Source organism: Helianthus annuus, chromosome 3, assembly GCF_002127325.2.
Source record: "Helianthus annuus cultivar XRQ/B chromosome 3, HanXRQr2.0-SUNRISE, whole genome shotgun sequence".
Lineage (NCBI taxonomy): Eukaryota > Viridiplantae > Streptophyta > Magnoliopsida > Asterales > Asteraceae > Helianthus > Helianthus annuus.
The window spans coordinates 43,467,164-43,539,252 of record NC_035435.2 but is presented as its reverse complement, the minus strand read 5'-3'; the positions used below and the strand labels follow the sequence as shown (position 1 = coordinate 43,539,252).

The window sequence follows — 72,089 nt, the reverse complement described above, 5'->3', positions numbered from 1 at the left end:
GCTTGATTTGTATGGTTTACGTCTGCATGTGTTGCAATACATGGCCTTCTGGTACAGTTAGCATCCGCAACACAGAATTATTATAACAGGTACTTTCTCATTAATTTTTTCAATAAACTGTATTGATTTGCGTTTTGAAATTGACTAATAATTAATTAATTGATAGGAAGAACATGTGTTAAGATTTAAAAGAAAACAGCCATTTAAAGCAGAATCTGTAATACTGATGGACAGAATTTCACACAAGAGAATAATACAATTTAATTATGTCAACTTATTTTAGAGCAAGAAACTGCAAACAGTGAAATGCTTTTGTTTTTATTATTCTGGTTGCATTGCATGTAAGAATAATTATTATACAAGTGTGCACTTCAAATTCAATTTTTGTGTTTGTCACAGTTGGTCTACAGAGTGAAGAATGTAGAGTTGGTCAATTTTTGTGTAACGATTTTATCACCAATGCAACGCTCATGTTACCCGAATGGCTCATTATGACAAGATTCAGAGACTAGAAAGATCATATTGAAGGCAATCATAAAGAGGTTTCTTTGAGGTACTAGCCTCCCTGTGCTGGTCAGAAGACACATTTGCGTCAATAGCTTGACCCGGTTCCCGATCCAATTGTTGCTGCTTTTCAGATTGCAACATGCTGCAAGGGTTTTCCCAAGAACAGTGGCCGAGCTTGACCAAAAGTTCTGCCGGTGGAAAGTCATGGGACCCAATTTATATATATATTGTATAAATATTTAGGCAAAATAATTAGGCACAAGTTATAGGATGAGCTGGTTTTCGGCTATTGGGCAGTCAACAGCAGCGAGTTTCTTTGAGTTTCTGACATATTGCTTCGAGAGACAGAAGAGCATGAACGAGTAAGCTTTAGATTTATAAATTCTTGTTCAAGAGCAGCAGCACGACTTGAGGGCCCTTGTTGTTTAAAAAGATGTTTTTGATGCGCATCAAAGACAGTTACTGTCTCTGGAACACGAACCCAAGAAAATCGTCAGACAGTGTCCCCAGGCCTTCCGGGAGAATTCCTAAAAATTTCTGGGTCGGGGCGAGCAAAACAAGTTGGCCCCTAGATTACAACTGGGATCGAATCCTTTCACTGGGGGATGTGAAAGACAACCTTTTAAAAGAAGAAACAGAAAACAAAAGGTGTTGCTGCCAAGTCTAGAAGTTGAGACTTCTACTTTGTATAAAGATGATTTAAACAAATGTATATATTACCCCGCCCTCCATTTGGGCCGGGCATGAGCGTCCCAGTCTCATTGTAGGACGATAGCATCAATCTTGGACTCAAACTTTGGATAATCCTTTCATTTTTTGTAGGGGGTGGAGTGTCGTCAATATGATGAAGAACTTCATAACCCTTTGTGTGAAGAGTAAACAACTTAACCTGTGATGAGTACGACACCTTGGTGGCGTCCAAAAATCAAACCTCGTGCTGGATATTCGTTACGGTGTAAACTGGGTGAAGATAATAGTGTCCACAGGTTTCTTTCCATCAGCCATGATCAAACAGAAGAAAAAAAAAGAGGGATGTGCAATTGGATGCAGAACCGGAAGATGTATAGCTAATTAACAGTGTACAGAATAAATAAGGATCAAGCCTAGAGCTAACCTGCCAATTCCAGCGGTTCAAAATAATCCAAATGACCCACTCTACGGGTTAAAGTGGGTAGAGACTTGTAGAAGGTAAATTTGCAATGGGTCAAGAGGAGCTGTAAGTTAAGCAACAGTAGAAAAGCACATAAAGTCGATAATAAAATAGTCCGGTAAACAAACCTCATGATATGAATGGTTTGACGAGAAGTTCGTATATTTTATAACACGGACACATGTTACGTTAGTTCATGTATGTTCACCTTTGTTCGTTCATATACGTTCATTTATACCCTTCTGTTCGTATATGTTTGTTTATATCCGTTCATTTAAGTTTATATACGTTAAGATACCATATGAAATCGGCCTGTTTTGACCCAAACCTATTTTGGTCGGAACCCATTATGACCCGAACATATTTTGGTCAGCACCCGTTCTGACCCGAATCAGATTACACTTGTTTTGAATTTGACCCATTCTAACCCAAACCTGTTCTGACCCATCACCCTAAAGTTCACAAGTATCATGTTCCACGGTGCACTAGCGACCTTAAATCCCCAATTTGCAGCAGCAGCTTTAAATAGCATCTATTGAAGCGATTCATGGAGGGACAGGGAGGTGGGAGGCGCTGCCTTCTAATTCTCGTTTATCGAGTAATTGGAGTAACATAGTTAGATTTGATAAGAGCTGGAAAGTGGGAGGCTGGAAGGATAAAGGGAGTGATTGGGGATGGGAAAGAGGTTCGTTTTTGGTTAGATGTTTGGGTAGGGGGCGAGAGTTTAAAACAATTATTCCCCCTCTTGTTTAACTTGGAAAGGGAGAAGAAATGTATGGTGTATGATCGGTTAAAGGACCACAATAATTTGGGCCGGTTTAATTGGCAATGGAAGGCGCTGCCAGGCTCGGTTGACGAGTTACAGCAGTTTAATGAATGCTGCAGTTTATTGGAACAGGTTCGGCTGAGAAGTTGCAGTGATTCGTGGCATTGGATGGGGCATAAATCGGAACTCTTCTCAGCGGCTTCGGTCAAAGAATTGATTATACAGGACGAGATACAAGATAATGACCATGGATCCCTAAAAAATGTAACATCTTTATGTGGAGAGCCGGATTGCATAGACTCCCTACACGCGTGGCTATAAAAAGAAGGAATATTATTGTCGCTGATCAGTTTTGCATTTTCTGCGGGGAAGCGGAGGAAACAGTGGACCATGTATTTACAGAGTGTCATATAGCGTTGATGTTGTGGCAAGCAATTTCAAGCTGGTCCAAAATACCGCCTATTTACGTTTTCGATCAAGGACCTTTTGGAAGCTCATAAACATGCGGCTGTATCAAGAATAAAAGGAGAAGAGATACATGGTTTGGTTATTATAACTTGCTAGAGATTATGGAAGGCGAGGAACGAAAGGGTTTTCTCACAAAAAGATTGTAAAGCTGTAGAGATCCTTGCGGAGGTGAAATCGTTGGGTTTTTTGTGGTTCACGAATAGGCATAAATGTAAAAGTGTGGATTGGGATAAGTGGTGTAGTTTCAACTTGATGTAATTGGTTTTTTGCCTTGGCTTTTTCCTATTCCTTCTCGTAACAGGATGGCGTGAGGTGTTTTTGGTGTTTGGTTAATGAAACTAACTTTTCAAAAAAATAAAAATAAAAATAAAAAAATGTTAACTTCTGTTGATGGAAGCTATTAAACGTATTTCAATAATAAAAAGACTATATAAGAGTAGACATTTTAATAATAAAAAGACTATAAAAGAGTAGACAGAAAGTAAAAATCTAGAAACAGGCAATTAAATGTTAACAGCTGTAAAAAAGAGTGCAAATCGTGTATAATTTATGTGCAACTACAAACCGGAAATCGAAAGTTGTAAAATTGATAGGATTGACAATTAAGTCGGCCCGATTCGAGAAGGGCAATTCTCCGATTACAAGTAAAACTCAGATAAACATATAACAAGAAGACGAGAATTAAAATGTAGGAAACTAATTATTTAAGCTACACTTTAGGTGGGAACAGTTGGAATGGCTCCCGCAGCATTCATTGGGTTAAATAATTTTCCACTTTGTATCCATGGTGATTGAGCTACATATGCCTTTGATCCTTCAACTTTCACACTTCCTGATGTCTTTGATACAAACGCTTCTATGCAGTAAGGAACACCATAACTAGACAACGAAGATGCTAATGCGAATAATCCTGTGATAACCACTTCTTTCCACAAGACGACGATAACGCTTTGGTGATTGCAGCAATTTGATTATTCCTAATGCTTAAAGACTCCCCTTTATTTAACAAAAGAGGATAAACTCTACTCGCACTATCAACACTTGCGAGTCGGGGGACAACCTCAAGGTCTAATGCTTTCTTGTTGCCTTTTTTGCAATTGTAAATTCTTTCAAGAAAATGCCAGCAAGCTAGTTGATGCAATCTCACCTCTAGAGAAACCAGAATTCAAAAGGGGTTATGAGTTTCGGATCTTTCTTGTGTTTTGTAGGACAACCCCACAAAACAAAGAAACAAACCACAAGGGAATAAAAGAAACTATGAAGAAAAACACTCACCAGACAATATCTAAAGTCCATAATCAAACAGTCATCATTGCCACCAACCACCCTAGAGAACATAGCATGTTTCAACATAACATCATGGTCCTAAATCCCTTTCAGATTTAAGTTTTGAAACTGATTATGAGATCTTGATACAACCATAATCTGAATCCGAAAGACCCCACAATCCAATTGGCAAAACAGAAGTTATGCTAGACCATCAATTAGGTTTTTTTTTTTATTTTTTTTAAGAAAAGTTCGAATATATATGAACTGGCCGAGTTACATCAATATCGCAGGTAAGTGAGCAACAAGCTGCGCCGCTACCCCTTTCTGAATAGCAAATCCTAGCCTATTAAAGACAAACCCTTGCCCCCCTGTTGATGAGCAACTGCTGTGGACAACTTTTTGGACCCTAGTCAACAAACGGATAGCTTATGGAGCTAGAGAGTGATATATAGCATAGTTAGTTACAATAGTTAGTTACAAGTTTAGGGTTGTAATTGTAAAGATAGAATAGTTGAGGGACTGATGTTGTAAATCTGTAATAACGGTTGTTAGTAGTCGTTATATTCAGTTAGGGCTCTCCCGCCTAGGGTTAGCTTGATTTTGGGAATTCTCTCTCTCTCTAGATTCTCTCTCTAAATTGAGCGTTATCATTGGTATCAGAGCTTGTTCCGATCAAGCTCCGGTGACCTGTTTTGTTATATCCGTTCAATTCACTTCTGTGAATCAATCATTGTATCGATTGATTCGCCTTCATTTTTGGTCCGATTCATTTCCGACTCATCGAAATCGATTGTTCCGGTTCCGATTCTCTGTAATACGTTGTATATGGCAAACACTCGACAACAAGAAATGGAGAAGCAGCTGAAGGATAGTCAGTTGGCAATTGGGAAGATGGAAATCATTGTACAGGACCTTCAAGCAAATTCTCAGTTGATGAGTGACAATATGCAAGCAGTGACTACAAATGTAGAAGAAAATAAGGCAGCAGTGGCACAGATTCAATTACAAATGCAACTAATGGTGGAAAAGTTAACGGCAATGGAAAATAATAGAGGAATGGTGGTTAATGGAGGAAATCCAGAGTCAAGATTAGCAAGACTGGGGAGGTTAGATTTTCCCAAATTTAATGGTGAAGATGTGGAAGGATGGATCTATAAGTGCAACCACTTCTTTGAGGTTGACCGTACTCCTGAGCACTTGAAGATGAGATATGCAGTAGTGAACTTAGAGGGTAAAGCTCTACCCTGGCATCAAGGATACTTCAAGAGCAATAATTTGACAGTTGATAATATTAGTTGGGAGGATTACAGTCGATCAGCCACTGCAAGGTTTTCAATGGATTTGTTGGAAGATGCGATGGAAGAGCTTAAAAATTTGCATCAAACTGGTAGTCTGCAGGACTATTGTGATGCCTTTGATGCATTACTAAACAAGGTATCAATACCTCAAGATCATGCTGTGAGTCTATTTGTGGGGGGGCTGAAGATGGAAATAAGGTGTTTGGTCAAAGCTTTTAAGCCAAAAGACTTGAGGGAAGCATATGCTATTTCTAAACAGCAAGAAAATTTACACCATGTTCTGTTTGGGAATCTGCATAACAAAAGATTTGCTTCTAACAGTTCAAATGTCCCATACAAATCTTTTAATCCACAACTTAAACCACCTTCTGCAATGAATGCCAATGCATTACCATTGCTTCCTAGTCCAAAGCCTGGAAATCAATTGCCAGCCAAGACAACTAGAAGATTGACTACCAAAGAGATGGCAGAAAAGAGAGAAAAGGGTGAATGTTTTTGGTGTAATGAAAAATTCACACCAAGCCACAATTGCAGAAACAAACAATTGTTCAATTTGGAGTTGACTGATGATTTGGAAGAAGAAGAAATGGTTGAGGAAGAAGAATGTATTGAAGACAATCCTCATATTTCTTTGCATGCCATTACAGGTATTCCCTCATTTTCAACAATGAAAATAACTGGATCTAGGGGTACCAGGAAGTTATTGATCTTAACAGACTCGGGGTCAACTCATAACTTCATTGACATTAAGTTGATAACCAAGTTAAAGTGCAAGTTACAAAAAGTTAAGCCTATGAAAGTAACTGTAGCTAATGGTAATCAATTAAAATGTGGGCTGAAATGTAAAGATTTTAAGTGGATGATGCAAGGGGTATGGTTTGTAGCTGATGTCTTAGTACTGCCCTTAGAGAATTATGATATGGTGCTGGGAGTTCAGTGGTTGGCAACCTTGGGAGATATAGTTTGGAACTTCACTGATCTTACCATGAAGTTTAAGGTTGATGAGAAGGAATATGTGTTAAAAGGGACTGAAAATAACAAAGTGAAGGTGTGTTCAAGTGATAGAATGGCTACTATGTTGAACAGCCTAACAGGGGTAGTACAGTCACAAGTCTTTGCATTACAACTATCTCAAATGGAAGGCCAACCATCATTTGGATCCAATGTGTCTGAGACAGTGGGTGATGAGAACTTACAAGCTGTCATAAGGGAGTATGATGATGTTTTTCAAATACCAAAGTCTTTGCCACCTCAAAGATCATGTGACCATCAGATTACACTGGTCAATGAAGGAAAGCCAATCAACCTGAGATCTTATCGATATCAAGCGTTGCAAAAGGATGTAATAGAGAAGATGACACAGGAATTGCTGGACAGTGGGGTGATAAGGAGCAGCAAGAGTTCATTTGCAGCACCTGTGGTCTTAGTTAAGAAGAAGGATGGTACCTGGAGGATGTGTGTAGATTACAGGCAGTTAAATGAGGCCACCATAAAGAACAGGTTTCCTATCCCATTAATTGATGAATTGTTAGAGGAGTTAGGGGGGGCAACAGTCTTTTCAAAGCTGGATTTGAGATCTGGCTATCATCAGGTCCGAATGTTTGAGCCTGATATTCATAAGACGGCTTTTCGAACTCATCAAGGCCTGTTCGAATTTTTGGTTATGCCCTTCGGGCTAACCAATGCTCCAGCTACCTTCCAGGCATTAATGAACCAGACTTTTAAAGATTTTTTGAGGAAATTTGTGTTGGTTTTCTTCGATGACATTCTAGTCTACAGTAAGACTATGGAGCAACATGTTACTCATTTGAATCAGGTCTTGAGCACTTTAAGGAATCACCAATTATTTGCGAAGAAATCAAAGTGCAGTTTGGGGGTACAAAGGTTGAATATCTGGGCCATGTTATCACTGCTGCAGGGGTGTCCACTGACCCATCAAAGATAGAATCTGTATCTCAGTGGCCTATTCCTACCAATGTTAAACAATTAAGAGGGTTTCTGGGCTTAACAGGTTACTATCGAAGGTTTATATGTTCTTATGGGGTCATAGCAAAGCCCTTGACTGATTTGTTGAGAAAGGATTCTTTTCTTTGGTCTGAGGCAGCTCAGTCTTCTTTTGATCAGCTGAAATTTGCTTTGAGTAATGCTCCAGTCTTAGCTTTGCCTGACTTACATCAGCCCTTTATTGTAGAAACCGATGCTTCTTCGAAGGGTATTGGGGCAGTTTTAATGCAGAACCACCATCCATTAGCATTTATCAGCAAATCACTATCTCCTAAACAGCAAGCTTTGTCTGTATATGATAAGGAGTTATTGGCCATTCTGTTTGCAGTCAAGCAATGGCATTATTACTTGATCTCGAATCATTTCATCATTAAGACTGATCAAAGAAGTCTCAAGTATTTGATTGATCAGAAGATTACAACTCCTCTTCAGCATTCTTGGATGATCAAACTGATGCATTATGACTTTGAAATACAGTATAAAAAAGGAGTAGAAAATGTGGCTGCTGATGCTTTGTCAAGGGTTCAAGGTTCTTCCTTATATGCTCTTTCTATTTCTTCTTTTGAGCCATTATTGTTAGGTCGAATTAAGTCTTCATGGGAAAGTGATGTTGTCTTGAAAGACACTATTGCTAAACTCCAACAAGGGGTACAAATGGGACATTTCAGTTGGGACCAAGGCTTATTAAAGAGGAAGGGTAAATTGGTGGTTGGAAATGATGTTCAATTAAGGAAAGATATCATGGTACATTGTCATGATTCCATTGTGGGTGGTCATTCAGGGTATCATGCTACACTTCAGCGATTGAAAGGCTTCTTTTATTGGAAAGGGCAATCTAAGGCAGTTAGGGAATGGGTTAGAGCCTGCAGTGTATGTCAACAGGCTAAATATGAGACAGTAGCTTCTCCTGGGCTAATTCAACCTCTGCCTATTCCTACTTGCATCTTTTCTGACATTAGTATGGACTTCATCACAGGATTACCTAAGTCCAAAGGTAAAAATGTGATCTTTGTGGTTGTTGATAGACTTACGAAATATGCTCACTTTGTGAGTATGACACAGCCAATTTCTGCAAGTTCAGTGGCCAAAGCTTTTATTGACAATGTTTATAAACTTCATGGGTGGCCTACTACTATTGTATCGGATCGAGACTCCATATTTCTCAGCAATTTTTGGCAAGAGTTCACTAGACTACAAGGTATTGCTGTCCAAATGTCCACCGCATATCACCCACAAACTGATGGGCAAACAGAAGTGGTTAATAGGTGTTTGGAGACTTATATCAGGTGTATGGTTTTGCATTATGCTGATTCATGGGCAAACTGGTTATCGTTGGCTGAATGGTGGTATAACACCAATTATCATACTTCAATCAAGACCACACCTTTTCAAGCTCTGTATGGGATTCCTCCTCCTATTCATGTGCCTTATGTGCATCGAGATACTAAAGTGGCCAGTTTAGATGAGGAAATGTGTTCACGAGAAGAAGCAATTAAAATTTTGAGGAGTACACTGGCTATGGCACAAAATAGACTCAGACAACAAGCTAATAAACATAGAACGGATAGACAGTTTCAGGAGGGGTCTTGGGTGTATCTGAAGTTAAGGCCATACATACAGACGTCTTTAAGGGGAGCTGGGTACAATAAGTTCTCTCCGAAGTATTATGGACCGTTTTTAGTTGTGGGAAAAATAGGCGAGGTTGCTTACAAATTGGATTTGCCACCTGAATCCCAGCTGCATCCTGTGTTTCACGTTTCTTTGTTGAAAGCTGCTAGTGGTCCTCCAGTACAAGTGACACCTATTCCTCAAGTTCCCAGATTTACCCTTCAGCCTGCTAAGGTTTTGGATCAACGAGTGATCAGAATGGGCAACAAGGCAGTGTCACAAGTTTTGGTGCAGTGGGTGGGTCAAACATTGGCGGATGCAACGTGGGAGATCAAGCATGATTTTCAGCTCCGATTTCCAGCTTTCCAGTTGTGATGAATGGGCTTGGTGTCCTTGTGGACAAGGAATTTTCATATGGGAGGGGTATTGATATATAGCATAGTTAGTTACAATAGTTAGTTACAAGTTTAGGGTTGTAATTGTAAAGATAGAATAGTTGAGGGACTGATGTTGTAAATTTGTAATAACGGTTGTTAGTAGTCGTTATATTCAGTTAGGGCTCTCCCGCCTAGGGTTAGCTTGATTTTGGGAATTCTCTCTCTCTCTAGATTCTCTCTCTAAATTGAGCGTTATCAGAGAGCCAAAGGTGTCGAAAGCGAAGGGGACAAATGCATGTTGGTTATCAGCACAGGCTTTAGCGTGTTTATCCACCTTTTTTGATTCCGTTTTACTTATAGCTTGTCCTGCTACAAACCCGCTTTCCCTTAAACCAGCTAAGGGGAAGACTCCTGTGAGATCCACACAAGCATGTTTCCCTCCCGCCCAGCCAAAGACGAGCAGATCTGCTGGTCTCAATGTAGATCTCCCTTCCATGGGATCTGTAAGGAAATTCACAGGGGCCTCCTTCTTGGCAGAAATCCCCGCTCTCCTCCAGATGTCCCCTAAAGCATCCCTCACCCAGTCATGCCGATATTTGAACCCAGGGAGCTCCTTACAATGAACAGCATGCTCCCTGTATTTATCCATGCAGGCTTTATGGCAGATTGGGTTTAGGTTTGAATCAAAACAAGTTATGACGACGGTGACGGTCAGTGGCGGACCCAGGAATTTTTCCATGGGGGTGCGGAACATTTTTAAAAATTTTAGGCCCCTAGGTATATATGTAAAAAATCGGTTCGTATCGGGTCGGGTCGGGTCGGGTCATGTAAAATAAACGAACATCAAACTAAATTTATATAATCATCAAAAAACATGTCAAACCTTGTTACAAACATAATTAAAACGTCGACGCCCTACGGGTTTTCATTTTTTGAAATCTATCCAAAATATCATCTAAAACTAATTTCTTAAGCAATTTTTTCTTTATATAACATAAGTTCATCGCTCCATAACATAATGTTTCAATTTTAACTTTCAACTATTCAAGCCCTAGAAATCATAACGTAAGTTGTAATCACCCTAAAAATATATAAACAATATAATCAACCTAAAAATATATAAACAACATAATCACCCTAAAAATTCCAAGGGGTGCGGATGAAATTTTTGACGGAATTTAGCACTAATTTTTTTTCCCCGGGGGTGCGCCCGCCCACCTTGGGTTGACTTTTAGGTCCGCCCTTGGTGACGGTGAAAGCAGCCACATACATACACATACATGTGGTACAACGTTAGCGATTACTATTAGAAACATATCCATGTAAATAAAAAAATAGCTTTAACGAAGATGGTTACTTGAAATATACTAACATCCACCATTTAATTAAAGCACAACAAAAAGTAGTTCTAATTCACACAGGAAAACATATGATAAACGAATCATTAGGTCCTGAAAACAAAGAACATAACACCAACTAAATAGATAGAGCAAGAACCAAAAGTATTGTCATCACTGTAGAATAAGAAGTGGTTTAGTCCCAATCGCCCCTGTCACCCTCATTGTAGAATAAGAAGGAACACCCACGATTGCATTTAAAGAAATGCATGGATCATGATCAAGTACAGGAGCCATCATCACCTTCTAGAAGCTTCGCCAGAAGCGACTAGTCGTCTAGTCTGTTTTTTTTTTACCTTTTCATAGAAATATTCCAGGTGCGAAGAAGCCCGGAGATGATTGTAATGAGCAGAAATCTCACTCACCGGCCTAAACGACTATGCTGGGGCTCTCGGCAACCCTGAACTACTAAAAACCTGGCCCTTTGATGTGGATCAGAAATTGTTGAAGAAACAACAAGATCTTTCTTTTCTCAGGCGATCGGAAAAGAAAGAAATGGTGAATCTATTCAAGATAATTACGTTGAGGCCAGTATTGTCATCACTGCATTCATCCACTTCCACTATTTCAATAGAAAACAGTTGTTTATTCTTGCATACATGAGCTAGGGTATATTTTTTAGTACACCCAAAACACTCCCCTTTTGCCCTCTTTTCCTCAATCTCTTTATGAGATAATCTTCTAGCATTTAAGGGTTTCGGCTTAGGGATTGGTGTAGGTAACAAAGGAGTATTAGAACCCCCCATATTTCTGTTGGTGTAATCACTGCTTTTGGAACTAAAAGAGTATGAAGATTTAAAAGACTTGCCCTGACTAACAGAAGAGGTATTGTTGTCTTCTTGAATCCTAGCTAACATATATGCTTCCGGTAAATTTCTTGGCCTAATCAACTTCACAGGATTACCAATCTCAGGCTTAACAGCCCTTAAAAACAGGCTTACTGCATATTCATCACAAATATTGACCCTAGTCAAAGCTAAGTCAAATTCCTTGCAAAATTCACTCAAAGACCCAGTCTGTCTTAGATCTACCAAGGCCCCCATTGCATACTGATTAAGACCCACCCCAAATCTTGCAAGAATGAACCCTTTATCCTCATTCCACAACATACCCTCGATACTACCCCCCTAGACTTCACAAATGATTGATGCCAAAGTAAAGCTATATCTTCCAAATGAACTATTACAAACTTTACCTTAAGATTTTCAGGAGTAGCATCAATATCAAAGAAGTGTTCTACCCGGCACAACCATCCTTCAATATTCTCACCATTGAATTTTGGAAATTCCATTAGTCTATTGTTGCTGTTATGATAAGGACCAACAAGCTGCTGACCTTGTGGTGCCAGATGACCTTGATTGTTGCTCAAAGCTTGAATACTCCGAATGATTTCATTCATTTGATTTTCCATTTGAGTTTTCATGGATGCTATATTCTCAGCATTCTTAGTGGCCACAGATTCCAAACGAAGTAAAGTGGTATCATGCTCTTGTATCTTTTGTTCCATTGTTTGACTTCGCGTGGACATCTTCACTGATTGATTTAGAAATTAATCGAACAAAGATTAATTTCGGAATTGAAAGAACGGATAGAAATCAATCGAACAAAGATCAATTTCAAGGTTTTCGAATTGAAATTTTAACAAAAATCGATCGAACAATGATCGATTTCGAGATTGAAATGAAGCGATTGTTTAATTGTGTTGATTTGATTCGAATTGATATACAGAATCACCGAGAATCGGTAGCTCTGATACCAATTGTTAGCTACAAATTGAGAAGAATCACAGGAGAGAAGAAGATTGTTCAATTCACAGCTACATTCTCCCTAACCAACTAGTTAGTTATAGTAACTAACAACTAACTCCTAACCACTGTTATTACAATATTACAACTAACCCCCCTGACTAACACATTATTACAGTCTAACCCCCCATATTACATTCACTATCTAACAGTTAACTTCAGTTGATGGAAGCTATTAAACGTATTTCAATAATAAAAAGACTATATAAGAGTGGACAGAAGAAACAAGCAATTAAATGTTAATAGCTGTAAAAAAAAGAGTGCAAATCGTATATAATTTATGTGCAACTACAAGCTCCATAAAGTCGCTTGAGAATGTCTGATAGATACGGGAATTTGAAAGTTGTAAAATTAAGTCGGCCCGATTCAAGAAGGGCAATTCTCCGATTACAAGTAAAAATCAGAAAAACAAAAGGGCAATTCTCCGATTACAAGTAAAACTCAGATAAACATATAACAAGAAGACGAGAATTAAAATGTAGGAAACTAATTTTTTAAGCTACACTTTAGGTGGGAATATTTGGAATGGCTGAAACTGTTCCCGCTTCCTAAGTGTTGCTACAACAAATATAAGACCAAGGATAGTGGTTAGACCGGCTAGGCAAAAGGGTTCAAGAGTCCCGATTAGCCTAACGCAGGTCGCGGGGTCCCCCCACGTATGCAATACGTAGGGTCAAATCACTTACTATTGATTGCTTTGAATTCTGGATTGAAGGGGACTCAACCCAGAATGTTTGCATGCAATGTGATAGTGTTGAAGTGAGTGAAGAACAGAACAAGTAAAGCACAAGTTCTAGAGGGAGAGAATGAGATTTCAGGAATAGCTGATCGAATGGACAAGTGTTATTATTTATAGAGAAGAAATCAGCCATGAAAGGAAACCTTTGACTAGTGATCCAAGAATGCAGTGAGGAGCTTCCCCTTTTTGGTAGGTTGAAGGCTTCGGACCTGCGGGTAAAAGAGTGTCACTTCCCACATGCTCTTTTGCGGCTGAGTGGGAGAAGTCACACATAAAGTGTGATGAGACGTGACACTGTTTCATGCTTTTTGCTATTCACTACAGTTGGTCGTCTTCCGGACCATTTTACCCTTTAAGCTATATTGCACTTTCAGCCAGTTTAATAAGTTTGAGCTACCCATGATGCGTGTGTAGTGTAATATATTTTGGGTGTATATTTTAAGCTTTTTTTACACTTTTTAGCCAAGTTTTAAATTTATAAAACACGATATTTACTAACACTAAACACACATATGGGCAAGTGCACCCATCGTGGACGTAGTATAGTGTTGGTAAGATACCGAGGTCGTCCAAGGACACAAGAGCTTTTAGTACCAGTTTATCCTCAACGTCTAATCAAATCAAAAAGTTAGAAAAAGGTTTCTAAACTAGAAAAATAAAACTAACTAAAATGCTGAAAAATAAAATAAAAGTAAAAACAGATAGACAAGATGAATCACTTGGATCCGACTCGTGTGTAGTGTAACCTTTGATTATTTCCGCACTTTTGCACATTTTAAGAGATTATCTTAGTTATTGTAGTAGGCCCCTCTTTTGAAGGTGACGTCACCCTCAACTCAGTAGTTTGAGTCAGTAAGGATACAATCCTAAAGGGTCAGATTATTGAAAGATAATTAATTAAGTTATTAATGCATAATGTGGTAGGCCCCTCTTTTGAAGGCAACGTTACCCTCGGCTAAGTAGTCTGAGTCAGCAGGGATACAGTCCTAAGTAGTCGGGTTAAAGTTTTAATAGTAGTTTAACTTATGAGTGGATCAAAGAGTTTGGACCCCCGCCATCCAATACCGGTGGGTATTGAAGGAGGTCCTACTAAATTTGACCCAGGTCCTTTGCAGGATCTATACACTGAACAATGGCAAGACTCTTACCAAACCGTTCCCTTAACCCCCGACCAGGTAGCCAACATATCTCCATATAGACCGTGGAGATATGAATGGTGAAAATCTTTTATTTTATATAGACAGTAAAATAACGCCAAGACACCACGGACAAACGATAAGGAAGAATAACCTTCAACATAAGAAACTAGTTATTAAAGTCATTAATACATAACCAAATAAAAAGTGCGAAAAGATTAAAAATAAAAAGTATTACACTAAACACTTGTCTTCACCAAGTGATGTAAGAGACTTAGGCAAACATGACCTTTGATTGTCAAGAACTCTTACGATCAATCTTGGATCCCGAGACGACTCACACACTCTATGATGGACAATGGATGATGGTGGTGGATGATGGTGTTGTGATGGTGGTGGGTGGTGGGTGAAGTGTGAGAGAGGTGGTGTGCCAAGGGATGAGTTGCAAGTGATCCAAGCACTCCTATTTATAGGCTGAACAGAAGCTCGGGCACGGCCCCGTGTCCATCCTTCTCTCTTTCTTCATTAATTGCAGTTTGTCTGCATTAGTTGACCACGCCCCCGTGTCCGCTGAGCACGACCCCGTGTGCAGAAGCATATCTGTACTATCAAGATTTGCCTGGATTCTGCGAATCTTATAGTTGACCACGGCCCCGTGTCTGCTGAGCATGGCCCCGTGGTGGGCGATGGAAGCTTCTACAACTTTGTCTTTTCTGCTGACACTTGGGTACACCCCCGTGCTCATTGAGCACGGGGCGTGTTCAGCCTTCTGTTCTTCTTGTTTTGCTTGGGAAGATGCTGTCAGGGGGTCGAGCATGCCACGTTTGTTCCTTTTCTTGCATTTGTGTTAGATTTAGTTGTCTTTTTGCTTCTTTTGTTTATTTGAGCTCATTTAATCCTGAAAATACAAAAGGAAGACAAAAACACACTTTTTCCAACATTGGTGCTAAAAAAGGGTTAGTTTTATGGCACAATTGATGTATTTTATATGTTGCATTTTGTGCACATCAAATACCCCCACACTTGAATCTTTGCTTGTCCTCAAGCAAAACTCTTTATAATGTGGCTTTACACTCCCAAATGGAATGGGTAGAAAAGAAGGTTTTTGGGCTTGCCATAGAGTGTCGGGATTTCAAAGATTTGTTATTAAGTTTTATTTTTATTTATTTACAATCCTATTCGTCATGATTTATTAAAAACGTTTCATAAGATAAATTACTTATTAGGGCATAACATGCCTTTTTAAAATTCCATTTATATACGAGTTCACATACCTCATGGGGGAATCACTCAACACTCGGCCGAAGATGTATTTTTAGTGAATCACTCGACAGCGGCATGGAACTTACTCCTACCATAAGCTTGCCAAGCAATCAATCCTCCTCCTTTTTAACTATATACCTTTGTAAATATCAAGAGGACTTTTTGGGTGAAGGTTTAGGCTTGGGTTAAATGTGGGTGGTTGGGTTAGTGGTTAGTAAAAGGGCGAAAAGCGTAAAAAGCGTCGGTTTTCATAAGACTTGATATTTTTCAAAAAAAATTTATTTTGATGAAGCATTTCAAACAAAGTTATTTTTGATAAACTTGTTTGTTTATTTCTTTTGGCTTCATCCTAATTTTTTTTTTTGAATCAAGTCATACTAAAAACCGAGCTTTGTTACTAAAATAAAGGGTTTAAAACGAAAAGGGTTTATGTGGGTAAAGGGTGTTTGGTTTGGGTTATGAAATGAAAAGGTTTAGGCTCAAAGGGTTGACTAGGGGGATTTTGGGTAGGTGGGTGGTAAAAAAAAGAAAATAATGGTGTAGAAATAAAAAGGGTTAGTCCTAATGCCTCCATCATTTACTTACTCGGGTTTAAGTTGGTAAGGACTGGGAATGCATCGCCGTGGCAAGTTCTAGAGTTGTAAGAATCAAGCGGCTATTCACACAAGAAACGAAAAATGAGCATTTAGTTTAAAGATATGTGATTATATGCTCAATAAAGGCTCAAAACTCACTTTTGTGGGAATGGGTTTTTATGTGATCAAGTATATATAATCAAATTTTAACTAAGTTTGTCATGCCGTTTCATAATTTTCTTATGTTGGTTCTTTTTATCACGACGCTATCGGTTGTAAATTTGTAAAAATATAACCTTTTTAGAATTTTGAAATTCCCAACTTAAACTTAGACAAGTAAAAAAAATGAAAATTTTTGAAAAAATTTGGGGTGATTCAAGGTTTTAGCATCCCCCCACACTTAAATTACACATTGTCCTCAATGTGTCCCAAAAACAAGTTTTTAAGTTGATCAAATGTGTAAACAGGTGTGAAAAGCAAAATTTTGTGTTACTGGTGGTCTGGACACGGCCCTGTGTCGGGTAGACACCCGTGTTCAGGTGCCAGTAATGAAAACTTACAGAAGGTGGACACGGGGGCGTGTTGGCTTGGCACGACCCCGTGTCTGGCAAAAATCTACAGAATTTAAACAAACAACAGATCTAGGAGGTGGGCACGGGGGCGTGTCGGCCGGACACGATCCCGTGTAGACAATCTGCCAAGTTGAAAAACAGGTTTCTGGCTTCGGTTTTCCTGTCCCGGCTTTAGTAGTACTACTATTTAGTACTCTAAGCCTCGTATGTACCTGTCTTATCAATAAACACCATACCAAACCATCGCAAACATCCTAAATTACCAAAGTTTAACATCCACGTCATCAAGTTAAAAAGAAAAACAAATGCAGAAAAATAAAAAGAGTAAAAGGGAAAGTAAATTGTTCAACACTTGGCACGCAGGTCGGAAATTGTTTGATAGAAAAGGGGGTTAACCTGTGGGATCACCAACCAGCTGCTCCTGCTCCTACTCCACCTGCCTAGTCCATGTCCTCATCCTCGTCATCACCTCTTCCTCCATGCCCCGCCATGTACTCCCGGATGCTCCCGATGTCATCTTGGATATCGGAGATGTTTCTTTCAATGGCTCCGACCCGGTTGTATGTGTTGTTGGCAAGGTTGTAGGTGTTCCTGGTGCACATAAGGTTTTCCTGCAACAAATCATATAAACTTTGGAAGTTAGGAAAACCACCTCCTTGTGAGGAGGATTGGCCCGGATCACCGTGAGGCTGGTATTGGTAATGGGGAGGTTGATGAAACTGTGGAGCGTGAAGGCCTTGTGAGCTATTTCTACTGGCAAGTGACAACTTTTTCCATAAACGAGCTTATATGGGGTTGTACCTGTTGTTGTTTTATAAGCAGTTCGAAAAGCCCATAAAGCGTCATCTAATTTATCAGCCCATTCCGTTTTATTTAACCGTATGGTTTTTTCAAGTATTCATTTTAAACCTCTATTAGTCATTTCGGCTTGTCCGTTTGTTTGAGGGTGATATGCTGTCGAGACCCAGTGATAGACCTCATATCTTGTTAAGATTTTTTCAAGTTGATGATTACAAAAATGGGTACCTCTATCACTTATTAATGCTTTAGGTGTTCCAAAACGAGAGAATAATTTTTTCAGAAATCTTACCACAACTCTTCCATCATGTGTTGGAAGTGCCTCGGCCTCGGCCCATTTAGACAAGTAATCAACCGCCACAAGTATATATTTGTTTCCTTTTGACGATGGGAAAGGTCCCATAAAGTCGAGTCCCCACACATCAAAAATTTCACAAACAAGAATGCCATTTTGTGGCATTTCGTTTTTGGAAGAAATATTACCTGATCTTTGGCAGGCGTCACATGTCTTAGCAAGACTTTGAGCGTCTTTGTAAATGGAAGGCCAATAAAATCCTGAATCAAATACCTTTCGTGCGGTACTAGCGGCACCATGATGTCCTCCGTATGGACATTCATGACAATGGCGGAGATTTCTTCTTGCTTCACTACCATGTACGCATCTTCGGATGAGTTGGTCGGCACACATTTTGAAAAAATAAGGATCTTCCCAAAAGTAATGCTTTACATCAGCAAAGAATTTCTTTCTTTGGTGATGTGGCCATCCTTTGGTGACTATACCGCTAGCTAAGTAATTAGCATAGTCGGCATACCATGGTTCTTGTCTGTATTCCACCATTTCCAGGGACTCCGTTGGAAATTTTTCGTTGATTTTCTCGTCCCTGATTGCCTCCAAAGCTGGGTCTTCTAGGCGTGAAAGGTGATCTGCTGCGGTGTTTACTGCTCCTCTTTTGTCTTTGATTTCAATATCAAATTCTTGGAGGAGTAGAATCCACCTAATCAAACGTGGTTTAGCATCCTGTTTCTTGAAAAGGCATCGAATGGCAGCATGATCTGTATAGACTATTGTTTTAGAAAGAACAAGATAAGAACGAAATTTATCAAAAGCAAATACCAAAGCTAGTAACTCTTTTTCCATTGTTGTGTAGTTTTCTTGTGCATCGTTAAGTGTTTTACTAGCATAATAAATTGGGTGAAAATGCTTTTCTTTTCTTTGTCCCAAGACAGCTCCAACTGCAAAGTCACTTGCATCACACATGATTTCGAAAGGTAATTTCCAATTAGGCGCTATCATGATAGGTGCATTGACTAGCATTTCCTTGAGGGTTAGAAATGCTTGATTGCAATCCTTGTCAAAGATGAAAGGTGCATCTTTTTCAAGTAATTTTGTTAGAGGTCTTGAGATTTTTGAAAAGTCTTTGATAAACCGTCTATAAAATCCGGCATGACCTAAGAAACTTCTGATTGCTCTAACGGAGGATGGTGGAGGTAATCGAGAAATAGTGTCTATTTTGGCTCGATCCACTTCCATTCCTTCGCTTGAGATTTTGTGACCGAGTACTATTCCCTCCGTTACCATGAATGGCATTTTTCCCAATTAAGGGCGAGGTTAGTTTCCTCACATCGGGATAGCATTCGTTCGAGGTTATCGAGGCATTGGTCGTATGAATCTCCAAAGATAGAAAAGTCGTCCATGAAGACTTCCATTGTCTTTTCTATCATGTCATGGAAGATGGCCACCATGCAACGTTGGAATGTTGCGGGGGTATTACATAGACCGAATGGCATGCGTCGATAAGCAAAAGTTCCATAGGGACATGTGAATGTTGTCTTTTCTTGGTCTTCGGGTGCTATCAGGATTTGAAAGTAACCTGAAAAACCATCCAAGAAACAATAAAATTTATGCCCGGATAATCTTTCTAACATTTGGTCAATAAAGGGCAAAGGAAAGTGATCTTTCCTTGTTGCTTCATTTAACCTTCTATAGTTTATACATACTCTCCATCCTGTGACGGTTCTCGTTGGTATTAATTCATTCTTTTCATTAGTTATTACCTTCATACCTCCTTTCTTTGGAACTACTTGAACGGGACTTACCCAAGGACTATCGGAGATAGGATAAATAAGTCTGGCGTCAAGTAATTTGATGACTTCGTTTTTAACCACTTCTTGAACATTTGGATTTACTCTTCGTTGTGGTTGTATTACCGATTTGTAGTCATTGTTCATTTAAATTTTGTGTGTGCACATGGAAGGACTTATTCTTTTAATATCTACAAGCTTCCAAGCGATCGCATTTTTGTGTTTTTTCAAAAGTTTAATTAATTTTTCTTTTTCTAGGCTACTTAATTTAGACGAAATAATTACAGGAGATTTACCATCTTTGTCTAGAAAAGCATATTCCAAACCTTTCGGAAGTTCTTTGAGCTCAAGAGGATGGTCTTTAGGAGACTCCTTATTTGGTTGCTCGTTTTGATCAAGAACTTTAAAAGTTTGTTCTATGGTGACCTCTTCTTCGACAAAGTGGTCCATCTTTTCACTTGTATCGGGTGGCTCATCTTCATCTTCAATTAGGGGGTCATTATTGCCAAAAGGATATTTCATTGAGCGCTCAAGATCTATGATCCTTTTGAATGCCCCTAATTGAAGAGGTAGGTTGTTGTATTTCCGGTTTTTCAAAGCTTCATGAGTTTTTACAAAAGGTCATCCCAACACTAGAGGAGCGTCATCAAGGATGACAAAGTCGGTTGGGATTACCAATTGATTTGTTTGAACCAAGACATCCTCAACTATACCGGTTGATTTTATTATTTTCCGATTGGATAGAAAAATGGGTATTTGAAGTGGAGAAAAATCACTAATACTTAATTTTTCGAAAATGTAATTAGGCATTATGTTAACACAAAGATCTTTATCAATTGTGACGTTACTAATAAATGAATTTTGAAAAAAAAAACATGGAACTGGTGTAATGTTGATTTCAAAAGGGTCTTCTTTTATTAGTGAAGTTTGATCATTAGTTAACCTAATACTTACCATTTCGTCAATTTTAGTGCTAGTGTTTAACTCTTTTAAAAACTTAGCATGAGTGGGTACTAAACAATGATTTTCAAAAGAATGTGACAAGAGATTAATTTCTTCAAAATTAGACTCTTCTTGAATTTTAACGTTATCGGCCTCACCTTTTTCGTTGTTTAACTCATGTGTCGGTTTTTCACTTATTTGTTCCTCCATTTTTACTTCTTCAACTATCTTTTCTTTATTTAATTCTTCTCTTGCGCGGGACTCCTCTTCCCTTGCGCGAGATTCTTTTATGTATCGCTCAATAGTTTTAAGGTGTTCTATTATCCTTTCGGCTACAGATGATATAGTTGGTGGTTCATCAAATTGAGTTGAATAATTATCATTAAAGCTTGAAGTCGGAAGTTCGATCCTTGGTTCCTCATAGTACTCATATAAGGTAGATGGTTCACACCATTGTTACTCATTGTAAGTATATGATGGATAAGGGTCGTAATTTTGTTCTTCATAGTACTCATATGAGGTGGGTTGTTCACGCCATGGATCCTCATAATAAGCATATGAAGGTGGTGGCTCATATCTTGGCTCCTCAAAGTATGAGTATGAAGGCTCATACCTTGGTTCATCAAAATATGAGTATGAGGGAGAAGGTTCATACCTCTGGTCTTCATAGGAGGTGTATGAAGTCGATGGCTCGTACCTGGGCTCCTCATAATAGTTGTATGAAGTGGATGGTTGAGATGAGTTGTAATATTGAACCGAGTGCGGGTTACCACAATTAGTGCAATAGTCCCTCCTATAATCATCCTCCTCATAGGTGTAGTTGTAGCCTCCTGAGTATTGATCCATAAGAATCACTCAGGAGACCACAACAGAGTCTCGGGACCAGAAAACAAAAAATAAAAACGAAAACATAGGCTGGACACGGCCCCCGTGTTCAGTGGACACGGCCCCGTGTTCAGGATCTGTATCTGGGCGTTTGAATAAAAGTTACTGGTCTTGTTGAGCACGGGGCATGTTCAGTGAGCACAACCCCGTGTTCAGACTCTGTATCTGGGCATTTTATGAAAAATATGCAGCACGGCCCCGTGTTCAGCGAACACGGCCCCGTGTTCAGGCTACTGTAAATGCAAAACTAAACTAAAATGCAGAAAAATGTGCGCGCGTTTTGAAAAAGTTTTGTAAAACTGATTAGGCCGTCGATTTTAAGCTTTCTTAAAATCCTTGTGTCCCCGGCAACGGCGCCAAAAACTTGATGCGTGTGTCGTGTAATATATTTTAGGTGTATATTTTAAGCCCTTTTTACACTTTTAGCCAAGTTTTAAATTTATAAAACACGATATTTACTAACACTAAACACACATATGGGCAAGTGCACCCATCGTGGACGTAGTATAGTGTTGGTAAGATACCGAGGTCGTCCAAGGACACAAGAGCTTTTAGTACCGGTTTATCCTCAACGTCTAATCAAATCAAAAAGTTAGAAAAAGGTTTTTAAACTAGAAAAATAAAACTAACTAAAATGCTGAAAAATAAAATAAAAGTAAAAACAGATAGACAAGATGAATCACTTGGATCCGACTCGTGTGTAGTGTAACCTTTGATTATTTCCGCACTTTTGCACATTTTAAGAGATTATCTTAGTTATTGTAGTAGGCCCCTCTTTTGAAGGTGACGTCACCCTCAACCCAGTAGTTTGAGTCAGCAAGGATACAATCCTAAAGGGTCGGATAATTGAAAGATAATTAATTAAGTTATTAATGCATAATGTGGTAGGCCCCTCTTTTGAAGGCGACGTTACCCTCGGCTAAGTAGTCTGAGTCAACAGGGATACAGTCCTAAGTAGTCGGGTTAAAGTTTTAATAGTAGTTTAACTTATGAGGGGATCAAAGAGTTTGGACCCCCGCCATCCAATACCGGTGGGTATTGAAGGAGGTCCTACTAAATTTGACCCAGGTCCTTTGCAGGATCTATACACTGAACAATGGCAAGACTCTTACCAAACCGTTCCCTTAACCCCCGACCAGGTAGCCAACATATCTCCACATAGACCATGGAGATATGAATGGTGAAAATCTTTTATTTTATATAGACAGTAAAATAATGCCAAGACACCACGGACAAACGATAAGGAAGAATCACCTTCAACATAAGAAACTAGTTATTAAAGTCATTAATACATAACCAAATAAAAAGTGCGAAAAGATTAAAAATAAAAAGTATTACACTAAACACTTGTCTTCACCAAGTGATGTAAGAGACTTAGGAAAACATGGCCTTTGATTGTCAAGAACTCTTACGATCAATCTTGGATCCCGAGACGACTCACACACATGGTTGCAAAAGTCACTAGGCGCTCCCTAGTCGGTCGACCGGGGAGTTGAGAGTACTCGACATAGGCGGAGAGTACTCGGGGAGTACTCGGACATGTTAAATTATAAAGAAATTAGTTTTCGGAAATTAAATATATGTCTAATAACATAAATTTACTTATATTTATAACAAAATACATGAAAATCATATTCATTATTTGATATGATAGTCATATAATATATATTTTATTATTTTTTAAGTCAAACTCGGCCCAAATTAACCTACTAGATCTGATTTTGGCCGAGTTTGACCGCGTTTGATCGATTCCGAGTAATTAGGCGGAGTTAGAGAAAGTCGCCTCGGCAGCCTACCTTGTAGCGACTACTCGGGGAGTACTCGGCCTTGGAAACCTTGTTTTACAACCATGCTCACACACTCTATGATGGACAATGGATGATTGTGGTGGATGATGGTGTTGTGATGGTGGTGGGTGGTGGGTGAAGTGTGAGAGAGGTGGTGTGCCAAGGGATGAGTTGCAAGTGATCCAAGCACTCCTATTTATAGGCTTAACAGAAGCTCGGGCACGGCCCCGTGTCCATCCTTCTCTCTTTATTCATTAATTGCAGTTTGTCTGCATTAGTTGACCACGCCCCCGTGTCCGCTGAGCACGACCCCGTGTGCAGAAGCATATCTGTACTATCAAGATTTGCCTGGATTCTGCGAATCCTATAGTTGACCACGGCCCCGTGTCCGCTGAGCACGGCCCCGTGGTGGGCGATGGAAGTTTCTACAACTTTGTCTTTTCTGCTGACACTTGGGCATGCCCCCGTGCTCACTGAGCACGGGGCGTGTTCAGCCTTCTGTTCTTCTTGTTTTGCTTGGGAAGATGCTGTAAGGGGGTCGAGCATGCCACGTTTGTTCCTTTTCTTGCATTTGTGTTAGATTTAGCTGTCGTTTTGCTTCTTTTGTTTATTTGAGCTCATTTAATCCTGAAAATACAAAAGGAAGACAAAAACACACTTTTTCCAACATTAGTACTAAAAAAGGGTTAGTTTTATGCCACAATTGATGTATTTTATATGTTGCATTTGTGTTAGATTTAGCTGTCTTTTTGCTTCTTTTGTTTATTTGAGCTCATTAAAAGCCATAGGCTTAGCCTCACACTTGTCACCTTTAGGAATGGACTAGGAAGTTTATTAATCTTTATAATAGACTACCTTATTAAATGTGTAGGGTTATCCCCCCCACAGTGACCTCGCTTATTCATACAATTAGGTTTTCCTGTTGAACTCAATTCTTGGGATCTCCAGTCTATTGAGTTAGGTTTCCATCATATGAACTTCATTTTTCAAGGGCTTCAGTCCCATTCCCATGGACGACGTCTGTACGAACTCCCTTCTCTACTTAGTCCTTTTGTCAGCGGATCCGCAATATTATCCTTTGACCTCACGTAGTCAACAGTGATAATTCCTGTAGAGATTAGTTGTCATATCGTATTATGTCTACGTCTGATATGTCTGTTCTTACCATTATACATTGTGCTACGAGCTCTGCCAAGTGCCGATTGGCTATCACAATGTATACAAATGGCCGTTGCCGGCTTAGGCCATCTTGGTATATCCTCAACAAATTGGCGTAGCCATTCTGCTTCTTCACCTGCTTTATCTAAAGCAATGAACTCAGATTCCATCGTGGATCTAGCAATAACCGTTTGTTTTGATGATTTCCAAGATAGCGCTGCACCTCCAAGTGTGAATACATACCCACTTGTTGGTCTAGAATCATTCGTGTCAGATATCCAATTTGCATCGCAGTGTCCTTCTATAACTGCTGGATATCTGTTATAATGCAACCCGTATTCCCGAGTGTATCTTAAGTAGCGAAGCAACCGAGTGATTCAGTTCCAATGCATTGAACTTGGGTTGCTTGTGTATCTACTTAGCTTGCTCACAGCAAATGCTATGTCTAGCCTAGTACAACTCATAAGATACATCAAGCTACCAATAATTCTTGAATATTCCAACTGGTTTACGGGTTCACCTCTATTCTTGGCTAGATGTTGACTTGTGTCAAGTGGAGTTCTAGCTTCATTAGAGTCATTTGCATTGAACTTCTCAAGAATTTTGTCCACATAGTGGGATTGACTTAAAACGAGTCCACTTTGGGTTCGCGTGATTTTGACCCCCAAAATCACATCTGCAAGACCCATGTCTTTCATGTCAAATCTTGCTTTTAGCATGTTCTTTGTAGATTTTATGATTTTGTCATCGCTTCCAGCAATGAGCATATCATCTACATATAGACACAAAATGACATATCCATCAGATGTGTCCTTCACATACACACACTTGTCACATTCATTGATTTTGAACCCAGCATCAAGCATGACATGATCAAACTTTTGATGACATTGTTTTGGAGCTTGTTTCAATCCATACAAGGATTTCACAAGTTTACACACTTTCTTTTCTTGCTCAATAGCTGTGAAGCCTTCGGGTTGCTCCATGTAGATTTCTTCCTCTAGAATTCCATTCAAGAAAGCTGTTTTCACATCCATTTGGTGAACTTCCAAATTTCTAATGGCGGCAATGGCAAGCACCAACCTGATGGATGTTATTCGCGTAACTGGCGAATATGTATCAAAGTAATCTAAACCTTCTCGCTGTTTATGTCCTTTGATCACCAACCTTGCTTTGTACTTATCGATGGTTCCATCTGGTTTCATCTTCTTCTTGAAGATCCATCGATATCCTAATGGTTTACATCCTTGAGAAAGATCCACTAGTTCCCAAGTATGGTTCTGTAAGATAGAGTCTATCTCACTTTTGATTGCCTCCCTCCACTGAGGTCCTTCTGAGGAATGTACCGCTTGTTGGTACGTTTGAGGTTCATCTTCTACCATATAGGTAAGAAACTCAGGACTAAAGGATTTTTCAGTCCTTTGTCGTTTACTTTTCCTGATTTCAACTTCCTCATTCTTAGATTGTTCTCGAGGTTCATCGTTTTCAACTACACCCTTGGGAACAATTTCCTCAACCGGTCTAGAAGAACTCGGTTTACTTCTATCTAAGCATGGGAACACATGTTCAAACCACGTTGCATCCTTAGATTCGATTATGGTGCCTTTGCATATTCCAGGGTTCTTGGAATCATGCACAACAAAACGATAAGGACCATAAGGACGGGTGTATCCTATAAGTACACAATCCACCGTTTTGGGACCTATTAGTAGGCGCTTAGGTGGTGTGACCACCACCTTAGCTAGACACCCCCACACTTTCAAGGATTTATATGGTGCTTTCTTACCCGTCCATAATTCGTAAGGCGTTACATTCTTTTTCTTATTGGGTATCATGTTCAACACATAATTTGCCGATAAGATTGCTTCCCCCCACATGTATTGGTTTACACCAGAACTTATCATCATGGCATTCATCATTTCTTTTAAGGTACGATTTTTCCGTTCCGCTATGCAATTTGATTGAGGGGAGTAAGGAGCTGTGAGTTCGTGGATGATTCCACTTTTTGCACATATGTCAATAAAAGGTGAAACATATTCACCTCCTCGATCGCTCCTTACGATTTTGATTTTCCGATTTAGTTGATTCTCAACTTCGGCTTTGAACAAGATAAACTTGTCAACAGTCTCGTCGTTACTCTTAAGTAAGTACACATAACAAAACCTTGTACTATCATCAATAAACGTGATGAAGTACTTGTTCCCACCACGAGTAGGAATTGCTTTTAGATCACACACATCAGTGTGGATCATCTCGAGGGGTTCGGTGATTCGTTCAACCTTTTTGAATGACGATTTTGTTTGTTTTGCTTCTACGCAAGTTTCACATTTATTAATTGAGTCGATATCGAATGTTGGTATGCAATCAAGTTTGATTAAACAGTGAATGGAATTATAATTTACGTGACCTAGTCTACCATGCCAAAGATAAGAAGACTCAATCAAGTAAGTAGAACTAGTAACGTTTTCTTTCATTACATTCACGACAATTACATTGAGTTTAAACATTCCATTTAGAGCATAGCCCTTACCAACATACACACCATTTTTGGTCAACACGACCTTATCCGACTCAATCACCATTTTGAACCCAAACTTGTTCAACTGCCACCCCGAAACAAGGTTCTTACGAATTTCTGGAACATACAACACATTGGACAATGTGAGTTCTTTTCCAGAAGTCATCTTCAAAACCACGTTACCCTCGCCTTTTATTTCTGCCGTGGCAGAATTTCCCATGAAAACCTTTTCTCCATTAGTCACCTCCTTGAATGTGTTGAAAAGGCTTTTGTCAAAGCACACATGTCGGGTAGCCCCCGTATCAACCCACCAATCCTTGTTATTTTGCCCAACTATATTCACTTCCGTGAACAAAATTGATAGGTCTGTGACCATGGCAACAAGCTTATCGACTTCATCTACCATGTGCACTTATTGAGCATTTTCCTTCTTCTTGGGAAGCTTGCATTCGCTAGCCTTGTGGCCTTGTTTTTTACAATTGTAACAAGTTCCAAGGAACTTCTTTTTCCCAACTCCCCCCTTAGGACCAAGGTTGGAGCGTTTCCCATGACTTTTCTTTCCTCCCTTTCCACTGTTTTTTTCCCTTCGAAGATTGCCCATGTTCAACAAGATTGGCATTCACAGTTTCAGGACTATCAACCTTTTTAGGGCCACTTTGTTATCTTCTTCAATCCGAAAACGAACAACAAGATCTTCGATGGTCATCTCTTTTCGCTTATGCTTGAGATAGTTCTTGAAATCAACCCAACTTGGTGGCAGTTTTTCGATCATTGCAGCAACTTGGAATGTCTCGCTGAGCATCATTCCTTCCGCATGAATATCATGAAGGATAACCTGCAAGTCTTGGACTTGGCTCATGACACTTTCTTTCCATCAGCCATGATCAAACAGAAGAAAAAAAAAGAGGGATGTGCAATTGGATGCAGGACCGGAAGATGTATAGCTAACTAACAATGTACATAATAAATAAGGATCAAGCCTAGAGCTAACCTGCCAATTCCAGCGGTTCAAAATAATCCAAATGACCCACTCTACGGGTTAAAGTGGGTAGAGACTTGTAGAAGGTAAATTTGCAATGGGTCAAGATGAGCTGTAAGTTAAGCAACAGTAGAAAAGAACATAAAGTCAATAATAAAATAGTCCAGTAAACAAACCTCATGATATGAATGGTTTGACGAGAAGTTCGTATATTTTATAACAAACAGAAGAGAACACACTCTTTTGTTTATTAAATTGAAAGAAAGAACACGGACACATGTTACGTTAGTTCATGTACGTTCACCTTTGTTCGTTCATATACGTTTATTTGTATCCTTCCGTTCATATATGTTTGTTTATATCCGTTCATTTAAGTTTATATACGTTAAAATACCATATGAAATCGGCCTGTTTTGACCCAAACCTATTTTGGTCAGAACCCATTATGACCCGAACATATTTTGGTCAGCACCCGTTCTGACCCGAATCAGATTACACTTGTTTTTAGATTGACCCATTCTAACCCAAACCCATTCTGACCCGTCACCCTAAATACATAGGAGATATACATCGGTACATTAAATACAAATATATTAACCAACAGTCTACAATAACCACAAACTCATGTAGTCATTTTTGAACGTATCATGTTCCACCGTGCACTAGCGACCTTAAATCTCCAATTGGCAGCAGCAGCTTTAAAGAACACAAGGCTTATTAGAGTTGTGAATCAAATTATTAAAACATTCATCAAATTCACTAAGGTTTTTGATGGAATTGTACTAAATTGATGGAAGCTATTAAACGTATTTCAATAATAAAAAGACTATATAAGGCTATAGGGTGTGGGGATCATGTTTGGGACATGATTTGCCATCTAGCAACATGAATGGAAGGCTACACCACCCCCTTGATTGATCCACCATGGTTTGCATGGATTAAACCATGGCAACCATGGTCCTCTTTTCCATTTTTTAACAAATCATTTCCTTTTTGTTTAGACAAAGATAATAAATAAGGGGCTAATGGTTTGGGTCATGACCATACCTTTAGGGTAGTGGTTTTGGATGGTGGATTAAAGATTAGTTACATGGCACTAACATGGAGGGTCATGGTGGTCATGAGGGTCATGACCACATCCTATAGCCTAAGAAGAGTGGACAGAAGAAACAGGCAGTTAAATGTTAACAGCTATAAAAAAAGAGTGCAAATCGTGTATAATTTATGTGCAACTACAAGCTCCATAAAGTCGCTTGAGAATGTCTGATAGATACGGGAAATTGAAAGTTGTAAAATTAAGTCGGCCCGATTCAAGAAGGGCAATTCTCCTATTACAAGTAAAACTCAGATAAACATATAACAAGAAGACGAGAATTAAAATGTAGGAAACTAACTTTTTAAGCTACATTTAGGTGGGAATAGATGGAATGGCTGAAACTGTTCCCGCTTCCTTAAGTGTTCCTACAACAAATATAAGACCAAGGATAGTGGTTAGACCGGCTGGGCAAAAGGGTTCAAGAGTCCCGATTAGCCTAATGCAGGTCGCGGGGTCCCCCCACGTATGCAATACGTAGGGTCGGACAATGGCGGAACTAGAACATCAACTCAGGGGTATCCCAAAAAAAAAAAAATTTTCGCGCAATCATACAATATTAAAGAAAAAGACAATAAATAAATAAAGTAAAACAATTACCTAATAGATTTGTCCTCTTCTTTTTTTCATTGCTTAAAATCGTTCCATCACATCCTCGTCTTTTACTTCACGTAAAAAATCCTTTTCGACCGCACAAACCATAGCATTGTTCAAAAATTCTTGGCCCATTCGATTGCTTAAATCCGTCTTGACAAGTGACAACCTGTTCGAACAATCAAACTAACAAATAACAACCTTGTTCGAACAATTATCAATCAAACTAACAAATAACAACCATCAAACAAACCTGAATTCTTTTTCTGTCGCTGCTGCCGATTGCCGAAGTGCCAATTCTGTTCGAACTTCGATTTCGAAGATTATCTTCTGACTTCTGTAGTTCTGTTCGAAATCGAACAAACCTGTTCGAAATGAATTATCATCAAACAAACAAGTAACAATTATAAATCAAACAATCTGTTCGAAATCGAAACAAACCTGTATTTTCTGTTCGAAATCGAACAAACCTGCCGAAGTTCAAGTGCCGATTATCAGATTATGTACTTCCGTTCGTTCGTTTTTTGGAGACGACGTCTCTCACGTCTGGTCATTCAATGATCTGCCGAAGTCGAAGTGCCACTGATGTTCGTTCAATGTTGTTGGCTCTTTGTCCGTTCACGTCTGTTCGACATCCAACAGTGGTAAAACTTGCCGCCCAATTACCCAAATCAATAATCATTCAATTGGGCTATTATTTACTTATTTGGGCTTAGCAAATGTGTTATTATTTACTTATCTGGGCTTACCTAATGTGTTATTATTTACTTATTTGGGCTTACCAACATCTTATTATTTTGTAAAAAAAAATTTGAAGGGTGTCCTCGTACTTGTTCAGGGGTGTCCTATATATAAAAATTGAAAAAAAAAAATTTAACACTACTAGTAAAAACTTGAGCCGTAGCCCGGGCTACGCCCCACATAACTAAAGGTCCGCCCCTGGGGTCGGATCACTTACTATTGATTGCTTTGAATTCTGGATTGAAGGGGACTCAACCCAAAATGTTTGCATGCAATGTGGTAGTGTTGAAGTGAGTGAAGAACAGAACAAGTAAAGCACAAGTTCTAGAGGGAGAGAATGAGATTTCAGGAATAGCTGATCAAATGGACAAGTGTTATTATTTATAGAGAAGAAATCAGCCATGAAAGGAAACCTTTGACTAGTGATCCAAGAATGCAGTGAGGAGCTTCCCCTTTTTGGTAGGTTGAAGGCTTCGGACCTACGGGTAAAAGAGTGTCACTTCCCACATGCTCTTTTGCGGCTGAGTGGGAGAAGTCACACATAAAGTGTGATGAGACGTGTCACTGTTTCATGCTTTTTGCTGTTCACTACAGTTGGTCGTCTTCCGGACCATTTTACCCTTTAAGCTATATTGCACTTTTAACCAGTTTATTAAGTTTGAGCTACCCACGTCATCACTAAGCATTCATTGGGTTCATATCAGTGTCTTACCGGCTTGTGTGATTCTTCCATCTCCCTAGCAAACAAGATCTTATCTTCAATCTTTCCACTTTGTATCCATGGTGATTGAGCTACATATGCCTTTGATCCTTCAACTTTCACACTTCCTGATGTCTTTGATACAAACGCTTCTATGCAGTAAGGAACACCATAACTAGACAACGAAGATGCTAATGCGAATAATCCTGTGATAACCACTTCTTTCCACAAGACGACGATAACGCTTTGGTGATTGCAGCAATTTGATTATTCCTAATGCTTAAAGACTCCCCTTTATTTAACAAAAGAGGATAAACTCTACTCGCACTATCAACACTTGCGAGTCGGGGGACAACCTCAAGGTCTAATGCTTTCTTGTTGCCTTTTTTGCAATTGTAAATTCTTTCAAGAAAATGCCAGCAAGCTAGTTGATGCAATCTCACCTCTAGAGAAACCAGAATTCAAAAGGGGTTATGAGTTTTGGATCTTTCTTGTGTTTTGTAGGACAACCCCACAAAACAAAGAAACAAACCACAAGGGAATAAAAGAAACTATGAAGAAAAACACTCACCAGACAATATCTAAAGTCCATAATCAAACAGTCATCATTGCCACCAACCACCCTAGAGAACATAGCATGTTTCAACATAACATCATGGTCCTAAATCCCTTTCAGATTTAAGTTTTGAAACTGATTATGAGATCTTGATACAACCATAATCTGAATCCGAAAGACCCCACAATCCAATTGGCAAAACAGAAGTTGTGCCAGACCTTAGGTTTGGATCAAAACAGGTTATGACGACCGTGACGGTGATGTTGGAAATTTCGTGTAACTATTGGAAAATAATTTTAGTCAGTTTGTTTGACAAACTGAACGCAGCGGAAAACATGTACACGAGGTTCGGTTCTAAACCGTTTCCACCAGTGATCTCATTACAATCAAAATAGGTTATAATAAAATTAAAGAATCATGACATCCAAGAAAGACACCTTGGTTCAACGAACGATCTCGCTAGATGATCGTTGATCACGAAATCATATTTGTTCGTTTGAAACAATTTCAAACGAAACCTTTAAACTAAAGAAAAATAAAGTTCAAAAACTTTACTTACCTTTTTGCGTAATCGAAACTAGGATCAATTAAAACTTCACCGTCAATTTGCTATTCTCTTCCTTTTTCTCTATTCGACGTTCAAGCAAACAGCAAATATTTATATTTAGTTTCTGTTTCTTTTGGAACTTTTGAAAGCTTACAACCATCCACCAACTCAAATTCCATATGATGCTTCAACTACTTAAAGTACCGTATCCACCTTTTTTTGATAACCATTTAGGAATCCAAAATCGAGACTTATATAAAATTATGAAAAGTCCTTCTTTTTATTAAAAGATATACATATATCTTTTATCTTAAAATAAGGATTAAGAATTGTAATCTAATCACAACTCCTTCATAATTATCTCATAATTATAACAATATATCTTGTTTTCTTTAATTATCTAATAATTAATAATTATACACATATTATAATTAACATATTAATTATAATGTTTAAATCGCCCCTCCGTAATTATTCCAAATAATTACTTGTTTCTTTCATTACGCTTAATTTTTCGTGATCCGGTGATTAACGATTAAAACACCGTTATATGTTCGTTGCCCAAAGTGTAACTCTTTGGGTCGTACCTTGACAGCAACATTGAATTATAATCGACAATTGAACATTATATCCAACAATCTCCCACTTGGTCGATTGGCCGATTAAGTTTCAATGTAGACAATAGTGGGTGCCTAGCTGCATCATATTGCCCCCGGCAAGGTATGACATATTTATGTCAACTAATTCTTTGCACTAATCAAACCTTTGATTATGCAAATACTATAGCCCTGGTTATCGACTCATTTATCCCTCTGTATTGAACACTTGTTGAACATGAGACATGGATCGAATTCATTCTCATATATTATTCAACCATTTCTAATTTCGTTCCTGATTTGTAAGTGGTTTATCAAACTATTACTAGTTCGAGCGTGGCCACGCGTTCAACACCAGTTCAAATCAACGAAAGGCGCCAGAGTGTTCTTCTTCTAAGTATAGAAGTACAGATCCCTTTGGCTACAAACAACTCCCACTAAACTTCAGATCATTCCCAAAACTATCCTTATTACTGCCAGTTACGTACAGCGTTAGATAGAATCAAAGAGCAACCATTCATTTAAGTTAGTTCTAGTATGTACCGCAGGTCTAAGGATACAATGATCGTACCTATTCAAAACGTCTTATGACTAAGATCCATGAAGATCATTTTGAAACGAGTTACGCCCAATATGATTCAACTAATCATATCAGTGAATATGGTTCTCAACACTTTGAGTATCCATTATATGGATCAACCATCTAATTCACAATAGTCTTTTACCAGATTGGTTCTCACGAATCTGATAGACTACGGACATTTTAAAATACAATATTCATAGATACCTAACGTACTAATATTTGAACACAAATATAATAGTTTAAAAGACATTCAACCATTAAATTCAAATAAACATAAAATACTGTTTACAGTTCAAAATGCACCAAATTACTAAATTACAAAATCAGACCCACTGTCTAGCATATCTAAGACCTATACAATCAGCATGCTTCTCGTGTCTCACTTGAGGTATAGGCTTAGTAAACGGGTCCGCTAGATTCTGATCAGTATCAATTTTCTCTACTACGATGTCTCCTCTTTCCAAAACTTCCCGTATGTAATGGAATTTTCTGAGAATATGCTTCGTGCTGTGATGCGACCTTGGTTCCTTTGCCTGAGCAATCGCACCTGTATTGTCGCAAAATATCTCGATAGGCTTCTGTATGCTTGGTATAACTTCGAGATCAGCAATGAACTTTTTCATCCAAACAGCCTCCTTAGCAGCTTCTGAAGCCGCTATATATTCTGATTCAGTGGTCGACTGGGCCACCACGCTTTGCTTAGAACTCTTCCAAGTTATAGCACCACCATTTAAAGTAAAAACATAGCCTGTCTGAGATCGTGAATCGTCACGATCCGTTTGGTAGCTTGCGTCAGTGTAACATTTTACTTTCAGCTCTTCTTCCAAACCGCCAAATATCAGAAACATATCCTTAGTTCTTTTTAAGTACTTTAGGATATTTTTCACAGCAATCCAGTGACTTTTACCAGGATTTTGTTGATATCTGCTAGTCAAGCTCAGAGCAAACGATACGTCCGGTCTAGTACATAACATGGCATACATGATGGAACCGATAGCAGAGGCATATGGAACCTTTTTCATATCCTCTTTATCTTTGTCCAATTTGGGACACTGATGACTATTTAGTACGGTTCCACTTGCCATTGGCAAGAGACCCTTCTTGGAATCTTGCATTGAAAAACGTCGAATGACCTTATCAATATATGTACTTTGACTAAGTCCAAGTAGCCGCTTAGATCTATCTCTATAAATCTTTATTCCTAGAATATAAGCAGCTTCTCCAAGATCCTTCATTGAGAAACATTTACCAAGCCAGGATTTAACGTCCTGCAGCATCGGGATATTGTTTCCAATGAGAAGTATGTCATCTACATACAGGATTAGAAAAGTAATAGAACTCCCACTTGCCTTCTTGTAAACACATGGCTCATCTTCGTTTTTGATAAAACCAAATTGTTTGATTTTCTGATCAAAACGAAGATTCCAGCTTCGAGATGCTTGTTTCAATCCATAAATGGATTTATTCAACTTGCAAACTTTCTTTGGATTCTTAGGATCTACAAAACCTTCAGGCTGCTCCATATAGACATCTTCTGTAAGGTGTCCATTTAGGAACGCGGTTTTGACATCCATTTGCCATATCTCATAGTCATAATACGCAGCTATGGCAAGTAGAATCCTAATAGACTTAAGCATGGCTACTGGCGAGAAGGTTTCCTCATAATCAACTCCTTGAGTCTGAGTAAATCCTTTAGCAACCAACCGAGCCTTATAAGTTTGCACATTTCCATCCATGTCTGTTTTCAACTTGAAAACCCATTTACTTCCTACAGTCCGACATTCGGGAGGAAGTTCAACCAAATCCCAGACTTGGTTGTCATACATGGATTGCATCTCGACGCCCATGGCTTCGAGCCATTTTTCAGATTCGTTACCTGAAGTTGCAGCTTTGTAGGTTGAGGGCTCTTCTTGATCAATCATCAAGATGTACCTATCAGGTGAATACCGATTAGGTTCATGACGATCCCTCGTACTTCTGCGGACGCCTAGTGTTACATCAGATTCCTGAATCCTCTCAGGTTCAGGTTCAACAATATTTTGTTGAGAGGCAGATTCGACTATTGGTTGATTAATTTGTGGTTCTCGAATTTCCTCAAGATCCACAAGATTATCTCCAATTCCTCGCGCCATAAGCTCATCCTCTAGGAATGTTCCTCGACGCTTAGTGAAAACTCTATTTTCAGCAGGATTATAGAAATAATAACCAACCGGATATGCATATCCAATGAAAACAACTTTTTCACCGCGAGGATCAAGTTTGTCCGAAGACTCACTGGTAACATAAGCGTTACATCCCCATATGCGAAGGTAAGAGACTTTAGGTCGTTTACCATGCCACATCTCATATGGTGTCTTTTCTACCTTTTTAGTAGGAGCAATATTTACAAGACGTGTAGCAGTTTCAAGAGCATAGCTCCAAAAGGAGTGTGGTAAGTTTGTACGACACATCATTGATCGAACCATATCTAATAAGGTTCGATTTCTCCTCTCAGACACACCATTGAGTTGTGGTGTTCCGGGTGGAGTTAGTTGGGATATAATCCCACACTTCTTGAGATGTTCATCAAACTCTTGATTAATGTATTCACCACCTCGATCGGATCGAAGTGCCTTAATCGTTTTCCCTAGTTGATTCTGTACTTCATTTTGGAATTCTTTGAACTTTTCAAAGGTTTCATGTTTAAACTTCATAAGATAAACATATCCATATCTACTATAATCATCAGTAAATGTAACGAAGTATCTTTCCCCGTTCCTTGACATAGTCCTGAATGGACCACATACATCAGTATGTATGAGTTCTAACAGGTCTTTGGCCCTTTCACTAGTTCCGGTAAAAGGGGCCTTAGTCATCTTGCCACTTAGACAACATTCGCATAAATCATAAGTCTCTTGACCCGTGGATTCTAGAATCCCTGCGGTCTGGAGCTTCCTCATGCGATTGATGTTAATATGGCCAAGACGACAATGCCAACGATATGTTTGATTAAAGCTAGTTTTAACACGTTTAGAGGAAAGAGAGCATACTATATTATTTGATCTATTGTTAGAAGTATCTATTTCATAGACACCATTGTGAGGCTTAGCCTCAAAATAGAACACGCCATTTAAAAATGCAGAAATGTTACCATTAACAATATCAAAAGCATAATTAAAACCTTGTTCTCTTAAAGCAGAAACAGAAATAATATTCTTAGTCAAACTAGGAACATAAAAAACATTGTCTAATGTAATAAACAATCCAGAAGGTAATTCAAGAATAAATTCTCCAACTGCCTTCACAGCAACTTTCTGCCCGTTCCCAACGTGCAGCTCTAAGTCACCCTGCTTCAGCTTCCTAATCCTTTTTAGTCCCTGCAAATCATTACAAATGTGAAAACCACATCCAGTGTCAAACACCCAAGATTTGCTCGAAAAGGAAAATAGATCAATAACATGTATACCTGAGGATTCTCCAATCTGCAGCTTCTTAAGCTTCAACTCAGCCAGGTACTTGGGACAATTCCTCTTCCAATGCCCGATCTCATCACAGTGAAAACACTTGGCATCTTTATGAGGCTTTGCCTTCGGAGTGGCAACCTTTTTGCCTTTGCCCTTGTCTTGCTTACTCGCCTTGCCTTTTCCCTTGAATTGCTTCTTCTTGGTAATTCTTCCTTCCCTGATCGCCAGCACTGGATTGCCCTTAGTTGGGATGTTTGTCTCAGTAGTTTTTAGCATCTGATGCAACTCTGGGATCGTTCTTTCCCACCCATTCATGTTATAGTTCATTACGAACTGATGATATGAATTGGGTAGCGAGTTAAGGATCACATCCGTAGCTAACTCATTACTAAGGGGTGCGTTCAGACGCTCCAGTTGATCAACGAAAGACTTCATTTTCAGTACATGAGCACTGACCGAAGTACCTTCCTGCATGCGACATGTAATGAGAGATCTCATCACCTCAAAACGCTCATGACGAGCTTGCTGCTGAAACATGTTTTTCAGCTGCTCACTCATCTCATATGCTCCTAAGTTTTCCAGATTCTTCTGAAGTTCTGGAATCATCATAGCAAGCATAAGACATGTCACATCTTGGGAATCATCAACATGTTTTTCCCATGTCCTACGGGCTGGACCCGTAGTAGCAGCAGGTGCTTCGGGAATTGGTCCCTCAAGGACATAAGCCTTTTTCTCCGCCCTGAGAACAATTTTCAGGTTGCGGTACCAATCCATGAAGTTAGAATTATCAAGTTTAGCATTTTCAAGGATGGACTTAAGCGAGAATTTGGTGTTATCAGAATTGTTTGTAGACATCTGTAGAATTTAGAAGAAAATTTTATTAGTAATTTTCATGCATTAACCTAATTCAATTTTGACCCAAGATTTACAAATTTTAGGAATTAGGATGAGATCCCATCTCCCCATAACTCAGTGAATGGACTTAGCACTCTTCACTGGCATAGATTGAAGGGTAGGTGACGATCACCAATTGTGTCAGCTACACAATTCTCGGTTTGGGGTCGCATGACGAGTGTTGTCAAGCATTGGTACGTTAACCCCAACTACGCCCACTTTCACAACCGTAGAAGACGAATGCAGGGTAAACACTAACATTCGCTCTCGTGTCACAAAAGTGATATTTGTCCTCAAATAAGAACCGTAGCCCGGCCCATGTAAGCATGGAAATCGCGGAACTACCCCTAACCAAAACCGTAGGCCTGGATGCAGGGTAAACACTAGCACCAGGGGTTCGGATAGATCAGTTCGGGTGTTCTTAATTCAGGGTGGCGTAGAATATCGATTTTAGTTTGGGTTATATTTTAAAATTACCAGTTCGGGTCGTTTTAAAATACTTGTACGGCCTATGGCATGAACATAGGCTATACAATTCCTTTGTAAAAGTCAATTTTACGTTTTAATTTGTGACGACTTGAAACACCTTTCAATCACTCGACCGATTAATTTTAAATACCCTATTTAATCTAAGTTGGTCGTGTCGCAAATTTATTTTAATTAATAACTTTTATTAATTACGGTTTTCAAATTAACTTTTAATTTTTGTAAAACCAATTTTGATTTTTGTATTTTAAAATAAACTGTTTATTTTAATTACCTATCCAATACTTAATAAACCTTTTATTAAAATTGTCGTTTTAATGATCGTGTATTAGTTATTAATTTTATGGCGTAATAAACATCTCATAGCAAAACGCAAAATAAATAAATAAATATGCAATTCCGGGTTCATAATATGTTCGGTTCGTTCGAGCCCAAGAACGTGAACCGAGCCCATTAAGTGTAGCACAAACCCTTTTGTGCTCCCACTTAATCTAAGATCCAATCCAAAAAAAAACTTTAATATAAAGAAAAATTAAATTTCCTTTAGATATTGTAACGAAAAGACTTAACAAAATTTTAACTTTATTTTTAAAATAAAGTGTTTAGTTACATTTTTTTTAATATTTTAGTTTGGTATATATTAAAAATAATTATTTTAATATATTCGTTTTTCTTTAAACTAATTTAACGCGTGTAGCTCCAAAAACTAATTTAGTACACGTGTTATGAAAAACGATTCTAGACCCGGATTTGCATACTACGATCATTAAGCTAAACGAAATAGGTTAAGGCCAAATATTTTGTCAAGAGTACTTTGACAAGTGTTCATGTTTGGCCTTAATAAAACTTGCCTATAACTAGTATACGTGACAGGATCCTATCCAAATCTACTCGATTTTAAGCATGCAATCCTATAACTATATTATAGATCTACAAACACATCTATAAAATAACCTACTTTGATTTGTAAGGTGGCTCTGATACCACTGTTGGAAATTTCGTGTAACTATTGGAAAATAATTTTAGTCAGTTTGTTTGACAAACTGAACGCAGCGGAAAACATGTACACGAGGTTCGGTTCTAAACCGTTTCCACCAGTGATCTCATTACAATCAAAATAGGTTATAATAAAATTAAAGAATCATGACATCCAAGAAAGACACCTTGGTTCAACGAACGATCTCGCTAGATGATCGTTGATCACGAAATCATATTTGTTCGTTTGAAACAATTTCAAACGAAACCTTTAAACTAAAGAAAAATAAAGTTCAAAAACTTTACTTACCTTTTTGCGTAATCGAAACTAGGATCAATTAAAACTTCACCGTCAATTTGCTATTCTCTTCCTTTTTCTCTATTCGACGTTCAAGCAAACAGCAAATATTTATATTTAGTTTCTGTTTCTTTTGGAACTTTTGAAAGCTTACAACCATCCACCAACTCAAATTCCATATGATGCTTCAACTACTTAAAGTACCGTATCCACCTTTTTTTGATAACCATTTAGGAATCCAAAATCGAGACTTATATAAAATTATGAAAAGTCCTTCTTTTTATTAAAAGATATACATATATCTTTTATCTTAAAATAAGGATTAAGAATTGTAATCTAATCACAACTCCTTCATAATTATCTCATAATTATAACAATATCTCTTGTTTTCTTTAATTATCTAATAATTAATAATTATACACATATTATAATTAACATATTAATTATAATGTTTAAATCGCCCCTCCGTAATTATTCCAAATAATTACTTGTTTCTTTCATTACGCTTAATTTTTCGTGATCCGGTGATTAACGATTAAAACACCGTTATATGTTCGTTGCCCAAAGTGTAACTCTTTGGGTCGTACCTTGACAGCAACATTGAATTATAATCGACAATTGAACATTATATCCAACAGGTGAAAGCGGCCACATACATACACATGCATGTGGTACAATGTTAGCAATTACTATTAGAAACATGTCCATGTAAATAAAAAAATAGCTTTAACGAAGATGATTACTTGAAATATACTAACATCCACCATGTAAGTATAGCACAACAAAAAATAGTTCTAATTCACACAGGAAAACATATGATAAACGAATCATTAGGTCCTGAAAACAAAGAACATAACACCAACTAAAATAGATAGAACAAGAACCAAAAGTGCACCCAAGATGCTAACATTACTCGATTTATCTAAATGTCTCCCGGAAACCGAACTTTTGTCATCACTGCTGTTGTTTAAGGATGATGGTTTGAGTTCTGGGGACTGTGGTATTACTGTTTCCCAAAAAGAACTGGTGGACAGTGTTACTGATTCTCCTTCTGGTTCCAAAATCGTTGATGTGTCGGTTGGAGCTTCCATCGACAATAATTCAACACAGTGGTCTTTCAGAACCTAGAAAACATAATTTGCCAAATATCAACATTAATACTTTCGTATCTTAGAACAGTCTTCCCGCAACTTAAAGATTCTAATTAAAGGTGGGAAAATGACCAAACAATTGTTTATCCAAACTCGTAACGGAAAATATGCTTATTTTAGATGTGTATAATATAAATAGAGACCTCAAGTGTTTCAGAAGGTTGTATGTAGTCACATATATATGTATCACCCAGCCAGGGAACAAAAACTCTTCGAGGGAAAGAAAGACTGCATCTGTTTCTGTTAACAAAATAATCAAACAACATTTTTAAGAAAAACCTAATCATCAGATCATGTCAAAATACGATGTAACAAAAGATCATAGTGCCAGATATACGTACATGTGTAATTTTTGAATAAATAGTTTTATGTCAAATATGATTACAAAAGTTGTACTATCTCAATATTAATCTGAACTTATAAAAAAACAATTTAGGGGTTTTGTAATTACATATACACTTTGGGTAACTTCTGACCCGTTTGGCCTGTTAAAAGAGTTGAAACATGACCCAATTCAACCCATTCATAAGCAAATACTTCTTCAATACCATTCGTTACCGTCCAATTAGAATACATTAACATTGCATCACAACTATCTGACCTTGATAACTGCAGCTGAAGTTGCGGAATAGGAATCTGATTCAAAACTCCATTCACTGATTCCCCACTACCATCTGCAACCGAATCCATTTGCCCATCGGTTTCGTCACAAATGACATCTAATCTGCTGTGTAGACTTGAAATAATGTCTCCCTAAACAAAAACATAAAAAAAAAACAGAAAAACCGTTGGAAAAAAAAAATAAGTAAAACTAGATCACTAGATTGAAGGAAAATTGCAGGCCCGTCTTATACACCTTTATATCAGCCAAAGCTTGTGAAATTGGTTCTTTGGAATTTGAGTATGCAAAGGAACAGATGGAGCCAGTGAACACTAATATTCCAACAACGTCCTCTTTACTGTGTGCTTAAAAAAACAAAAGTGACATGTTAGAACGATGATAAAGACAGAGAATAGGTGGGGGCGGGTGTGGTAAGGGTTCAGAATGGGTTCGAGTTGACCTCCAAACACTTATTGACCACGTTTTTTGAAAAATATATATGGATATAGATTTAATGCATTGAATATTATGCCAATAGTATTCTGAAAGTTAACATACAACAATGAGTAGGGCTGAGCAATTTACGGTTAACCGAACCGGAACCGCCAAATCCGAACTGTATTATTGTATTTAGGGTCCAGTTCCATTTCTTAAATATGGGAGAAAATGGTTCCCAGTTTGGTTCCGGTTATAACCGATAGGTCCATTAAAAGAACCGCCAGAACCAGTTTGGGTTTAAACTTTAAATATTATATAAAAAATATGTTTTTAGGATTAAAGAATATAAAATAGTTTTTACATAACCTTTGAATGAAGTTTTTGTGATGATTAACTAAAAAAAATTTAGTTAACTTCCATTTTTTACATTGTATACTTTCATTTTATGGTTGAAACATTTTATTGTTGCCACTTTTACTTTGGATGGTTTGAACTTTGGATGTTGGAACTTAGTTATATGTTTTAAACGGTTTGATTGTTTTAATTGTTTTTATTTAGTTGTTAATTATAGGAATTGACAATCGGTTCCGACGAGAACCGTTTAACCCCGTTCCGAACCGAACTGGAACCTTAAAATACGGTCTGGTTCCGGTTAGCATTTAATGGTTCCGGTTCGGTGCGGTTCGGTTCGGTCCGGTTCTGAACCATTGCACAGCCCTAACAATGAGAAGGTATGCATTATAAATACACATTGGTTGACTTTATAACTTGTAGCCTGTTTGGTACCTCGAAAAGATGTATGCTGCGTGAAAGGGATAAGAAATTCAACTTCATGCACACCATCGGATGCGCACTGCTCATCCACATCCACCTAAATAAGATAGACAAAACTTTGATATAACTTTTAGGGTTGAATTGTATATTTTTTTACAGAAAATTAGGTAACTAACACGGTACATAAGCCTGATGAAGACAGGTCACACATCAAAGGTCTACAGTCTGATATAGAAGAGTACGAAATGCACACAGTCTGATGTACAAATATGTGTGTGCACTCACATATTTGTACTATAAAGTTTAACAATCATATACGAATGACTTTGTTTTAAAATCCAATGCTAAGAGAATCTATCCTGTTTCGAATCAGTATCAAAAAAGCTAATTACAATTTAAAAATGTGATGTCATAATATCAGCCATCTTTACCAATAATCGACATATCCTATACGGTTTGGTTTCGGTTTTGCGTTTTATGAAAACCGAAAAAAACCGAACCGAACCAAATAACCCAAAAGTCCAAAACATCATATTTTTAATGTTTGTTATATATTGATTTAGAAGTTATTAATTTTTGTTCTTGGATGTTAAGTATTTATAATAAGAACATTAACTTGGGTATTTATCTTTGAAATTATTTATCCATTACCTACAAGAATTGACAAAATTTAACATAAAAATGAAATGAATTTCAAAGTATTATAAAAGAAAATGTCTTAATAAAAACTTTTGAGAAAGATGAAAATAAATTAGAAGGTTAGGTTTATGTGAACAATATTAATTAAAAAGGTTAAATATACTAACATAATGTAAAACATCTAAGAAAGATTCTTAAATCTTGGATTACACTTTTTATTTTTAAATCCTACATAATTTTGTTCCAAAAAAACGAAAAACCGAACCTCGTTGCTAAAACCGAAAAACCAGGCCTGAATGGTTTTCAAAAACCGAAGGCCGAACATTTAGGTTTTGGTTTTGCCATAAAACCGAACCGAATGTATAACCGCAAAAATAATAATCTATCTTCTTTTAATGCCAAAAAGAACATACCAAATTCCCATCAATCAAAGCCTTTGCACCCTTAAGTTCTTCGGCATGACCTGATATTATGTCACGAACAATTCCAGCAAAACTTCCAGAACTTGAAGCATTCTTACGAAATATCGGAAGCCTGGGAAAAGACAGTTTATATCGATCACAAGTTACCAACACCAATTAGTAATAAACTTGTTTTAACAAGTAACGCAATGTCAGAAATCTGTAACTTTACCTTATATCGAAATTGTAAATACATTTAAACGTCTGAAGGGTAGATAAAACTCTTCCCATTTTAAAATCACAGGGGCGTAGGCTGCTTGAGGTTATATTTGAAGACAAAGAGCAGTTTTTACATGTCCACCTAAGCAAGATTATATGATACCATGTTAATACAAGAACACAATTTCACGTGGAAAAAAAGAAGCATGGCTTTAATAAGGGTGACGCGTTTAGATCCCGAAGCCAAGAAGCAAAGCGAGAGCACATGAGGCGTTGCTCTGTGTACAAACCAATATGCTTTTTGTACAACCGGAAGTTGCATCTCTCTCATCGCTTTTATATATTTATCTTTTTATCAAGTGAATTGTTCATGATCTTATCATCCCTTGGACCAAATTTGACCCAGATGTGCATGAGACGCCACCTCAAGGCACTGGGGCGTTTTCCATATAGCCGTGTGTGCCTGAGGCGCGCTTTTTAAAAGTTAAAGCCAAAAAATGAGTAGAGAATATGTAAGAAACCAACTACCTCCTTGGACTATAGCTGATGTGAATAAGCAGTCTCTCGTCCCAATTAGAATCTCTTATCAGTGCTGCATCTGCAACCCCTTTAACAGTCTGCAGGTACAATTATGTCTGTGTAAATGTATAAGAATTGCAATTCCTGACACAACCCAAACCATAAAACAACCCAACACGAAGATGTTCAGGTTTTGGGTTGGCCAGTCTAACCAGTTTAATAATGCGGGTTGTGTTTTGGGTTGACCAGTCTAACTTCGTGTTCGGGGTGTACCAAAGCTAAATGGGTCAACTCGTTTAACTTTAGAATTAAAAAACTTGAATAACATATAACTTATAAGTTTGACACATCCTGTTTGACCCGTTTAGATAAACAGGTTATATGGGTTGTGTTCATGTTGCATGGTTTTTAGTGTGTCTAGGTTTGGTTGTCTTTGACACGAATAAATGTATTGGTCATGTTTGGGTTCATTAATTACAACCCGCCAACCAGACATAATTGTCGGCTATTGTATGAATAAGATGAAACAGGGTAGAATGAAATGTACACCTGGCAAAGCACTAAAGTTGAATTCTTGAACAAGCTTTCATTTACCGATATGTAAATGCCAACTACCTTCATACCGCCAACTAGCATTCTTGAAACCTGTTCACCATTCAAAAGGATACCCAGATTCAGATTACTAAATTTTCATATCAAAAACAGATATACATACATACACACACATATATATATATATATATATATATATATGAACGCGTTCAATACAGATGCAATTATAAATAGAGAAACGCAAGAATCACATAAGGCACTTGTACATAGAGCTTGACAAACATAATGAGTGTTAGAAAGATCGCGGAATACTGAGGCAGACGGGCACATACTTGTCTTATGCATCATAGTTGAAGCAAAATGTACAAGTAACTTTGTGGTTCTCGTAACTTTTAACTTACGATTGGATTCCTCTACTTAAAAATGGTTAGGTATTAAATGACCTTATTTGTGTGTGTGGGAGGGGCGTTCCATACAATACCAATTTAAAGAACCGCAGACGCACATTTTAAGTAGTGAATCAAATGATCATAGTTTAAAAAGCGTGAGGCGCTAGTCAAGCGGTGGGGTACCGACTAGCGATTAATTAAATTTTAATAGATTAAGCAACAGCAAACTTATAAACCCTGACCTGACGAGCATGTTCAGCAACCCAATCCTTATCAACCAACAAACTCGACAAAGAATTCGATTGTGATTGCGATTTCGATTTCGATCCCCCTTTCTTCTTATTACTATCCTCTTTACCCTCAACAATCCAAGAAGCTGGTTCTCCGGCGTCGTTTACCGGCGTCGGAACTAAATCGAACACAAATCCTCTATCCAAACTCGTACTTATCTTCCCGATTACTAACCCTACCTGTCAAAATCGCCACAAAAATAACAAATTGCGTGTAAAGTGATGCATCTACAACAATATAAACAGTGAAGATGTGATAGAAGGTTACCTGGCAGGAGAGAGAGGATTTATTGAGGCGGTCTTCGACGGATGTGAGCCGGATTTCTTCTCCGATCACCGTCACCATTTTTGCAGTCCGACACAGTAAATCCCACAAATAGCAAAGCTACTTATAGGGTCTGGGGAGGGTGGGATGTAGACAGACCTTGCCTAGGCTGCTTCCAGAGAGACCCTCAGCTCCAAAACGAACCGCATGCCAATACCAAGTCAAAGAATATAGAATATAGAAAAAGAAGCCACCAATACCAAGAAAGTGATAAGAGTGACACAATACAATGTAAATCAAGTATAATAGCACACCATCATTTGGGCATAACACAAGGAGACAATCACCGGTAAAGTCACTTAAGGGAATAAAAAACCTACGTCCCTAAAATACACCTAAGACCTTACTGTAATACCCTCTAGAGGTCCTGAACCCTAATCCTACGCCTCCACGAAGTCCTATCTTGGACCATGTCCTCAGAAAGATGCAACTCTAGTAAATCATGCCTAATCTGCTCATCCCATGTCAGTTTGGGTCTGCCTCTTCCTCTCCTCCCCTCCACAGTAAGAGTTTCCACTACTCTAACTGGTGCCGGTTAAACTTTGGGCAAAATGGATATACAAATGGGGTTTTTTGGGTCAACTTTGGGCAAAATTGGTTTTTAGGAAAACTGATTCGGGTTATAAATTGGTTTTAGTGGGAAAATATTCAAACATGTACTAAATGATTTGGATCGGGTAATCGGTTAAACTTGTTAAAATCGGTTGTTCAAATTGAGTCGGGTTGAAGTCAGTTAAAATCGGTTGTTCGAATCGGGACGAGTCCAAACCACTTTCAGTGAATGAGATATTGAACTGATATACGAACTAGCGGTTTGTGAAGGGTTCAAATCGGTTTGGGGCAAACCGGTTTAGGAGGTGGTGACGGGTTATGTAATGGTTTGAATTCCTAAACAGGTTTTTTTATACCTCTACTTTATCCTCATTCTAAAATCTATTTATTTTAATTTTATGTAATTAAATAAATTAAAATCAGTAAGTATGGTATATTAAGTATCTTTTTTTTAAACAAATGTTACATTACACTACTCCTAAATTACACCAAATTTTACCTCATGCTAGGAATTGAACCCTGGTCACTTCCCAAGAGACACAAAGCCTCTACCACCCCACCAAAGTGGTGATGGCTTATATGTGTAAAAGGTTTAGAGGGGTATATAGTGACAAAAGTGACCAAACCTCAATGACCATTTTGGCAGTTCTAGTGTTTGGACGTGTTAGTTGTTAAATCAATAATAATAAAATAATCACGTGTTTGATAAATTTCGATAATCCAAACTTCGAATAACGGACGTGTATAGACGTACACCACCTGCAAAGAGGTGAGGTGCCTGATGCATGTACACCCTCTCATGTCACATCAGTTGTTTCCCCTGTTAAAGTTAAACTGGCATTTAGGTTTTGACAATGCCATGCGTCTACACCTAGCGAGGCATCCAAACGGGTGTTTAGCCCGGCTGATTACTTGTAAACAGGCGGACGTTTAGTGTGTGAAAATGTATGCATATGCTCGAATAGACATCACATCAGTCGCATTTGTAAGAGTTGATTAGTGTCACAGCTCATGCATGATTCTCCAAAAAAAAACTAGAAGATTTAAGTTCAGTAAAAATAATTTCGTATAAAGTTGGTCTTAATGTGGTGAAAAGTTTTCTTAACTAAAATTTTAAAAATCATACATGTAGCCAAGATGAAAATTTTTAAAAGTAATCATGTTTAACCCTATCAGGTTAACACTTGGTTGAACACGGTCTCAAGTAAAAATTACTGGATCAGTTTTGATTAGACCAACAAATGAACATGCCTCGTTATGAGCTTAAATTAACTCACCTGATAGGTCTGAGACGGTGTGACATGGGTCTGCGGCGGTTTGACACGAGCATGTCGAGAAAGATAAAAACGCCAATTCACAAGCTATCAGATACTTGATCTTGAACACAAGCACACTGGAGCTACTAAGCATATTGCACTGTAAACCAGGATGCAATTACAATTTACATTGTTCTTGCACAAGCAACAACAATCATATACGCCTATGGGTATTCAACAAACATGAGAACCAAAACCGACCTAAATAGGCAAAAATACAGTACAATAACATGATGTCATCTATATTTATATATTCCCTATGTATCTTCGCCAAGGTTGTCTTATGAACATTTACATACAGGTGGCTGGATGTTAGAATGCACACACGCACGACATTATTTGTATTGATCAAAAGGCTTACGGGTCATGTTGACTGTTTGACCCGAGTATCAACTTTCTGTGGATAATAAAGGTTTAAGCCTTCTCTCTACTTCCTTGCTTTGCAAGTCAATTTCTTCCTGAATCATTGTCAAAGCCGATTTGCAGGAGGCTTCATCTTTAAACGCAAGGGTCCATCTTCCGTCGACCAATGATTTCGATTTCAGTTTAAGGCTGGGGGCGTTTTTGGCTGTTTCGGTTAGGGGCAAAGTAGATGGACGAATTCGTAGGTGTAACCATCTTGCATGTCTTTCGTCTATTTTTGGCTGTAATAAAAATGCAAAAATATCAGTTAATTACATAGGGGCAGGATCTAGAGAAAACGCCTAAAAGTGTGAAAGCGTTGAGAACGATTTTGGTGTTGACATGTGGCGTTGATGCTAACTTACACTAAGGGTAATATTGTCAAAAAAAACTCATGCATATGCCACTCACATGCCAAAGATCATGCACATGCAAGTCACATGCATATTCCACCATCTTTTTTAAACTCTTTGTAACTTTTCACATGCATATTCCTCCATCTTTTTTAAACTCTTGTAACTTTTCTATACGTGACTATTCTTTAAAAAAATTACACCATAAAATCGAGTGTTTTATTATCTTTCCAATGAGTATACTATTGCTATACTTTTGAAATTTAAAAAATGACATGAACTGGGTGTTCAAATAAAAACGTCACAAAAACACTCAATTCAGAAAAACACCATGAAAATACCCAGTTGAAAACACTATAAAACACCCGGTTCAGAAAAAGAACATGAAAAACTTAATTGAAAACGCCATAAAAACACAGTTCAGAAAAAGGCCATGGAAATACCTAGTTAAAAAACGCCATAAAACACCCGGTTAAGAAAAACGCCATGACAATACCTAGTTAAAAACACCATAAAAACACCCAGTTCAGAAAAACGCCATGAAAATACCCATAGTTGTCGATAGCGAATAGCGACAAATAGCGACAAGGCATGGCTAGGCTAAGTAGCGAATAGCGACGGCTATTTTATAAATAGCGATTACACTAGAAAAAGAATTTTGAAAATTTTTATATGTATATTACATCAAAATACCCTTGTATATATGCTATTTTGCATGTATACTTAACAAAAACCTATAAATCTAGCTATTTTATAGCTATAACCCTTTATAACATTAAAAAAATAAAAAAAATAAAAAAAATAATAATAACTGTCGCTACATTCGATAGTCGTCGCTATGAACCAAATAGCGACAGTACGTCGCTATAAATCGCGCTATAGCGACCGCTATGGTCGCTATTAACAACTATGAAAATACCTAGTTAAAAACGCCATAAAACACCCGGTTCAGAAAAACGCCATAAAACACCCGGTTCAGAAAAACGCCATAAAAAAACTTGGTTCATTTTTTTCGAAAAGTATATCAATAGTATACTCGTTGGAAAGATAAAAAACGCCGAGTTTTATGTGTAATTTTTTTAGAAAAATAATCACGTATAAAAAAGTTATTGGCGTTTAAATATGATTGGGGAAAATGGCATGTGATTAGCATGTGCACCCTTGTTTGGATCTTCCAATTTTACCCCTCCTGGTAGTTCTAAGGTTACCATTATTAATAAAAATGCCACTGCATCATCTTAGCCACAAATCACAAAGATCTTATGGCTGAAAATCGTTCTCACGGTTTTCACACTTCAAATCGTTTTCTCTTGATCCCATTCCTAATTACATATATACTATAAATATGTTATTTTGTCAACATCAAACTTTAGACCCTCAACTTCAATAATAAATAACTTTAGCCCCTCAACTTACAATGACATGTTTAGCCTCTTAACTAAAACAACTTTAGTCCCTCAACTTTAATAATAAATAACTTTGGAATATTGGATTCTAATAATCCCAACTATTCGCCATTGGCCGCCAACAGTCCCAACTTCAAAAATAACCACTAGCAGTCCCAACTATTCCCAACTATTGACATATTGGCCATCAATGGACCCTGACTAACAGAACCCTAACGCCGTTAGCCTTCGGTCGCCGGGAAAGTGTTTTTGGCCAGAAAAAAGTTTCTAAAGGTCCGATTTAAGGTTACAAAGAGGTTTGAGATGAAAATGTTGAGTTTTCCGGCCAAAAAGTTGAGTTTTCCGACAAAAAAGAAGTTTTCCGGGGAAAAAGGAGTTTTCCGACGACTTCAATAATTAGGGCTTTTACTAGAAAAAGGTTCCTAAAGGTCCGTAATAAGGTTAGAAAGAGGTTTGGGACGAAATTGTTGAGTTCCAGCCAAAAATGAGTTTTCCGGCGAAAGACGTTTTTCCGGCGACCGGAGACTAACAGCGTTAGGGTTCTGTTAGTCGGGGTTCATTGGAGGCCAATATGTTAATAGTTGAGACTGCCAGTGGTTATTTTTTGAAGTTGGGACTGTTGGCGGCCAACGGCAAACAATTGGGATTATTAAAATCCAATATTCCAATAACTTTAGCCCCTCAACTTTAATAATGACATGTTTAGCCTCTTAACTATAGCCCCTCAACTTTAATAATGACATGTTTAGCCTCTTAACTGTAACAACTTTAGCCCTCAACTTTAATAATGACATGTTTGCTTATTTTTATCTACGTTTCGAACCCGCTGCAGAGCGCGGGTGGTAACCCACTAGCTACCTTTAATCCCCTAAAAGATCGCTATCGACAGCTGGCAACGACAATGAATGATTTAAACAATAAACTAAAAAATAGTAACTAAACATTATTTACACTTACATTACATCCAGCCAAAGGTGCAACGACTCGAACAGTTCCATAATTAGGTTTCTGAGGCCATTCCTCTGCAAGGAGTATCCATCCGGAAATTCCGATCGAAACTGCCAAAAAGCTAAAGTGACGTTCCTTTCCCCTCTCGAAAGCAATTCTACATGGCACTGCGTCATCTGAAATTAGAAACAAAAAGTTCAACATTAAGAAATACACATACATTTGTCCCCTTTGTATGAAAACGGGTCAGTTTTGGTTGTATTTGATTCGCGACGGGTCAGAATGTCAGATCATAACAGACAAAACTGCACAACGCCCATGACTAGTAAATCCTAATATAATTTTAACAAATATTAATACTCGTCCATGGGAACTCATAAATAAAACATTAATTAACACGATGCAAATAAAAAGAACAAAAAAAGGTTATTAGTGGTTCGGCCAAACCTAGCCCGTTTTGACCCGCAATTACAATTACATGTTGTTGGCCCGACCCCGTTTTGCCACCTCTGCAATATTGTAAAACAAGGTCTCCGAGGTCGAGTACTCCCCGAGTAATCGATACAAGGTAGGCCGCCGAGGCGACGTTTTAAACGTGGTCAACCTCGGACAAAATCGGATCTAGTAGGTCAACTCGTGCCGAGTTTGACTTTAAAAAAATAAAACATAATTCCTATGTCTATTATATTAAAGAATGAATATCAATTTTTTAAATACATTACTATTTGAACATGTATTTTTTTTATTTATATTGATATTTGCGTATTTTGTTATAAATATTAGTAAATTTACAAAATTTTGACAATTGACATATATATAACTTCCTGAAAACTAATTTTTTTTATAATTTAACATTTCCGATTACTCCCAAGAGTACTCTCCGCATAGGCCGAGTACTCTCAACTCCCCAGTCGACCGACTAGGGAGCGCCTAGCGACTTTTGCAACCATGGCAATATATAATGCCTTAAACAAAGAATCAAACAGATTAGGCCCTCGGATTGCCCATTTTCACCATTACAAACAGATTGATGATATTGATTGTGCAATAGGTTCCTCTAATTTGTCTTTCTTAATCGACAATTTAGATACTTAACAAGCAATCAGAATGTTTAACTTGATGGCACACACAAGGGGTGAAGCAGGTTGGGTTACAGGTCAACATGGGTTCACGTCTGAACATGCAATCTTTTAGTACTAATCAAAACAGGTTGGCTTAGCCGACAAACAATTGTCTTAATTTTTAATATCATCATAAATAACTGGTTTTTAATAATGCGATTTAAGAGGTCATATGCATTTGAAATTTGAATACACTTTCAACCAATTTGACCCGTTCCCATTTTAGATAAGTTCATAATATATACCTATTTGACCCAGTTTATATATATAATATCCCATATCAATTGATTATATGTAAACGGATCAAGTATGCAACCTTTAATAACTAGATAAGCAAAGACTAACCAAGATGTAATTCAGTGCTCAATTTTGGACCAATAATATTCAGTCCAGCAGATTTTGCTCGCGAAACTTCAGGGAAGTCAGCTGGGGGCAGAATAGGAGGCTGATCTGGTAACGGTCTACCGGATGAGAAAATTTGGAGCTGATGAAGAAGCACGAACACCTAATTTTAAAAATATAAACCAAAATTTCACGTTTTCATTCACTAGAATATATATAGGAATATGATCATGAAAAAAGTCTTTATAAATGAGAAAACTAAAAAACACGCTGCGGATCGCATGGGAATTTGCTTGCGGTCCGCATGGGGTATCTATTGTAATACACTTGTGTAATACATGGGGTATCTTTTGTTTTTTTTTTCTAAATTTCTATTTTTTTTAATATAGTGCATATATGCATTATACGGAAAAAAAAAAAAAATTTGAAAAGAGTGTACTATTACACATGTGTAATACACCGCTTTTTGCCTTGGAGACCGCAATGCAGTCCGCAGTGTGTTTTTGTGGGAGTTTTTTCATTAAAATGAGTTCTCATGATCCCTCCCCGGGGAAGGTTAACGTACAATATTCCTTAACGTGCAATGGTACGATATGAAATATACGCATGTTATAAAACTCAAAACCCTAATCATGCATGAACAAAACCATAATCACGATGACCAAAACCATGAATCACGCATGAACAAAAAACAAAACCATGCGTGGTTATGGATTTTCCTCATGCGTGATTATGGTTTTTTGCTCATGCGTGATTAGGGTTTTGAGTTTTATAACATGCGTAATTCAATATCGTACCATCGCATGTTAAGGAATATTGTGTGTGTGTGTGTGTGTGTATATATATATAGACATGCAATAAGGATTGGATTTGGGGAAAACCTTAACACGCTCGTACATTGTTTCACCAGCAGCAAAAGATGATTCGACAGGTATAACATCTATCAGAGATCCATGTAGAAAATCATTTTAGTACTTCAAATCCATACAGAAAACAATATTCTAGATTACAGGTGAAAAGATGGGCAGGTAAGGTAATAGGTTATTTTAGCACGAGTCAAAATGGAATGGGTTGGGCTGCAAACACATTTTTCTCACTTTTTTTAAATATTAATAATTAATAACTAAGGGCATTAATACAGAACAATTTAGAATGTTATATGCATATAATATAGATTTTGGGAAAGCTTCAACAAGTTCCACTGTAGGCTATATTATTCAATGTGACCCTTTTGGGATAAAATTAAAAACAAAACCCGAATCGACCCATTTTATAAGCAGCTGCTTTGAAATTGCCACCACTGATTTAAATGATCGAGTATATTAGAAGTCATACCACTCGAAGAAGATTTCTTTTTTGGGAAGAGTATGGACTTGGGTTCCTTTCGAGGGGACGAAGCCTCAATTGCTACAAATAAAAACAAAAATGAATTTATGAGATACGAATTAAAAACATAAATAGAAATTAATATACTTGTCACAGACATCAGGTACCTCTTTTGCATTTTCTCCACTCATCACATAGCACTTGTATGAGTAGATCGGGCCAAGATCCTCTTTGTTCTTCAACAAGTTGGTTGCAGCGCTTAGTAAAGGAATCCTGTAAGCAAGAATTTAAAGTCACTTGAGACAACTATATGTTCTCTTTTATTGACTTGTACGTATACTATTTCTCGATCTAAATCATAGTTATCGATAGCGAATAGCGATAGACAACCTATATGCTACGCAGCGATAGCGATGAAATAGCGCCCGCTATTTCGTGTTTAGCGATAAGGTAGTAGATAATTTAAAAAATAAAAAATAGCTATCCATAATTTATATATGTATTTATAATGTTAATTTTATACTTTTCATGTATAATTAGAAAGTTTAAGGACCAAATGTAAACTACTGAAGATAGAAGGGTTAAATGTTTAAATACACAAACTACCTTTACACTTTTTAACTAAAAAGTTATAAGTTTTAGGGACTGAATGTAACCTAATGAAAGATAGGGGTTAAATGTTTAAAAACCTGAACTTATTTAAACCCTAAAAGCCTAAAACACACGTCTACGCAGCTGTTGTCTTCTTCTTCCCCCTTCTTCCTAGTTTCCGGCTGAAAGCAACACCGTCGCCGGAATTCAGGTCGGAAGTCGCTATATCGTCGATATGTGGTCGTTGTGTACCTTGTGGCGGCATATGACCGCCACGCTATTCGCTATAGCGGCCGCCATAGACGCTATTGATAACTATGATCTAAATCAAATTACAATTTAACGGATATTATAAACATATTTCATGACACAAAATATTGGAATTACCTTGAGGGATTGAAGATGGTGAGTGTTAAACTCAGTCTCACTATACGGAAGCAATTGCCTTAAAAGCCAGCCTCCATCCCATAAAGCATCTGCTGATATGCTTGTTCGGCAAAAAAGCCCGATCAACGCATCAAGTACCTTAAACCAAGAATATGCAAGATATCAGAATAAATTTTAGCAGAGATGGTAATTTCAGCACATCTGCTTATAAAGTACCCTTTGGGGTTGTGTTCAAAACTAAACGGGTCAAAACAAGGCTAAAATGGAATGTTTTAAACGGGTTGATAGACACCCAGAGTCTATTTTAAGTGCATATAACCTCTTGAATCATTTCCTTCAACAATTCAGATATATGGGTCCAATTTCATTGATATGATACGAGCTAAAGGTGGCAATTTTCACCAATTTAGATAAAAATGGGTCGATTTGAACCATGTTTCACATCCAATAGGTCAAATGGGAATTCGATTACTATGAATACCTTAAACATTATGCTAAATCAGGCAAGGATTTGAGAAGACAAGAAAACTTGCAAACAGTTGAGAGCATGCTAACAAAATATACAAAGAGTAGGGAAAAGAAAAATACTAGACGTCTATGTACATGTGGGCTTTCTCCAACTTCGTATGAACACGAAACTTCATATTGGTCCTGTGAACAGCATAGAAGGTGTCAAAAGGATCCCAGGTTGCAAAAGATGTCACTCTTAGTATATAAGATCAATCTATGTAGTAAGTGATAATAGTGTAAGATTTAAACTTACAAATGTTTGTACACCTTTCATTTCTTATAATTAAATTAAATTTTAATTAATAGCACCTATCACAGTGAGGGTTAACGAGGGGCACTATGCATCATACCTTTAATCTTTGTAGGTAAATATTGAGTTCACCATCACTCCCATCCTTCGATATGCAGTTTTCTGAAGCAAAAAGTTGTTCTTCACCGGTGTCCTCACCGACCAAGGCTTTCTGCAATCACAAGATATACAAGCCATTACGTTTTAACTAAAAGAACAAGTCTATATACTCCTTTTATCTAAAGTTTTAAATGCCCAGTTCCAGAAAAAAGAAACAAATATGAAGTAAATAAGATCTGAATCAATTTAATGGGTCTGAAATTATCAAAAAAAAAAAAGAAAAAAGAAAAAAAGAAATCTTACTACATCATGTCTAGAGATTACTAACTAGATTGAAACAAAGACATGATTACATGAACCATTGAACCTTTATTATGGTAATGTAATTATGTACTTACAAATATACTCGAGTCAGACAAGGGTGTAGATTGTGGAAAAATAAAGTTTCATAACATATACATCATCAAGTATAGGTGGCAATTTTAGCCTATGAACACATAGAGTGATTATGTTTTGACTATAGCAGGTAAAACAGATAAAATACAAATATGTGTGTATATATATAGGAGAAGGATCCGTTAGGAACCACCCTTTATTGCGAGAACCGCGAGAACCAATGCGAACACAACCAAAAATACCTAAAAAACACACAAAAAAAAAAGCGCTACTTTTAGTAGCAAAAAAAAAGCGATTTTAATGTAAAAAATATAAAAAAAACAAAACTGTGTGTTTTTTTTATTTTTTTAAGGTTTTTTGGGGGTTTAGTTTTTAGCATTTTAGCTTTGTTTGGGGGGGGGGGGGGGTTAGGTTTTTTTTAAGCTATTTTAGGTTGTGTTCACATTGGTTCTCGCAGTTCTCGCAATAAAGATGGTTCTCGCATGAACCTTACCCTATATATATATATTAGAAGAGAACGGACCAAACGTATAGAAAAGGTCAAACAGGTTGCATGTCACCTAAACACGGTTGTAAAAACCGCGCCTACCCTCCGATTAATCGCTAGTCGGAGGTTCACCGGGTAATTTTCATCTAATCGGACAATTAATCGCTAGGTGGTCAACAATGGGACAAAGAAGTCTAGTGATTCTGGCCAGATTCTGGCCAAAACCTGTAAATGCCGGCAATAAATCCTATCTACTTAAAAATATGGGACAAAGAAGGTGTTAAAACACGTCTACTTAAAAAAATTACATACAAAATCCCAATCCGATTAGTCGCTAGTCAGTGCCGACCAGCTGACTAACGCCTAGTGATTCTTACAACACTGCACCTAAAGTGTAAATTACATACATAAAAACCTCCTACATCAGTTTCATCTTAAAAAACAGATTACTATTATTATTAAAATAATGTGATTTTTGTGATCATATTGGACACACTGATTAAGTTGGACATAGATGTCTCAAGTAGAATGTAGAAACAACCCCGCCCTCACCAAAAAATACCCGTTTTGACCCGTTACCAAACACGACCGACCAGACAATTTTCCCACCTCAATTATAAAGCATAAGTAGTAAAAGTATACAAAGTAATCAATCAATCATCTATCCAACAAAACAAAATAAAAAAGAATGTGAAAAATCTAAGTATAAAGTCAGCAAGACAAACCAGCAAGAGTTTCTTATGTTGTTTACGTTGTGGAAGGATTCCAAGAGCATCTAGCATTGATTCATTAAGCTCTGCAGTTAAATAAAGATATGATGAGAATACATGTAATCAAGCAGCAGGTCACAATATGAATAGCATACAACCTTTAGTTTGCAAGAATGTGGCCAACACACTCAAAGAACCAACCACTTGCATATCATCTCCACTTGTGATGTAAGAAATCAAAGCATCCCTATACAAGGATAAGAAAGTAGATCAGTGTCTTGTGATCTCCATCAACATTATACAAATCAGGAAAATCGTAACAAGAGAAAAATGATGCTAACGACAGCCAAAATACTGAAATGACAGTGTTATCATACAATTGTTTTAATGAAAATAAGTGATTACTAGTTTCCAATTTTCCATCGCTGCTTCATTGTTACAAATTTAAGAAGCGCCAATACTGATTGTAGTGAACAAATCTGATTCTAGTCGAAAATATTCGAAGAACTTACATCAATCTTTGAACTACAATCGTATCATATGTACTCACTCAAATAGCTGAAACCACATTTCAATATTTAGTTATTTAAGGGTTCCCAACGATACCAAACCCGAACTTTTATTTGGGTTATGTTATTATCAAAAGATAATCAATGCTATTAAAGTAACAGATCACATAGATCATAATCTTCGATTATCGTGAATTTTTTTTAAAAAATAAACCCCAAAATCACTTCGTTAAAAACATTAGATGAGGCATGTAATGATATATGACATGCTCATCATTTATAAAAGAAAAATAAAAGACGGAAAAAGCGTCTGGGGTCAACTGACCCGACTCGTATCATAAATTATGTGTTTCAACTCAAACCTCTTTTGACCCTTTACACAAGCTGCCCACTTAGCCACCGCTAATTCAAATAGTTCTCAAAAAGAAAAAAAAAACTGAAGGATGCTGCTGCAAGAGTCATTAAGTGATGTGTAATAGTAATTACTAATTACCTTAAAACTGAAGCAGAATGCCAGCAATTATGTTGAGCGCTTGATGAAGTAGATAAATTCGGAATAGAAACTTTCATGCTACTAGAATCCAGATTTTCACTTGGCTTTTCATCATCTACATGGCTCTCCTCATCATGATCTGTCGTGAAGCCATTGAGACGTTTAGCCTCAATATTTGGCAAAAAGGATTCGACAGAACAAATTAGAGCAGCTGCAACAGTATTCGCCAGATCTTTAATCTTAAGGATCCGCAATATGCAACACAGCAAATAAAGGGAAGTGACTGAACTTAACTTCTTCCCCTGAGATTATAAGATTCAATGTTTAATAAAGAATACTGTGATAGAGTGGCAGAAGTAGTATGAAATTAAGAAACATATGATTAGAGCAAATTCATACATCAGAAACTTCGATTCTTAATGCAGGAAGAAGCATTGGAAATATGAGAAGTTTGAGCATGCTGTCGGTAATTAATGTCCCGACATCTGGAATGCCAGCAGATACAACATCACTAAGATAGTATAGATTGTCTTCGATTTCATCCACTGCAGATAGTACTTTAGAGCTAGGTTCTGGACCCACCTGGCTCCTGTGTCATCGCCACATAATGCTCAGATAAACGAATCTATTTTTTTGGATGTATACTCTTTCTTACGAGTTAAAACTACTTTTACACATGGTGTAAACTTAAATTTGCATAATTGTTCGCTTCAAAAAACATTCTTGATGCAATTACACTGTCAACAATGAACTTTAAAACTTACAATATATTGATTTAACAAAAAACAATTTATAGTAAGAGTATGGAGAGTAAAAATGGACAGTTTAAAAGTATAATTTTTAAATGAAAAACTCAATTTTTAAATAAATACGATGAGAAAAGGATAGGGCCTGTATAAACTGTTGGGCACAAATCAATCCCAATTTTTATGCGAAGGAACGAGATTCAGCAGCTATATAAAGACTCATAAATAAATAAAAAATTAAACTAATACAAATTAAAGACAAACGATACACACTCTGTGGTAGGCGATACCAATCCATTTAAGCTTATGCAGTGCTCTCTAAAAAATTTAACCAAGTTCAAAAAGTAATTGTCATGAGGGGTAGTGGCGATATATTTATTAACATATATGTCTCCCACTGCAAAAGAACAAACACGAGTATTAATTGCACTGCAGGATACTACCAAGGGTAATTAGGGGAAGCTAATATAATATTAAAAACAAAAAAGAGAGGTAACTAACCATGATAAATATTTAGTGTCAATGCACGAACTGCAGTACGAATCATGCCCTCTTCATGAAAAGCAAAACGAATTGCTTCGACATAAAGCGGAAAGGCAACTATTTCCTCCTAGATACACACAAGAGATGAAAAATATCTATTGAAACAGAAAGACAGCAAGATGTAGATATAATATACACAATCGTCTATATATAGATAATGAAGGGGAGAGAGGGAGAGAGAGAGAGAGAGAGAGACGGTAAAAACACAGAAACAAACTTACCTTTTCAGTCTTAACAAGCAAGGATATGGTATTCTTGTTTAACTTCCCACTGATTGCTCTTCAAAGGTGAAAATTTAAATTGGTCAGAAAGAGAGGAAAAAAAAGGATAAAGGTCAACAGATGAAGCATTTGATAATCAGAAAAGATAAAATTTTATAAACCAATGCACGGGCTGAAATATAGCAAACCTGAGGAAGGATATATAGTATGACAAAAGCTCTTCATTCCGGAAGTCAAAAGGATAAGTTATAAGGAAGTTTATATGTTCATTACTGAACAAATAATCTGCAAATTCATCGAAAGATATCAATGTTAGAATATAGAAGCAAATAAACGACTTTGAAAAAAAACTACACTACATATTAATATATATAGTTATGCACACACTTTTGTGAGATTCTGTGATATTCATGTTGGAGAATGATTAGACTTATCATCTTACATATTGAGTGATCACTTTTAAGGTTCTGAATCATAATGCTCATTGTTTGCAACAATTGAACTGAAACAATCACACTCTTATTGATCTTTAGTATACGTACAAATTCCCCCATGACCTGTTTCTCCATAAAAAACCTGTTAAATAGACATCATCAAACAAATATCTTGTTTTAATGTATAAACACACACACAAACACAAAAACGTGTGCGCGCGGGCATGCACAACAGAATTGTGAAAAGTACAAATAAAGTAAAGATCTCAAGAACCGTACTCAAAGAAGTTTAAGTCATGTTGGTCGCCATATGTTATGAGCTCTGCAATTGATCTCAGTGCCTCGATCACAAAAGCCTATTGCAACAAAAACAAATTTAAAGTCACTCATATCAGTGTAATGTAAATTGCCGATTTATGCATTAAAAAAATAAAATACAAAAAAAAAACTGTGGATAATGTCAGTATAGATCTTTTACCTTGTTAACGTCATTAACAACTTGAATTTTCATCAGCTGGTCGACTAAATTTCTGCAGAGAAAGCAAATTAATTGCAGGGTACAAGAATTAAGATTGTTTAATATAACCATAGATACGCTTGGTGTTCTGTAAACAAAACAAAATCATACTTTCACCATAACTTACTGAATATTACATGTATTTTATATCATTTGATCGTTCATGTTTGTTTGGAAATTATAAGCTTATGTGCAAGTATACGCAAGTATATTGAAGTACTTACCACAGAATAGAAAAGGCTTATGGTGCTACAAATTGAAATAAATTATCAGTGTCATATTTTCGAATTCGAGTTAAGCACTGTGAAGCATGGATACTTGAGTTACGAGTGTCCTAATAGCACCACGTTTAATACCTTTGCAGGTGCAGAAGTATACATGCAGGTTGTAGCCTGTAGGGTGCACCCATTAAATATAATATAACTACAACTGAGATGCAGCTTAAGTCAATTAAGTTGATACAGCTCGGTTTGGTTTTAATCAAAGGGCTCATCTTATCATTTAAAAAAATGAAACAATAGTCTTTAAACGCTTGCGATGTCGTGTATATCAGTATATATACTTCCAAAAAAATATTTACTTGCATACTAACACTCCAATAACTAGTGTTTCCCCATCTATGCTATCCGGATCCGATTAGTTTCTTCTTATGCATTCCTCAACATTTCTAGGCTTCAATTTATGAGTTTGTTGCATATGGAGTAACAAAAAAGTTATTGAGCTTTATGGATGAATATTATGGTTTACGTTAAGATTATCTTGACAAGTTTCATCGTTACGTTATACACTTATACCCCATGGATGCATTTGCTGCACTGCAATTTTACTATTTTTGGCAATGCAGATCATGATAAGGTTGTCAGGTTCAGTGTAGTAAAAGATCTAGATACCCTATCAACCTGTAAACAACTAAACATTAAACACTAAATCATCATAACACTTTCGTCTTCCCAAACTAATTTGAACAAAAACATCATCGCAAGCGTTCTACTTTTGCCCTAAAATAAATATCATAACCACAAGTATGTTCGTAAGAAACTATGAACCAACCCTTATCATTTAAAAAAATTGAACTAATAGTCTTCAAACGCTTGCGATATCTTGTGTGTGTGTGTATATATTTCCACAAATAGATATTTTATTTGCATACCAACCCTCCAATAACAAGGGTTTATACGTCTATTTTGTACTTCTCTCCAGGTCTCCCCACTATACTACTTTTTACACTCGCCATCTGCTTGGATTTTCTTTCTGTTTCAGCTACACATCTCTGCTATCCAAATATAATAAGTCTCTTGTTAAGTATTTCTCAAAACTTGTAAGCTTTAACTTATGAGTTGCAGATGGCATAACAAACAAACTTGATTGAGCTTCATGGATGATCATCATGATTTGAGTTAAGATCATCTTGATAAGTTTCCTCCTTATATTATATCCTATATGTATGGATGCATTTGCTGCACAGTAGCTTTAGTATTTTTGGCAATGCTGATACGGTGATACCCTAATTGTTGTCATATATAATGTACTCAAAGCTATCAACCAGTAAACATCATATGCAATCTAACAACAGTCTAAATCATCATAATATTCTCATCTTTCCTTACAAAATTAAACAAAAACACCGTCTCAATCATTCTAATTTCACCCTAAAACAAATCTCCTAACCCTAATTAACTAAACTAAACTAATAACATCCAATCCAATCTAAAGTCTAAACTAAACTAATTGTCAAGTTTCTTCGTTATGTTATACACTTATACCCTGTATTCACTTCGATTTTAGTATTTTTGGCAATGCTGATCAATTGATCATGGTAACTGTTGTCAGTAATAATATATTCAAACCTTTAGCTACCCTATCAACATATAAATATCAGAATATCAGTATCCTATACAACAATAGTCTAAATCATCATAATATTTTCATCTTCCCTTACAAATATAGCCCTAAAACAAATCTCCCAACCCTAATTAACTAAACTAATAACGTCCAATCCAATTCAATCCAAACCAAAACCAAACAGTTACCTGAGTTCATCCAACGTGAATCGATCTCTAGGTCTCCAAAACGAGAACCACATGTTTCTCCGATCAATTCAGCTCTCACGAGTTCAAATCTGACATCTTCAGATAATAATCACAATCACGATAATAACATTTCACCTTCTCTCACTTCAAATCTTCATAATATCTCTCGAAGTACGTAATTTTGCCCTAATTTCGATACCGATACCGAAAAAATTAAAAAACCCTACGAATTTGATCGAATCGGAGATGAAGAACGAGTGATTGTGGATCACGATGAGCGTGTGTGTGATTTTGGTGTTGTGGTGTGAAATTTGACGGTGAAATGATGCGATCGCCGATTGCCGATGAAGCACTCCGGTTAAGGGTTAAGAATGTGATATTTGGGTAGTTGACGGCACAAAGGGGAGGCCAAAACTGAGCTGGCAATCCGGATTAGTAATCGGGTCGGGTCGTTAAGTAGCTCTTATTTTACCTGTTATAGGAAGAAAATTTTTTTTGCCCGTTACTAATTTTTATCTATGTACATCAATCGTTAGAGTAAACTTCTGTTTTGCTCAGTGTGGTTTGCTCACTTTAACAGTTTTACTCTAAACTTTTCAAAATAGTCATTTTACTCCATGATATTTGAAGCTTTCATGATTTTGCTCCCCGACCCTTAACCTCATCCATTTATGCAGTTAACCCATGTCACGTGCAAATCACCTGAGGGGCATTTATGTCTTTTCCCAACCCTGTCTTTAAAATCCCAACTTAAAACCCTAACTACACTTATTATAATCTTATCACCCATTTCCCCAGACATCTCTCCCAAATCGTTACGTTCATCTCCCAAAATGAAATCACTCTCAAACCCTAAACATTCTCCCAAAACGAAATCATTCAGGATCATCGACGATTGAAGTGAAATGTCAATGTGGTTCATTCGTCCTATGGGATAAGTGGTTGATGTACAGACACTGTATGGTGAGTTTTGTAAACCCTGACACTGCTCATCTATTGAACCCTAACACTGATCATTTTGTTATGTTTTTTTAAGTTAATCCTACATTTTTCTCTCTTAAGATTCATCATGGGGGATCTTTCACAAAGTTGCCTAACATGATTTACGTAAAAGGTCAGGTAGACTATGTTGACTTCGTAGACAAGGATGAGTTTTCAGTTCATGAAGTAAGTTATATGATGTTAGAACTAGGGTACTCAGAAAAAGAGTTGATTTTTTACCATTTCAAAGTGTTTGAGGAATATTTGAACTTTGGATTGAGGGCTTTAGGAAATGACTCTGATGTGATCAGCTTTTTGTCTTGTGTGGGAGATCATAAGTTGATGGAAGTATATACTGAGCATGGTCAAACTTTAGTTGAAACTTATTTTATGTCTCCTAATTGTAAAGTTAGGATTCATGAAGTAAATGATGATGATGATGATCTCCCTGTTAGGAATACACAATAAATATTGTCAAGGGCTTCCAGGAGACTAGCATTAGAGTATAATGTAGGTGATGTTGGGACTAGTCAAACCGAGGTGCTGGTTAATCAAAATGTTATTGAAGATAGCTAAGTTGAATTAAATCAGAGTCAGGTATTAAATGCTGGAAGTAGTCAAACTGAGGTGCTGGTTAATCAAAAAGATGTGGAATTTAGGCAAGTTGAATTAAATCAGAGTCAGGTATTGAATGATGTGGAATTTAGCCAAGTTGATGATGAGGGTAGTGAGGCTGATGATGAGGGAGATGATGGTGAGGGCAGCAAGGCTAGTGATAGCGAGGATAGTGATTATAAGCAGGGCAAAAATGATGTTGAGGCTAGTGAAGATGAAGAGGAGGACCTAGTTGAGAAGCCTGCAGATAGTGTTGAAGAGGAAGATGATTCTGATGATTTAGATTACATAGTAGATGAAGATAATAGGATTGCTGATGTAGTGGTTGATATGCAGAATTTTAGTAGTTATGTGGATCATGACATAGAGGAAGAGCCTTTAGAGTACAATCATTTAAGTGACTCAGAGGGTATGTGACTGAATGCACATTTAGATGACTTTGACAGCTTAACTGATGAGGAAAATGACCCACCCCTTAAAATACAACTGAGAAGGGAGAGAAGGAAACAAAAAAGAAGGAATGATCCTATGGCTGACCCATTCTATCTTGGTCAAGTTTTTGCAGAAAGGAAGGAGATAAGGGCCCTAGTTAAGAAGTTGGATGTGTCTAGCAAAAGGCAACTGAAGATTATAAGGAATGATCCAGTTAGGTTTAGGGTGATTTGTGAAGGGTTTAAACAATATTGTGGTGATAAAGGTAAAAAGGGAAATATAGCTGCAACTAAGGGTAAAAATTTCAAATCTGCAACAAGTGGTGGTGATAAAGGGGAATCTTCATGCAAAAAAGGTGGTCCACAGGGTGTGGGTCCCAAGGGTAAAGATTTATTGCACAAACCTACCACAAGGTCAGAAAGTAGATCCAAAAAACATGCAACCACATGTCCATGGATACTTTATCTCTTCAATGCAACCAGAGAAGGGTCTTGGGTAGTGAAAACTTACATAAATGAACACAAGTGCTTTCAAACAAGATCTGTGAAAAGTGTACTGTTACTTGGTTAGCAAAGGAGATAGAGCCTACAGTTGCAGTAAATCCTTCTATTCCTCTAAAAGCCCTGCAAGATATTTTCCAAAGGAAGCATCAGATCTCAGTTTCTTTGCAAAAGATGTTCAAGGCAAAAGCGATTGCAAAACATAAGATATAGGGGGACTACAGGGCTTAGTATGCAATTCTGAGAGACTACAGTGAAGAACTCATGAGGTCTAACCCAGGAACAACAGTGGCAATTGATGTAGAGCCTGAAGCTAATCCTAGTAGCCCAACAAGACAGTATAGAAGGATCTACATATGTTTAGGTGGTTTGAAGGCAGGCTTTAAGCTTTGTGGAAGGCCACTATTGGGTTTGGATGGACCTTCATGAAAGGTCCTTTCCCAGGACAAGTGTTAACAGCAGTGGGCCTAGACTCCAACAATGGAATAAATCCTGTGGCCTATGCCTTGGTTGAAGCTGAAACCAAAAATTCATGGGTTTGGTTCTTGAATTGTTTGGGACATGACTTAGATCTTCAAAGAGATTCATACTTCACATTTATCACTGATAGGCAGAAGGTAACTTTATTTGTCATTATGCAACACTAATTGTCATTTTCTAACATTAATGTCATTGTTAACATTAACAGCCATTGTTCATTTTAGGGCCTCATTCCAGCCATACAATCGGTGTTTCCATATGCAGAACACAAGTTCTGTTTGAGGCATGTGCATGAAAACATGAAGACTAGGTGGAAGGGTGAGCTATATAAGAATTTGTTATGGAAATGTGCATCTTCAACTACTGTAGCTTACTTTGAACAAGCAATGAAGGAGGTTCTAGCCACTGATGAGGGTTTATATCAATGGCTAAGGGAGATTCCACCTGTTCACTGGACCAGAGCCTATTTTAGTGGTATGTCAATATTTTAACTTCATTTAGTAATGTATTGTAAATATTGTATGTGAATTGTAACTTCATTTAGTAATGTTTATCATTTGTAACTTGTGTTATGCATGTAGGGCTATCAGTGATGTGCTTCTTAACAACTTGTGTGAAGTTTTCAATAGACAGTTGGTTGAAGGAAGGGACAAGCCTGTTATAACATGTCTAGAGTATATTAGAGAGTATTTGATGAGGAGGAATGTTGTTGTGCACATACTGATTTCAACGAGTGAAGGTCACTTGACACCATCTGCTACTGAGATTTTTGACAAGATAAAGGAGAAGGCTGCAGATATAAGTGTCAAGTGGAATGCTGTGGACAAGTATCAGGTTAAAGGGAATTCATTGGAACAGTATGTTGTTAACATGGCTGATAAAACTTGCTCTTGCAGAAGGTGGGATCCCATAGTGTGGGTTGGCTGGCGTGACTTGTAACAACTGCCACTAAAATCAATAGTTAGGACAATAATTAGTCAATAAGAAAACCCTAATTGAGACACCCAAGTAATTCTGCACTAGCCCTAAAATTTTCAGAACAATCAGAATCAGGATCAGGGCCCCTAAAACTCGAGGGGGGCAAACCCTAGTTGATAATTATCTAAATTCAAACGTTGCAAACTTCTGATTGGCCAATTCCATTGATTCACCCAAGCTAGTCCCGAGCCTAGGCAGCCTATATTTAGACTGCTTAGCTTACGGACCGTAAAGGGTTAGGCTTACGGTCCGTAAGGGAGTCCCAAAACTTGCTATAAATAGCCGACCTTGGCATTAGAACAGAAGTGTTAAAACGTTGCACAAACCTTCTGTGAACGTTGAGTTATTTCCGAAATCAGTCTAAACACACACACACGATCACGAGGTGCTGCCGCAATCAGGGTAATAACTCGATCGCTATTACGATTCAACGTCCGATCGATTATAACTATCCAACAATTGTCCGAGTGCTGCTCAAATTGAGCTTGTACTTTGTTATTCATTGTGATTTCAACTTGAATGTTTGAGTGCTGTTCGAATTCGGACTATGCTCTGTCATTCGTTGTGAATCCATTGAATTATTAAGTATCGCGCTTGATAATAGTTGTGAGGGTTTAATCTCGTGAATTGACGTAACTGCTGAATTAGTTACTAATCCCGTTTGTGTGTGCATTGTTATTTAAATTAGGTTAACAGGCTAATCAGTAAAGCTTATACTCTGCTCGTAAATATGCAATGTGAGTCATTCCTCTTTTATAAACTCTTTTCTCACAGTTTGTGAGTCAACTGTTTTACAAAACTCTAAGTTATTTTTAAAGTTATAATTACAGGGATTAAGTCTATGTAATCACCAAGTTATAGCCGGTATGTGGGGTTTTGTATACATTACTTGTTTCCCGTCACACTTGGACAAACGGGTGGCCAAGGGGTGATCTGACCACAGTCACAGACACCATTGGACAAATGGGCTAGCCAATGGATGGTCGAGTGACAAATACTGTGGGTAGTTGGTTTGATATCAGAAACATTGTAATTCCCTTTAATACTGTAGATTATAACAAATGTGTCGTTTTCAGTAAACTGAATGATTCACTCAGTATTTCCCCGCTGACAAAACCTTTTTCAAACATGTTTCAGGTGATCTGGTATGAGCAAAGAAAAGTGCCGTGGAGCACTCCCAGCTTAGAAAAGTGGCTCAATGTAAATAAATAAATGAACATGTTTTGAAAATAAAGATTTCCCTGAGAAATCACATTATTGTAAATTTCGGGAATTTATCCCTAAACGGGCAGATTAAATTATTGAAAGATCCTGTTTAAAAAAAAAAAAAAACTTCCGCTGTCGCCTAAATTAAAATACCACGGGATTCCTGTCCCGCGGCTCCTGAAACGGGTCAAACCGGGTCGGGGGCCGTGACAGGAAAAGGTGGTATCAGAGCCACTGTTTTAAGCTTACTGATTAAGCTCATTATTTTAATTAGGAAAATTTTATTTGTCATTCTGTGAATATATGCTTATTAACTGATTAATTGTTAAAATTACAGTATGGGTAAACAAAAGATTTCTGCTATCTACCGCAAATTAGATAGTACACCTAAAGAACAGGGAACCTCTTCCTCCAAATCTCCCACCAATTTAGAAGAGGGAATCTTTGTTCGTAAGGCAAATTATGAAAACCCACTTACACCGGAGAAAAGGAATTCAATCCTTAGAAAAGGTCAAGAGAAAAAGAAACCTCAAACCAAGAGAGTGAGGTTTAACCCGGAAATTCAGGAAATTAGCAGTAATCCACCAGGGGAAAATAATTTAGATGAAAAATGGGCAAATCTGTATCTGCTCGCTACTGTAGCAGAAAATGCAAATCTTTAAACTTTAAATCTAGAAATATTTACTTCCCAGTAAATAAATAAATAGATCTGAGTGTGTTCTGTTTGCTGTTATGTTGTACAAATTGGTGTGCAATAAAAATGTTTATTTGTTAAGCTTTGTTTCAAAGTTTTAACTTAACATTTTGTGTATTTTGCATATATGCCGTACAGCATGAATGAGATGTCGGAAGCATTTCAGAACCTCAACCTCTATCCTGTGCCAATTGAAGTCTCCCACAACTTCACTGGTTACATTGCTGACATAGAGGAACCGCTAGAATTCCAAGCTCCACCGCTGGAAAAAGCAAAACCTAAAAAGAAGAGAAGATATGTAGGGTGGCGAAAGGTGCGCCGAAGGAAACCTAGGAGAATCCCTAAAATAGAAAATCCTGTGAGTGTGAGCAAGGGGAAAGAACTAGAAATCGGAGAAAGTTCCAAGCCAGCAGAAATAGGAATAGGCCTAAAGCAAAAGGGAATAGAGATCGGAGAAAGCTCTAAACAGTCTGAGGAAATCACATTCCAGGACGAAATAGACCGCCTACTGGCTAATTGTGATGTTTTAGAGCCTATCAACGATAATCTCTTCTCTTATCCTGCTACAGCCCAATTCCCAATAAACCTAGGACCAGCTATTCCAGACCCACTAGTTCACACCCGACCATTAGGCCAAATGGAGGAATGGTGGACCAGTGACTGGCAATTCCAAAATATAGTTAATAGTCCCTATAGTTTTCTCCCACAGTTTGATCCAGAACCTATCCCTAATCCGCCAATGAGCTATGAAAATTTAGCTGAACTACGTCAGTTTGGTGAAGAACTGATAGGCACCGGGAATAGGATCCGGGAAATGGGGGAGCAGATTTCTTGGAAGTACGACGAGAGGGAGCGTCGTTACTGAAACTGCCAGTGAACCAAAAGATAGGAAGGGTTTGGAGAAGTTTGTTTGTATTATAACTAAAAAAGTAAAACTGATTCTGTAAAATGGGCAATAAAACACTGTAAGATAAAAAGTGTGTATTGAAGCAGGTATAATATATAAAACAAAACAGAAGTCGAGGCATCGACAATTTTGGCTATGCTTGCATGTTATACTGATCTATGTGTTTATCTGTGATTTTGTTATCAATAATTAGACACTAATAATTCCTATTAATACTAATTAGCAGATGGAAAACGCTAATAGTGAACCAGTTAATGAAGTAAATCAGTCTGAACAAAATCAGGAAGATCAATATATAACTAGACAAGATATTGAACACTTTATTGCTCAAGGGATAGCCAATGCTATTCCAGAAATCGTGGCTGCTGTTCAGAAACCTGCCGAACCACAATTAATTCCTAGTAAACGTATTCCGGAAGATAACGACAGTAACAGCATAAATGGAGGCGGCAATCATGACGATCATGATCCGCAACAGGCCCCACTCCCTAAAAGAATGAAAGCTGCAATGCCTGGTTGCACTTATAAAGAATTTCTTGCCTGTAAACCCGCAGAATTTGCAGGTAATGAAGGGGCAACTGCAACACTGCGTTGGTTAGAGAAAACCGAGGCAGTAATTGCAATAAGTAAATGTGCTGAAGAAGATCAAGTGATGTATGCATCAAACTTGTTCAAAGAAGGGGCGTTAGAATGGTGGAACACGGTGCTACAAGCAAAAGGAAGAAGGGTGGCCTATGCAATGAATTGGGAAGAATTTAAGAGTCTTGTCGAAAGAAAATTCTGTCCCGAATACGAGAAGGAACAAATGGCAAATAAGTTCCTGAGTCATCGTATGTTAGGTATAGACTGTCGAGGATATACTTCGACATTCTTCGAATATGCGAGAGTGGTACCTTCCCTGGCTTCGCCAGAACCGGTACTTATTTCCCGTTATATTTGGGGATTAATTGGAGAAATCCGTAACATCGTTAAAGCTGCGAGACCACGCACGATTGACGATGCTGTGGAATTAGCTAATACCTTAACCGATGAACTAGTCCGCACCAGAGAAGAAGATCGCAAGAAGGAATTGGCTCAGAAGATTACCCAAGGATTTCGCATGGGTAATAGTAAGAATAAGTTCAAAAAGAGGGGAACAGGGCAATCCTCGTGTAACACCTCGAATTTTTGTGTCCAATAATGTGTTAACACGTGTCATTTGATTACACGTGGCATCTATAATAAATAAAGGACTAATTTTGACAAACCTTGAAAGTATATAAATTCGAGGGTTATAAATGTCAACAAGGGTAAAAATACTGTATAGTAACCCTAAATAATGCTTGTACCTTCAAACGAATAAATCATAGATCGTACGGAAGCGAAACACGGAAGAAAGTGAGAGATTACGAACTACAGGAGTTAACTGTGTCAACATGTTTAATTACACCTCTGAGTGACCCTTTAACGTTCCCAAGGCTTCGTAACAGTATTATACGCTCACTAGAATATACTGTATAAATTCCGCGAAGTTCCGTCTTAAAACGAGAAAGTTATACTCGAATTCGTAAGAGAAGGGTTAAAAGCGTCAACAGTGAAAGTTAAGGCTTTCCAAATAATTAATAAACTAACCGGGGACTTTATAATGCGGGTAAATAACACGAGGCCCCTATCGGTAAATAACCGAGGGCCAAACCGCAAAGTTACCCCTTCAAACCCGAAAGGTCAGGTAAATCATTACGAAAGATTTCGTTATTAATTACCGGATTCTGATAATCATTACAAAAGGTTTAAAATTTCTGGAAATCTGACCTCTCGCGACCCGCGTTGTGTTATGGGATAAGTTGAGGCGGGCCGCGAGCCTCCTAAATTACGCGCCTGATATTTGAATATCAGGCGACCCGCATTAAACAAGCATGGAACTTCCATGCGGGTCGCGTAAAGTGCCCAGATGCAGAAAGTTGTAACTTCTTGCCTTTTGAGCATTATGAACGACCAAATCTCCAATAAATGAGGCATGGGCACCCTACACTTGACCCATAGCTCCAGGGGACACATGCCCATCATCCATGATCAGTTGTAGGCTGTTGTGTGTTGATCTTGAGCTCATTTTTCACTATAAATAGCCATGTTATAGTCATAACATTCACACAACTCAAACCCTTCTATCTGATCATTCTAAGAAGCTCTCTAGCATTCTCTTTTGCTCTCTAAGCAAGATACAACTGCTGTAAGTCGTTCATACCCATTTTGGTCTTACATTTCCATAGTTTTAGCCTATAAACACAACCGTCGTAACTAACGGTTGTCATTACAATAACTTGCAAATGGTTCAGTCTTATGACGGATCAAAAGTAGTTTTGAGTAGGTAATTATGTGGGTAATAAACCTCTAAAAGGGTTCCCCCTGATCACCACTCTAACTATGTCAAATATCGAGTCAAACGTGCGGTTAAAAAGTCAACAGAAAGCTATTTTAGCGATTTATGCATAATCTGTAATGTACATACTAAGAAACCTGTTTTGACACTTATAAAATATGATATTAAGTATATAAACTTGTTTGCGCTCGTTTAAATCGATCATTTGCTATATTGACCCGGTTCGGAGCCGAATGTCGCAAAAGTTTGACTTTTGCTTTGACTTCAGTCCTGACCCGTTTTAGTGAGGTATAAATATACCTTAAGACTCTCTTAGGACCAGGTTACATGATGGTATAAACCTCTGTGATCGGTTCATGAG

The 72,089-nt window shown here is 37.6% G+C and overlaps 2 protein-coding genes across 3 annotated transcripts; both read right to left on the bottom strand.

Annotated features, from left to right (window-relative positions):
- Nucleotides 1–40,310: 40,310 nt before the first annotated feature.
- Nucleotides 40,311–46,004, bottom strand: LOC110928864 (protein odr-4 homolog). The gene is made up of 11 exons (XM_022171911.2): nt 45,831–46,004; nt 45,515–45,742; nt 44,881–44,976; nt 44,341–44,429; nt 43,826–43,954; nt 43,606–43,726; nt 42,566–42,650; nt 41,597–41,706; nt 41,342–41,493; nt 40,884–40,980; nt 40,311–40,713 (listed from the first exon to the last, which is right to left on the bottom strand). Exons 1-11 carry the CDS (start codon nt 45,906–45,908, stop codon nt 40,420–40,422), a joined length of 1,479 nt encoding a protein of 492 aa, XP_022027603.1. The 5' UTR covers nt 45,909–46,004; the 3' UTR covers nt 40,311–40,419.
- A 1,813-nt stretch (nt 46,005–47,817) lies between these two features.
- Nucleotides 47,818–63,000, bottom strand: LOC110928862 (protein TRANSPARENT TESTA 9). 2 transcript variants are annotated; one of them, XM_022171909.2, is made up of 21 exons: nt 62,577–63,000; nt 60,508–60,559; nt 60,309–60,385; nt 60,038–60,171; nt 59,784–59,880; nt 59,596–59,653; nt 59,333–59,441; nt 59,105–59,228; nt 58,485–58,674; nt 58,086–58,387; nt 57,242–57,330; nt 57,099–57,169; nt 55,492–55,602; nt 55,220–55,282; nt 54,632–54,769; nt 53,821–53,926; nt 53,663–53,734; nt 53,209–53,267; nt 52,331–52,490; nt 50,874–51,040; nt 47,818–48,399 (listed from the first exon to the last, which is right to left on the bottom strand). In XM_022171909.2, exons 1-21 carry the CDS (start codon nt 62,627–62,629, stop codon nt 48,145–48,147), a joined length of 2,487 nt encoding a protein of 828 aa, XP_022027601.1. In that variant the 5' UTR covers nt 62,630–63,000; the 3' UTR covers nt 47,818–48,144. The 2 variants fall into 2 exon arrangements, with proteins under 2 accessions (XP_022027601.1, XP_035844216.1); XM_035988323.1 differs by having other exon boundaries at nt 55,235–55,282.
- Nucleotides 63,001–72,089: the final 9,089 nt, after the last annotated feature.

What these genes read in the sequence shown, in the direction of transcription:
- LOC110928864 (XM_022171911.2), bottom strand. Translation starts at nt 45,908, where the DNA reads ATGGTGACGGTGATCGGAGAAGAAATCCGGCTCACATCCGTCGAAGAC. An exon ending in CTTTGATTGATGGGAATTTG is followed by an intron (nt 42,651 to 43,605) that starts GTATGTTCTTTT and finishes TATCTTATTTAG; the next exon opens with GTGGATGTGGATGAGCAGTG. An exon ending in AAGCTTTGGCTGATATAAAG is followed by an intron (nt 41,494 to 41,596) that starts GTGTATAAGACG and finishes GTTTTTGTTTAG; the next exon opens with GGAGACATTATTTCAAGTCT.
- LOC110928862 (XM_022171909.2), bottom strand. Translation starts at nt 62,629, where the DNA reads ATGTGGTTCTCGTTTTGGAGACCTAGAGATCGATTCACGTTGGATGAA. An exon ending in AAAGAAATCTTCTTCGAGTG is followed by an intron (nt 53,268 to 53,662) that starts GTATGACTTCTA and finishes GATCTCTGATAG; the next exon opens with ATGTTATACCTGTCGAATCA. An exon ending in GAGCACTGAATTACATCTTG is followed by an intron (nt 51,041 to 52,330) that starts GTTAGTCTTTGC and finishes TTCTAATTTCAG; the next exon opens with ATGACGCAGTGCCATGTAGA.